This window comes from Thrips palmi, unplaced genomic scaffold (genome assembly GCF_012932325.1).
Source record: "Thrips palmi isolate BJ-2018 unplaced genomic scaffold, TpBJ-2018v1 HiC_scaffold_15, whole genome shotgun sequence".
NCBI lineage: Eukaryota > Metazoa > Arthropoda > Insecta > Thysanoptera > Thripidae > Thrips > Thrips palmi.
In genome coordinates, this window is record NW_023144624.1 from 13,912,503 (window position 1) to 13,982,874 (window position 70,372).

At 48.0% G+C, this 70,372-nt stretch overlaps 4 protein-coding genes and 1 pseudogene across 6 annotated transcripts; 4 read left to right on the forward strand and 1 right to left on the reverse strand.

Moving 5' to 3' along the window:
• Positions 1–12,996: 12,996 nt before the first annotated feature.
• LOC117641624 lies at positions 12,997–14,217 on the forward strand (annotated as a pseudogene).
• A 10,374-nt stretch (positions 14,218–24,591) lies between these two features.
• On the forward strand, positions 24,592–37,894 carry LOC117641637 (transmembrane protease serine 9-like). 2 transcript variants are annotated; one of them, XM_034379130.1, is made up of 12 exons: positions 24,592–24,917; positions 25,455–25,769; positions 26,138–26,256; positions 26,604–26,710; positions 27,610–27,890; positions 28,212–28,366; positions 33,835–34,057; positions 35,727–35,968; positions 36,069–36,172; positions 36,763–37,019; positions 37,097–37,233; positions 37,628–37,894. In XM_034379130.1, exons 1-12 carry the CDS (start codon positions 24,818–24,820, stop codon positions 37,814–37,816), a joined length of 2,229 nt encoding a protein of 742 aa, XP_034235021.1. In that variant the 5' UTR covers positions 24,592–24,817; the 3' UTR covers positions 37,817–37,894. The 2 variants fall into 2 exon arrangements, with proteins under 2 accessions (XP_034235021.1, XP_034235022.1); XM_034379131.1 differs by lacking the exon at positions 24,592–24,917 and having other exon boundaries at positions 25,684–25,769; positions 26,052–26,256.
• A 1,396-nt stretch (positions 37,895–39,290) lies between these two features.
• Positions 39,291–46,134, reverse strand: LOC117641128. 2 transcript variants are annotated; one of them, XM_034378243.1, is made up of 7 exons: positions 45,943–46,134; positions 44,543–44,683; positions 44,077–44,309; positions 43,106–43,323; positions 41,387–41,637; positions 39,834–39,957; positions 39,291–39,582 (listed from the first exon to the last, which is right to left on the reverse strand). In XM_034378243.1, the coding sequence occupies exons 1-7, from the start codon at positions 46,026–46,028 to the stop codon at positions 39,379–39,381; spliced, it is 1,257 nt and encodes a 418-aa protein (XP_034234134.1). In that variant the 5' UTR covers positions 46,029–46,134; the 3' UTR covers positions 39,291–39,378. The 2 variants fall into 2 exon arrangements, with proteins under 2 accessions (XP_034234134.1, XP_034234135.1); XM_034378244.1 differs by lacking the exon at positions 39,291–39,582 and having other exon boundaries at positions 39,680–39,957.
• An 11,721-nt stretch (positions 46,135–57,855) lies between these two features.
• Positions 57,856–60,658, forward strand: LOC117641108. The gene has a single exon (XM_034378221.1). It carries the CDS (start codon positions 58,423–58,425, stop codon positions 60,112–60,114), a length of 1,692 nt encoding a protein of 563 aa, XP_034234112.1. The 5' UTR covers positions 57,856–58,422; the 3' UTR covers positions 60,115–60,658.
• Positions 60,659–60,704: 46 nt separating this feature from the next.
• LOC117641625 lies at positions 60,705–67,975 on the forward strand (the record flags this gene model as incomplete). The annotated part of the gene is made up of 4 exons (XM_034379110.1): positions 60,705–63,690; positions 66,105–66,266; positions 66,375–66,511; positions 66,827–67,975. Coding segments are annotated over 4 exons (4,434 nt in total), but the record flags the coding sequence as incomplete, so codon positions are not given.
• Positions 67,976–70,372: the final 2,397 nt, after the last annotated feature.

A 70,372-nucleotide genomic window follows, 5' to 3' on the forward strand; every position in this document is an offset into this window, starting at 1 on the left:
CGCGTGCCGAAGTATTTTCCGTGGTGACCAAAGGCAAATTTTCTAAGGAAGTAAATGTGCTGCTTCTTTGAAAGGTCTATTTAACAGCTTTTGACCATATAATTAAGCTACTTTTACTGCCCAAATAGATAGCTTGTGTTGCATTGGCTACTGTGGCAGTCAATGGGTGCATACAAGGTCCGGAAAATATTGAAGACTGCTTTGACAAGGATAGAGGTGAATGGAAAAAACCGCAAGTCTCTACGACCACTCCTTAACCCCAAACATTTCTATGAGTGAGTCAGTGAGTGAGTCGCAGTCAGTCAGTCGGATTGGGGCTATATAGATTCTTGATGATGATGATTTACCCAAATGCCGGTGGCGGGGACCCGACTGCTGCAGTTTCGGAAATTCTCGACTAGACCTACCGATGGGGCGAATAAAAATTTTTAGTCATTCGGTCCCCTTTTTAGAAGATGAAGTAGGTTTGCTCGGAAACGGTGAGAAATTTTCAACTTTTGGGATTTTTCCCCTATTTTCCCATTAAATTTGGAATCGAATGGAAAAAGCCGCAAGTCTCTACGACTACTCCTTGACCCCAAACATTTCTATGAGTGAGTGAGTCAGTGGATGAGTCAGTGAGTCAGTCAGTTGGATTGGGGCTATATAGGTTCTTGATAAGTGAGGGAGTCAGTCAGTCGGATTTTGCGGCTATGTATGAGTGGATTTTGTTGAATTTAGGCCTATTTAATCGTTTTTGAAGATGTTGCCGGTGACGGGGACCCGATTGCGGCACAGTTTCTGAAATGTCTCGACCAGACCTACCGATGGGGCGAATAAAAATTTTTAGTCGGTTGGTCCCCTTTTTTGAAGATTGAGTGGATTTTGTTGAATTTAGGCCTATTTAATCGTTTTTGAGGATGTTGCCGGTGACGGGGACCCGATTGCGGCACAGTTTCGGAAATGTCTCGACCAGACCTACCGATGGGGCGAATAAAAATTTTTAGTCGGTCGGTCCCCTTTTTTGAAGATTGAGTGGATTTTGTTGAATTTAGGCCTATTTAATCGTTTTTTTTTTTTAGGATGTTGCCGGTGACGGAGGCCCGATTGCGGCACAGTTTTGGAAATGTCTCGACCAGACCTACCGATAGGGCGAATAAAAATTTTTAGTCGGTCGGTCCCCTTTTTTGAAGATTGAGTAGGTTTGCTCGGAAACGGTGAGAAATTTGTTCCCCTTTTTTGTAGATAAAGTAGGTTTTCTCGGAAACGGTGAGGAATTTTCAACTTTTGGGATTTTTCCCAATTTTCCCATAAAATTTGGAATTGAATGGAAAAAACCGCAAGTCGCTACGACCACTCCTTCACCCCAAACATTTCTATGAGTGAGTCAGTGAGTCAGTCGGATTGGGGCTTTATAGGTTCTTGACGCCTTGACGCAATGGAAAAGGGCAGCTTGTATTGCATTAGTACTCCCACTGCTGTTGTGGTGGGTACAGGCCAAGCAAAGGTGTCCTGTAACTCAACGCCTTAGGCGTTGAGTAACTAAACGCCTTAGGCGTTGAGTAACTAAACGCCTTAGGCGTTGAGTAACTAAGCGCATCAAGGCGTCTAGGTTTTTGAGGCAAACGCCTTAAGGCGCTTAGTTATTGAACACCCAGGAATAACAGTGTAGGGTGTGCTGAGTAGGTGGTATGCAAATATTACGTCCTCACTTTAGGAAGACGGGTGCCCCTGAAGACGATCCTTTCTTAAGTACATGGGCAAGGCGGGGCTAAGCCCGACTGATGATGGACCGGGGGGAGGAGCCTAAAGTAGGTGACGTGATGTTTGCACGGCGCCAAAGGAAACTTCAAAGGATGGAGAGAGTGTTTGACGGACTCCGCCTCACTGCAGGGACTCCTACTACGCGCGGCTGGGCGACGCGCTGGAGGCGGCGGAGGCGCGCGGCTCGACGGGCCTCACGTCGTCCGAGTAGGTCTCCGCGTCCGAGGACGGCTCGTCGTCGGCGACCTCGGCCAGCAGCTCGGCCAGCAGCTCGGCCAGCAGGGAGTCGAGGACGTTCCAGCGCATCGCGGACTTCGAGGACCCCGACCTGATGAAGGTGCCGCTGGCGCTGCGGCCGCGGCATGCCCGCATCCCGGAGGCGGCCCGGCTGCGCTTCGACCGGCCCTTCCTGTTCTTCGTGAGGCACAACCCCACCGGGGTGCTGCTGCACATGGGCAGGTTCAACCCCCGGCTGCTGCCGTAACGAACCTCGCTCCCCGAGAGGGGGTGAGGTGGGCAGCAGCAGCGGCTGTGCATTCCTCGGCGTCACCCTGGGACTTCCTTGCGGTCTCGCCTGAGCGCCATGCGTCGAGCAGAGATCTGAAAAGTTGTAGAGGCGGTTCGCACGGCAGGCACCTAAGTCTCAAGAAACGTGCTTGTCCTTTTTCTTTTAGCAGATGATTCCTTCACACATGAAACATACTTAAAACTACTATACACAAACGAAGGTGTCAGCGTGCTTTCACTCTCGAGTCCAGAAACCAAGCGCGTATCCTAACAATATAATAGGGGCTGGCGGCCGGGGCGGGCTGGTGCGTTTGGCTGGCTGGCTGGCTGGCAATGGGGCGCAGCCTGCGCGGAATTCGACAATCCCTCCACGGTACAGCGCCAGCGGCACCGGGCGTAAACAATGGCACCCTCACCTCGCATTGACAATCCCTCCCCGCCTGCCACGGCGCGGAGTATAGCGCAACAATGCCTCCCGATTAGGCCCGGCCTGGGGCGCTCGCTCGGGCTCGGCGGCGGGCGGTGCAGGCCACAGCTCGGCACGGCTAGTACCAACACCGGCCAGCTCGCTCGGGTCTGTGTATTTTGTTTCATACACAATTTTAAATACTATCTTTGGAATGATCCCGCATACTACCCCGTATAAGAAAACAAAGAAAACCAAACGAGTATCATCTGCTTTCATTAACGTTCGTTGAATGAGACTTTTTAGGGGTTCCGACGAAGGAGGACCCCTATTGCCCGGGGCTCAGAATTCTTCTTCTACGGACCCCCCACGATGGACATTTCGCTCCCGCCATATTGATCCTTTTCATAATACAATAAAAAGTCCAGAAAATCTAAAAAATTTATCGTGGAAATTTTCCGTAAACGACTAAAACATAAATTTGCAACAATCAAGCACCCTTATCCGTTCACATTTTCCAGAAACGTTTCGAAGAAAAAATGTGCCACTCCTCAAAACTAAACCTCCTGCCTCATCAAAGTGACAAAAACTAATCACTGTTCTAAGAAAATGATAAAAACATGAAGAAAAATTCTCGATGAAAACGTCCCACTGCCATTATACCAACTGTCAAAATTTAAAGTCCATGATAAAAAGAAATTAAAACGCCGTAAAATTCACAAATGCCAATGTTCACTCATTGTAAACTAATAAAGCATTTACACATAATTCAAATCTGTCATTAGTAAAAACTTCGCAGCTAAAAAGACAGAATAAATAGATTTTCCGCAGTTGGCAACAATTTTCCCAGCGTCTGCGCCCTTTCGAAAATCGCGAGGCTGAAAAAAACAAGTAGTCGCACATTGAAACTGCCTCTCCATTGTTGCTGAGGTTGGGTTGTTTGGCTTGCTTTTAAAGGCTGCGGTTCTCTCTCAGCCCCAAAATATAAAATTTACTCCCTTCTTCGTATTTCTAACTTCAAATCTTCTTTCATTAACTTACATTATTTCCACAACCGGAACACCGTGCAATGCGTAAGCATTGGAATTTTTTATTTTCTGTTTTGTTTTATGTCATATCTTGTCCCGCGCCAACTTGACTAGTTCGACAAAGGGACCTCTTTGTCTTGATGATTTTCATGCTGCCGAGCATTTTTCCGCATGAGACTGTCGCGAATAAAGCTCCTTTTTTTAGTTGTTTTTTTTTACGCAGACGTAGCCAGTTTTGCGCTATGCATACGTTTGAACTGTGATTACCCACGTCCTCGTCGCTTGAGGCTACGTCTTTTGTCTCGGTGCTTGCGTGTACCGGTTCCTATGTACAAAAAAAAATTAAGATAAATCTTGAATGAGAGCGGATGATACAAAATGTCGAAGGTTCTCTTGGAGTAAGGCCAAAAAGCCTCATGTTGTCCATGAAGCAGTATTATTCAAGGACCCTAGTATTATCTAGCCAAGCCAATCCCTTGGCCAGCGAGCACAGTTTCTTATCAGCTTCCGCCGAGCACGGCCTGCGCGGAAACGGGCACAGTGATATAAGGGCTCGCAGCGAATGATTCGCCCGCACTGTGAAAAGTAAATTGAGAATCAGAAAGATTCTGTGTGAACTTGCGAAGAATCTGTGAATTTACGAGGAGTCTTTGTAAATTTACGAGGAATCTTTGTGAATTTCCGATGAATGTTCGTTCGTGGATCTACAGAGAATCTTCGATAATTAACCAGAATCTTCGTGAATTTGCAAAAGTAACTTCGATAACCTTTGTAAATTCCACAGATTATTGGCTGAGCGATAGCGAAGCCCGTTACTCCAGTGGGGTTAAAAAACTTTTTCTGTCTGTGTGTGTGTGTGTGCGCACTACTCCACTGAAAACATATTGGTCGGACACAGGGCCAAATTATGGCGTGACAAAAAGTCACGCCAAAAATTGGCATGACACGCAATTCCTGCCGAAAAACGGCGTGACATGTGAGTCACGCCCTCATTTGGCGTGAATGACAACGCGTTTTATAAGAAAAGTCATGCCAAAGCGGCATGACATGAAATTCACACCAAAAATTGGCGTGAATTTTTGAGTCACGCCGATTTTCGGCGTGACTTTTCTGTCATGCCGTTTATTGGCGTGAGACTTTATTCACGCCCCTGCAGCGGCACGAAGTCACGCCGATAGATTTTCAGTGTCCTCCTGAACAGCTCGGCCGATCTGGCTGAGATTTTGCAGGCTCATTAGGTATGTTCTTGGCTCGGCATACGCGAAACTGGTTCAATTTTTATGGCTGAAAAACACCTAAAAACGGCGAAAAATTGAGTTTTCTGAGTTTTCAGATCTCTCCCGTCTTGATGAAAGGGGGGTCTGGGGCTAAAAAGTTACAAGGGTCAGGATCGTGTTATCTGTAGATGAAGCAACTCTATCTAGAATGAAGGGGGATCTGGGGGGCGGAGCCCCCCAGTATGCAACAAGTAAGAAGTAACAGACGATGGATAAGCCAATGCCTGTCGAAGGCAGGCTAGCGCCGCAGGCCAAGGTAGGTAGGTACGCCAGGCGCGGATTGGAGGAACAGGCCCCGAGACATCACGAAGCCTGTTACGACAAGACGCGGTCTGGCGTAAACCTACCTTGTTCTAAGGCGGCGTTCAAATATTACGTCACCTGTTTTAGGCCACTTTTTGACCCCCTCCCCCCTCCCCATCATCATCACTCAGCGTCATCCCTGACGCAACCCCCTCCCCTCCCCCTATGATGACGTATACGTATACTTCATCGCATCACCGTATACGCGGGTAGACCCGGGTACCCGGGTATGCGGGTAAACCCGTGGACCCGGGTCCCGGGTCTGCGGGTTTACCCGGAGCCTTGGATCCACCGCCCTGGCAGTAGGCAACACGCAGTGCGCTCCAGTGGAACCGCAGGGGACCAGTCCCGGGACCCGGGTCCACGGGTTTACCCGCATACCCGGGTCTATGCGCGGACCCGGTCCAACCCGGGCGGGCGGGTAACCGGGTAACCCGGGTACCCGGGCAAAAGTCAGAGCCCTAGTTTTCTGCATAACCAGGTTGCAAGACAAAATGCACTGCAGTCGAGTACAGTAAAATCATTTTTGTTTTATTGTTGAAATGTGATATAAGTGTCCACAGATGATAATAAATATGCTGCAATAGAATCAAATACATGTTTGCAAATCTTCAGCTGCATAATTCCCGACGGGCATGGTTTCATGAAGTTACGTTGCTACAACGTGCTTTTCGTTGCCGGCAACTTAAAGCACGTTGTAGCAACGTAACTTCATGAAACCATGCCCGTCGGGTTTAAAAACATGATGAGTTTCATATGAATGTAGCACATTTCCATACCTCTGTAATGAAAACATAAAACCGCAGTGTAGAAGTAGTAGTAGTAGTAGTAGTAGTAGTAGTAGTAGTAGTAGTTGCTACTATGTGAATCTAATATCCATGTTGACTCTCAGCTCAGCCCGAACTTTGGTGTGATAGCTCAGAATTGGCCTCTCAATATTGGCAGAGTCATCAGCAAAGGCTGCTGACATTCGGTTTAAAATTTAGAAAGTAGTTTTTCGAGAATTAAAAATATCGAACAGAAACCTTTTATTTTTCTTCAGCAGGATCATGCATGGATCAATAGGGATCACGTACATCTGTGCGTCTAGAGATGGCAGCTGGGGCATTCCATGCCAGTCCGACCACTTTCGTAGGTCACTATCTCGGAATTCGATGCAACTTTTTTTCCAAGTAGTACTTCATGAGAAAACATGCTGTGCAAAATTTCAGGCCGATCGGACCAGTAGTTCCTGAGATATGGGCTTTTCAATTTTTGCCTAAACTGTTGTTTGAGTGGTTTGGGTGAAATTGCAAGTTTCCACATTTTCCGTCCGTGCTATGTTGCTAATGGAGCTATGGCGTTTCTGAAGATGTTTTCTTGAAGGGAAAACTATAAGGATTCAGAATCTGTAATCGAATTTGAGATCCGAGTCCCGCAAAGGGGCTAAAAATGGCAAAAATCACAAAATTTTCGGTTTTTTTTACACATTTTTCAAACTTATAATTTCCCTATGTCCATATCGTGAAAACCAAAATCTAGTAGCGCAAAATGTAGATCAAGACGTGCCCTATCGAGCTGCGAGACGAAAAAAGGTGGGTATGGGTCTAACTTCGGAGCTACAGCCTCTCAAAAATTGTGTTTTAGACCTAAAATTGCAATTTTGCTAAACGTGCTCTGCAGTTAGTTTCCTTCCGCCCCATCCTAGACCATGGGTTTCTTCATGCAGAAATGGTCCGTCTCTTCCGAATGGTGAACCAGAGCCTAGTTATGACTATCGTATCGTAGAGCCCGAGGACTGGCCTAGCCCCTGCAGGTTGGGCAACCCACCCGGCGCAAGTGCGTCGAAACAAGTGTTGCCTACATTCCAGGCGCTTGGCTTCGCAAACCTCTGCCTTGCGATGAACGAGGGTGCCCCCTTCCCCCAGCCCATACACACCCCAACACAGACATTCACCACCACTACTACGGGGTGTGCAACGATACCGAACAGTGAACGGTGCTACACTGTCCTGCGAAGTGTGGTACAGACTACAGATTATGTGTGGTGGGTACAAAACTGTGGTTACCCAAATTTACCACACGTGATGATGCCGTCAAAACCCCTTAAAATCAGTGGTCAGCAAAGTACCACATAAAATTCATTCATTCACAGCACATATGTGGTCAGTCCTCCATACCTCATGAAAGGGTGGTCTTGACCACGCAATACACGAGGTAACGGCTAAATTAAAGGCTTGTACACCATTTTTTCGAGGGGGTGTAATTCTTACTACATTTGTACGTGTGGCAGAATGAGATAACCACATTTGAGGTCTCAGCACAGCCTTATGTGGTAAATTCACCACACTTTCGATCTCAGTGTAGTGCTAGCTCTCTCTCCCTCTCTCTCTCTCTCTCTCTCTCTCTCTCTCTCTCTCTCTCTCTCTCTCGCGCTTATGGGCCGCTCCACTGGGCAGGGAAGGAACGTTTGTCCCAGGTGCCTTGAACTTGAATTAGAGGGGCTTGACCACCTATGTTGACCTGGGATACGGAGGTGGGGAGACAAAATAAGTTAAAGGAAATAATTTTGTTTTCACATTTCTTTTAATCCTTTAAGTGGTTTTTGATTTTTATAATTAACCTTAAGAATGAAAAAAAGCAAAATCATTCATGGAGTAAGAACTACACCCCCTCAAAAAATGGTGTACAGCCTTTGATTTAGCCGTTACCTCATGTATTGCGTGGTCAAGACCACCCTTTTATGAGGTATGGAGGACTGACCACACTGCCAATCCAAGTGTGAGACAGTCTCACACTATTGCGTGCGAACCACGATGTCTCACGCTTACAAGCGTGAGCCATGCGTGTGCCACACTTACAAGTGTGAGACACGGCATGTCTCACACTTACAAGTGTGAGACACGGCATGTCTCACACTTACAAGCGTGAGACACGTCTCATACTTACGAGCGTGGGTCCTGTGGCATTTAACCACAGGGAACCATAGGCAGTAAGTGTGGGACAAACCGTGTCTCACACTTGTAAGTGTGAGACAAATGATGTCTCACGCTTGCAAGCGTGGGACAAACGTGGCTCACACTTGTAAGCGTGAGACATCGTGGTTCGCACTAAATAGTGTGAGACTGTCTCACACTTGGATTGGCAGTGCACATATGTGCTGTGAATGAATGAATTTTATGTGGTACTTTGCTGACCACTGATTTTAAGGGGTTTTGACGGCATCATCACGTGTGGTAAATTTGGGTAACCACAGTTTTGCACCCACCACACTCGTAAAACTAAAGCGTTTTCGCGGGGATCGATGTGTAGTTACTAGTCTGACCGACTCAATGTATGCCAAATTCGGGGTAACTAGCTCAAACCGTTTGGCGGCTGGACGAAGTTCAGACTTTGCGTAACCTAACCTTCGCCGCAATGGCACCAGCCACACTCCAAATCCAGTGGCAAGTTTCCTCGCCACTGGAGTGGCGTCTTTTCCAAAGCGCCAAGATTTGGCGTTCTCATCCCTGGTTTCCGGATTCCATGCCAAATTTTGGCGTTACACAGAGAGCGCCAAAATTTGGCGTTCCATTCCCCAGAGCACCACAGACCAGAACGCCAAAATTTGGCGCTGCAAAAGAAATGGAATGATTTGGCTTGGAAAGCAATACCCGTTCACAGAAAAATAAATGTGCATACAATAGTTTTCAGTGCTTAGGATCCCTAGTTCAAATCACAGCAATTATACTATGAAAAGTAGAACTGGACCAGTAAAATACAAGGGCTGCATCTGTATTTTCAGGTTACGTGTCAATGCCGCTGACCAACTATTGAATCACTTTGGTTTGGCCAGCGATTCCTGAGACACTGGGAAAATGGTACTCACATCAACACAAAACGCTGGATATCACTGAGTCACTCTCTCTTGATAAGGGGTTGACACAGCAAGGAGTCTCAGTCCATTCACAAACCAGGAAGACTTGAGCTAGCCTCAGAGCCCTAGCCTGGCCCTGCCGCATCACGCCGCTCCCTCTTCAAAATCTTCCACAGAACAACACTTGAATAGTTTTGAAATGGCCCGAGAGCACTCAGGCCTTTTGAAAGTACTGCGACACGATAAAACATGACAGACATAGACTATCGTTGACCGTTGCGAACGAAATGCACACAAAAGTAACAATACGAATGTTTCGTTTGTCTAAGAGGAGTAGCCATGTTTACTGTTTTTATTGTTCAGCTTTTGTTGATTGCTTATGCGCACCAACCTGTTGAGTGCGAATAACATTGGAGTGCAAATAACATTTTGAGTGCGAATAACATGTTATTCGCACTGTCGAGTGCAAATAACATATCGAGTGTGAATAACATGTTATTGGCACTCAACAGGTTGGTGCGCATAAGCAATCAACAAAAGCTAAACAATAAAAACAGTAAACATGGCTACTCCTCTTAGACAAACGAAACATTCAAATTGTTACTTTTGTGTGCATTTCGTTCGCCACGGTCAACGATAGTCTATGTCTGTCACGTTTTATCGTGTCGCAGTACTTTCAAAAGGCCTGAGTGCTCTCGGGCCATTTCAAAACTATTCAAGTGTTGTTCTGTGGAAGATTTTGAAGAGGGAGCGGCGTGATGCGGCAGGGCCAGGCTAGGGCTCTGAGGCTAGCTCAAGTCTTCCTGGTTTGTGAATGGACTGAGACTCCTTGCTGTGTCAACCCCTTATCAAGAGAGAGTGACTCAGTGATATCCAGCGTTTTGTGTTGATGTGAGTACCATTTTCCCAGTGTCTCAGGAATCGCTGGCCAAACCAAAGTGATTCAATAGTTGGTCAGCGGCATTGACACGTAACCTGAAAATACAGATGCAGGTCTTGTATTTTACTGGTCCAGTTCTACTTTTCATAGTATAATTGCTGTGATTTGAACTAGGGATCCTAAGCACTGAAAACTATTGTATGCACATTTATTTTTCTGTGAACGGGTATTGCTTTCCAAGCCAAATTATTCCATTTCTTTTGCAGCGCCAAATTTTGGCGTTCTGGTCTGTGATGCTCTGGGGAATGGAACGCCAAATTTTGGCGCTCTCTGTGGAACGCCAAAATTTGGCGTGGAATCCGGAAACCAGGGATGGGAACGCCAAATCTTGGCGCTTTGGAAAAGACGCCACTCCAGTGGCGAGGAAACTTGCCACTGGATTTGGAGTGCAGTCCAAAATGTTAACAGGCACCTACTATGGACCCTTGTGAACAACGCTGAGAAGGTCTGGTGTGAATCCATTGCACCGGCTCTGCACGGGGCCTGCCTTTGTCCGGTGGCGCGCGCGTTTTTTGAGGTGGCTGAAAAATCTTTATGTTCGATGCGCGGTCACTTAGCGTTGTCCGATTCCGCTCATCGAGGGCTCAAAATTCAAGTTACGTTATGGCCTTTCAGAAAAACATGCCGTGGGTATCAAATACGACCGAGTGAAACACCCTAGTGTAGGTGTATGGGCTGGGGGAAGGGGGCACCCTCGTTCATCGCAAGGCAGAGGTTTGCGAAGCCAAGCGCCTGGAATGTAGGCAACACTTGTTTCGACGCACTTGCGCCGGGTGGGTTGCCCAACCTGCAGGGGCTAGGCCAGTCCTCGGGCTCTACGATACGATAGTCATAACTAGGCTCTGGTTCACCATTCGGAAGAGACGGACCATTTCTGCACGAAGAAACCCATGGCCTAGGATGGGGCGGAAGGAAACTAACTGCAGAGCACGTTTAGCAAAATTGCAATTTTAGGTCTAAAACACAATTTTTGAGAGGCTGTAGCTCCGAAGTTAGACCCATACCCACCTTTTTTCGTCTCGCAGCTCGATAGGGCACGTCTTGATCTACATTTTGCGCTACTAGATTTTGGTTTTCACGATATGGACATAGGGAAATTATAAGTTTGAAAAATGTGTAAAAAAAACCGAAAATTTTGTGATTTTTGCCATTTTTAGCCCCTTTGCAGGACTCGGATCTTAAATTCGATTACAGATTCTGAATCCTTATAGTTTTCCCTTCAAGAAAACATCTTCAGAAACGCCATAGCTCCATTAGCAACATAGCACGGACGGAAAATGTGGAAACTTGCAATTTCACCCAAACCACTCAAACAACAGTTTAGGCAAAAATTGAAAAGCCCATATCTCAGGAACTACTGGTCCGATCGGCCTGAAATTTTGCACAGCATGTTTTCTCATGAAGTACTACTTGGAAAAAAAAGTTGCATCGAATTCCGAGATAGTGACCTACGAAAGTGGTCGGACTGGCATGGAATGCCCCATTAGAAAATTTCCCTTTGGTCACCACGGACTTACTAAAAATACTTCGGTATACGCGCCCCACACATGCGGGGGTCTGGGGGCGGAGCCCCCAGCGAGCAGCGCGAGTATGGTAATATACAGGGAATATACGGGTAATATAGCCACCGCGTATATGAGTTGCCGACCCCTCGCTGGCAATCTAGGGCTCTGAGCGTGGCATCGTCACAGGGGCAAGGTAGGCCACCGTCTCTACAGCGGTGTGTTGCGGAGCGGACTGGTGGCCTAGCACGCGGATAGGGCTAAGAACCCTTACCCAAGGGGGTAATGTAGAGCTGCTCTAGCAGGGCTCTAGTAAGGTAAAAAATCAATTATGGGTCACTTTTTTGGCGAGCGATAGCGAGCCCTTGCCGTGTTTGGGCGCTCCAAAAAGTGACTGGTCGTGAGTCTGTCTGTCCGTCTGTCCCTCTGTTCGTACACGCTCACGTTTCTCAGCGACTACAACAGGTATAGTTTCCTTACTTTGCATTTAGCGTCGTCTTACTTCCGCCCAACACGAGTTTGTTTCAAATCGTTGTTTAGTATCGTTTGAAATATTCAAAACATCTTTTTGAATCAGTTTATTAGCATGGTTAGGTTGGCAGCAGTTAGTTACCAATTTCTCATACCTGCGGCCGCGGCTCTCAAATACGGGACACAAGCAAATCAACAAATAAAACAAAATAAATAGCAGAACGGTTTGGAAATGAGATCGACCTTAGTTTTTCAACATTCTAGAATGATTGAAACCCCTCCGGAGTGTCAACGCAGTGAAATACGGAAAATGAAAGTGACAAATTATTACGCGTTTCGTCTGTCCGCCCCCTCCCCTCCCCTGCTACAGGGGAAATGTTTTAGTCAGTGGAGTGTGTGTAGCTATATTCAGTTAGTCTCCGCAGCATGGGAGTGGCGACACCGGAGTGGTAGCGAGAGTGAGAGTCACTCCGGAGGAAGCGAAGTGGGGGGGTTCGGGACTACTCGGGGGCCAATCGGGACGGCTCGGCTCGGCTCTCGGTGCTCGGCGAATAGCAATGTGAACCGTAATAAAGTGTATCGCAATATGCTCGCCGCTCGATTCGCTTCCGCTTCAGTTTCCGCTTTCTGGGCGTACTGTCCGCAGTCCGCCTGTGCTGTGTCTAGTTAAAATTGTAAAAAAAGTAAAATATGGATGAGGTGGAGGCTATTGCCCTTGCGGCTGCCCTTATTGAAGAGGAAGAAGATGATTTTTACCGGCTTATGATGGCAGCAGCTGACATAGCAGCTAATGAATGGATGGAAATGGACGAAGGCCTGGGAATAGGTAGGATAGGGTGACATCAGTTTTGTGGGTGTAACAACGGTGTTGTTTCTTGCTTCTCTGTAATTGTTTTTCATGTTGCAGATGACTTAGCATCATGGCAAAATATTACTGTGAATAGAGAAGAATTTCATGAGATGAATGACAGATGCTTTAGGCTCCATTTTAGGATGTCAAAGGCTTGTTTCGAGGTAAGCAAATGATTGTTGGTGGGCTAAAATGTCGAAGTAACTGCCAGAAAGTGATCATTATTTTTAATTTCCACAGGCTCTAGTTCAAACCATTCATACCCATTTGACTGAAACTGGGAGACTCCGAAGAGTTCGAACTCCCCTAAGAGACATTGTAATGATGGTACTTTGGCTATTAGCCACACCTAACACTTTCCGGACTGTCGCAGAGTCAGCCCTGGCACCTTGTATTATCATTACGAATACATTATCGAAGCTCTTAGAGAAATGGCTGGGCGGTACATTTCATGGCCTGACGAAGAAGAACGCCAGCACATTCAGAATAACTTCCAAAGAGCCACAGGGTTTCCTGGAGTTTCTGGCTGTATAGATAGCACACATGTTTACGTAACTGCCCCTGTTGCAAACCCTGCAGCTTACAGGAACAGGCATCACACTTACAGTATTCTTGTTCAAGCTGTGGTTGACCACACACTCCTAGTGAGAGACCTTTATGTTGGAGAGCCAGGGAGTCTTCACGATGCTAGAGTTTTTCGCCGAAGTCCTCTATGCAGGGATATTTTACAGGGAGGACGCCTTGGGGAGGAAGACCACTTACTTGGGGATGGTGGCTACGTTTTAACAGACTTTGTAAGAATGTCATTGCCCAATTTGTGTCTTGTTCTGTTTTGTATGTGCTTACTTCTGACTTAATCTTTGTTCCAGATGATGATACCTTTTGCCGACAATGGCCACCTGACTGCGGAGCAGTTACATTTCAACAGAACTCTATCACAAGGTCGTGTTAGAGTTGAGCATGCATTTGGTCGGGCCAAGGGAAAATGGAGAAGAATGAAGTCCATGCACGTGAAAAACCAACAAATAGCAGTTGACCACATTACTGCATCTTTTGTTCTCCATAACTTTATGATATTACAAGGAGAGCCACTGGTTGATGTGAGTATAACTTTATATCCCTTTTCTGTTACTGCTGATGCATTCAAATGTTGTACTAATTGTTTCTTTATATTTTTATGGCAGGAAGATGAACTGAGAAGGCCTATCAGAGATGATCAAATTTTGGGCGATGAAGAGTTTGTGGATGGAAATCTTCAAGATGAAGAGGATGCTAACCTTGTCCAACTCATGGAGGGAGCCCAGGAGCGGGGCCAAGAGAAGCAGTTGCACCTCATGGAGTTCCTTGCTCAATGAAATGTTGTTTCTGTGGATCTCCTCTGCATGTAAAATTATCTTAATTATGTTATACGGTGTCTATATTCTTGCGTGTTTTATAATTTAGTCTCGCAACTTTAACTTCTGTACCTGCTTGATTGAGATCATCTTAATTTTTTTAAATGCTTGTATTCCTTTTAAACCTGCTCATCATTTTAATCCAAAATTCAAACTCCTCAATGAAAGTAGTTCGTTTTGTGTAAAAGTTGCATTAAATAGGTATTAATTTCAGTTGTAAGCACAAAAATTTGTACCTGAGTGAATAAAAATTCAATTATACATGTCCATGTCACAGTATTTATTAACAAATAAAACTCTCATTCATAAACTTAAATGGACTCATTACAAATAGACCTATTTATTTAAGGATATAAATCACAATATTGACCAGACACATACAGTACAGCCCACAAAAGATGTTTTGATTACAAATATTTCAACCAACATAATACTGATACCAACCCAAATTCACCAGGAAGTCTAAAATAAAAAAGGACAGTAAGGACATTGAAACAACTTATCATTTAAACAAGGAACCACAAAATCTCAGTTCACAAAAGTAGTTAAAATGGAATGAAAAGGTTCAAGATAGAGAACATCCAGAAAACCACAGTAATCAGCCTTGTAAGTAAAAACACAAAAGGAAAAAATAAAATTAGTGAATAAGTTATTTATTAACTAATGAAATTCTTATTCATAAAGTTACAATTGTCTCATTACAATTGGACCTTAAGGCTATAAATCACAAGATTGACCAGACACAGTATAGCTTACAGGTTTGGGCAACTAATATAAGAACAATTTAAGTCAAAAATTAAGAGATGTTTTGATTGCAAGTAATTCAACCAACATAATACTTATACTAACACAAACTCACTGGGAAGTCTTAAAAAAATAAAATGTAGTATGGACATTTCAACACCAAACCACTTAAACAAGAGGAACCACATAAACTCACTTAACAAAGCAAGGAGTATTTGTTAGACCGGAATGAAAAGGTTTTGGAAGATAGAGAACTTTCAGAAAACCACAGAAATCGGTCTTGTAAGAAAAAGTATGAAAGGAAAACTAAAATTAGTGGAAAATACTCATTCATAAAATTAAATTGGTCTCATATTACAATTGGACCTTTTAAGGCTATAAATCACAAGATTGACCATACACAGTATGGCTTACAGGTTTGGGCTACTAATCTAAGTACAATTTAAGTCAAAACTTAAAAGATGTTTTGATTGCAAGTAATTCAACCAACATAATACTGACACCATCCCGAGTATCACTGGAATAGAATGTAAAAGTCTAAAAACAAAAGACAGTGGGGATACGACACCAAACCCTTCAAACAATAGGAACCATAAAAAATCAGTTAACAAAGCAAGGAGTATTTGTTAGAACAGAATGAAAAGGTTTTGAAAGATAGAGAACTTCCAGAAAACCATACACTGTTAAAAAAAATATGAAAATTCAGACTGATTTCGTCTTACATGGTGGTCTGAATCGTAAATTCATAAAATGGTACGAATATTAAGAACAACTGTCTGAAAAGTTTGACCTGTTGTCTGAAATTTGAATTTAGACTAGCAAGTCTGAATATTTAGAGCGATGGCTATCAAGTTTTGTACATTGTCGTCCGAAAACTAAATTCATACTTGTGAAATCGGAAAACGAGTGAAAAAAACCCCGTCCCCTTTGTACATTTTTCGATTTTCTCAGAACTTTTATCAACACTACTATTGTATTTCAAATAATATTTACGTTTAGTGTCGTAAAAGCATAGAGAATGTTTCAGAGCTCCGAAATGGACACTTGTTGCTCTATCCGCTAGGTGGCGCTAGTGTCGCATGGATGATCTTTTGGAGCTAAAATTGCCACTTGAAGGCGAAATTGCGAATATTTTGTTACAAACTTATTCCAAGTGATTGTCTGAAAGGGCATGAGTGCACCAAAGCAAGATTCAGGTTAATAAGTGCAGTATAAGCTTAATAACAAAGAATACAATTTCACTCTCGCGCATGGCCACGGGTCGGCGCGTGGTTGGGCTAAGGCCGCTCTCCCTCGCAATTCAGCAGTCACCTCTAGCCTCTTCATTACCTTTGCAAGTTGGTGTCTACTGCCGTGTACCTAATTTTTGAGCCGAGACGATCCGCTGAGCGTCTACGATAAACCGATGGCAAAAGTTCGCCGATATGTGTTCTACTCTACAGAGTGGCATTTTTGGGTGCGACTGTTCAATGTCTTCGTACAACTTAGTCTGATAAAATAGACCGACTGGTATCATTTTTCATACAACATGTTGATTTGAAAATTCAGACTAACGTCGTCTGAAACTTTCAGACCGCGAAGTATGAAAGTTTTGGTATGAAAATTCAGACTGAATGTAAGTAAATCGACTTCTTACAAAAAATTATGAATTTTCAGTAATTTTTTTTAACAGTGTAGCAATAAGCCTTGCAAGAAGAAGTATGAAAGGAAAAATAAAATTAGTGGATCACTTATTGTTTCTCTTTTCCTTGACAATCTCAACAAGTTCCCTCAACGTGGCTGATCGTTCATCAGATCTCTTCTCAAACCCTTCCCGCATCAATCTGAATTCTTCATTCTGCTTTTCTTTTAACTCCAACTGCCTCTCCTGGATTTCTTGTGCCCATGACTTGAAAAGAGTTTTCTTTGATACTCTCTTAGGTTTATCTTCATTATCTGATGTAGTTTTAGGGCGTGACCGGGATCCACGTTTGGAGTCATCTTCAATGACACCAGCCACAGTGTATGCGAGTCCTTGCCCGACAGAGACAGCCACTGGCGTAACCAAAGTTGCACTTCTCTCAAAAATTTTCAGGAATCTGTCATAATGTAGAAAAGTGGGTGCACCTGCACCACTCTGTCCTGATTCGTCGTAAGCCTTCCTGAATTCACTAATGAGGGAGTTCATGTGTGACTTGCATTGTTTCCCTGACACCTTAACAACGAAACTTCGCATTGTGCCACCAATTTGATTGTATAAGGTGTTGTGACGAGTGGAGGAACGTGTACCATCAAACTTGGGTTTCATGCCTGAATACAAGGTGATAAGCAAAAGCTCAGCATCTGGAACCCAAATTTGTCCTGGAAGAGAAAGGAAATACAATATTAAAAACTGAGAAAATTATGAAGGTGCTCCAACTACACAGTATTTGTTTATTACCTTTCTTGGACGGAGTGAGAACAATATCATGAGCAGCATCATCTGAAGGTACAAAGTCGATTGGTATATCATGGATTTCACAGAATCGTTCATAATGAGGCCACTTGATACCTCCCAATGAACCGCCAACACCAATCATCTTATTAGCAAAGTAGTTGTTCATCTGATGATACTTTGCCCTGCACATTTCCCAGGAGTACGTTTCTCCTTTTTCTTTCATTGCACCACTTATCTCTTTCCACACCCTGATTGGGATGTCATCCTTCTGAACATCCCCTTTCCGTGCCACACATTCCTCAACAAAAATGTTAGTTGTTGCTGGATCCCAGACAAGACTGGCAGCGGCCACCTTCCTCTTGGGAGTTCTATTCGTTGGACCTGCAAGGCAATAGTTCCATTAAATTATTATTAATTATGAAGAAAATGAGAAAAGTTGTAAAGGAAAATGAACTTACTTCTAAATTTAAATCCAGCAGATGTCCTCTTTTTGGCTGGTGAAGAAAGATGAAAGGTGGAACCTGCATGGCCCCCACTAGGTGTTGAAGACATTGGGATTTGCGCATTGAAGGTTGTTTGCCCCAGCAAAGTAGTGTTTTCTGAAAAGACAGTGATAGTGGTAAAGAAACCAATAATGAAGAAAGTAATGAATGTCTCTATAGAAATATATGTTATTCATACCTGAAGAAACACCACCTGCCTCAGTATGAAGTGCATCTGCACAGGGGTTTTCAGGAGGAGGAGAAGGCAGCCTTCTAGAAAAGCCAAGATGGAAAGAGGTGGATTCATCTGACTGCCTTTGGGTGGTGGTGTCTAGAGTGGCACTGGCACTGGCATCTGAATCCACTTCTGCATCCACTTCTGTGCTGTATGCAGTCACACCTTCAAGGATAAAATAATATAAATAAGATATAATACATACTACAAAAACCTCACTGATTATTCAAGACAAGCAAGAAGTATTATTTAAACGCTGTAAAATCTGCACACCTAGAGGTACTTCTGTACGTGGACCCCTCTTAAAATCTCGAACAAGATCCAGAGGCACCAATCGAGCTGCCTCGGTGTCTACTAATTCTGTACTTTGATTAAAACTGGTACCAAGTTCCAAAATTTCTATATCTGATTCTCCATCAGAATACTCAATAGGGCTTTTTGGCTCCAACTTAGTAACATTTCCGTTAATATCTGAAATAAAAACAGCAAGTTATATGATGCAATCTGAACGATTGCTTAGAATAAGAGTAAACAAAAAGAACTGAGATTACCTTTGAAGTTCAAATCACCTCTCTTCTCAAAGAAAAGAAAAGATGGATCAAAAGAAACAGTATCATTGTCCGTGTATTCAATATAATCCCCAGCTGCAGGAACTGAAACGTCAGAATCGAGATTACCAAGCCTTGGTGACACCGACTTTTCAGTATACACATCTAAAAATAGAACACAAAGTTATGATGGGAGCAGATTGATAATTGATCGTTTTGCAAACTTATTCATTCTTAGCAAAGGTTACCTTGTTCGGCTGAATCACCATTCTTCTGAGAGAGAAGAGAAGATGGATGTCCATCTGAGGAAACAGTGTAATTGTCTATGTATTCAATATCATCCTTAGCTGCTGGATCTGAACAAAGCCTTGGTGGCACCAACTTTATAGTATACACATCTAAAAATACAACACAAAGTTATGATGAGAGCAGATTGATAATTGCCAAGGATAAAATAAGTTGACAAAAAGATCAAATGTTTTGCAAACTTATTCATTCTTAGCAAAGGTTACCTTGTTCGGCTGAATCACCATTCTTCTGAGAGAGAAGAGAAGATGGATGTCCATCTGAGGAAACAGTGTAATTGTCTATGTATTCAATATCATCCTTAGCTGCTGGATCTGAACAAAGCCTTGGTGGCACCAACTTTATAGTATACACATCTAAAAATATAACACAAAGTTATGATGAGAGCAGATTGATAATTGCCAAGGATAAAATAAGTTGACAAAAAGATCAAATGTTACCTTTCAGGTTTGAAGCAGCACTCTGGAAAGACATATGTCCATCAAAGGACGCAGTGGGATTGCTTGTGGCACCAACATCACGTTGAGTGAGAGGTGCAACACCAAGGTCTGAAAAATGAATTTACATACAGTAATACAAAGAAAACATTGAAAGAATAATAATCAATAAACACAGGGGTACAGACCATCAAGGAACGTCACTTCCAAGCCTGATATACTGGGGATGCTATCCACTTGAACAGGAATGGAAACAGCAGAAGTAGCCAGTAGTTGGTGATGAGGTGTGTCCGCAACAGTAACAGGAGCTTTATCTAATGCATTAGCATTCTTCAAAGTACCACTTCGATATCCTGCAGCGTATACATCTGCCAGCCCGTGGGACATGCTCGGTTCACAAATACCTTGACAATGAGAAGAAAGTATTTAATATCCAATGGAAACTGTGACGTGAATGGAAGCATTACAACGACTTACTGGATTCCTCTCCCGTGTTACTTTCAAAGAGGAGATGCATCCTCCCTTCAAACTCCCATGTGCACTTGCCATGCTTCCCGGCTTTCTTTTTGGATCTATAATTTTTAAGTACCCTCATTTGTTCACGTAGCTGATCTGCACTAAAATTGAAATTGTAGGGGTCCTCAGCATACAAGACATCCGATATGTGCTGCCACACCTCTTGGGGCACTGCTCTGCAACGGAGGACTTCCGCATACGGCAGGCACACATCCAAGAATTTGTTGGTTTTTTCGGGCTTGTCTCGCCCCCAGTCGGCCCCTGTCTTACCTGCAGCTCGGGGGGGAAGACAACCTGAGACAGGTGCTGTCTGACTGCATCTCTCTTTGGCAGCAGCAGGTTGACCTAGGATGACAAGCGAGTTAACATCTCCAAAGATAAAGTGAAAGAAACAACAGTTTAAACATTCCTGACCTTTGACCTTAGTCGGCCTAGGCAGCCACTCGCTTGTGTCTACAGTTGAATCGGGAGACAGCGATGCGTCCCACTTCGAAACAGGCTTTTGGCCACTGGCTTTTAGCTTGTTCAATAATCTCAATGTATTAATAGCATCTGGGAGACAGACATGCTAGAAGTTAGACCTCGTGGCCGTGAAGCTGTACAGGTTATAACAACACTTTCAATTACGTCCATCAGTTTTCTGCAACACCTCCTTTGACAAGTACGTAACATATGTGTCTCCATTATTGTCGTGCACCTTAAATTCACATAAACCTTCGTGGACAGACATTTTGCTGATACATTTGGTTAACGGCGGACAACAAAAATTCAAAGACCCACGAACCACGAACCACGAACCACGAAACACCGCGAAACACCACGAAACACGACCGGAACCGGAACCTTATATTTAGTCCTAAACCCTTAGAAAGGCTTCTAGAAACTTGCGTATTGCGGTACACTTTATTACGGTTCACATTGCTATTCGCCGAGCACCGAGAGCCGAGCCGAGCCGCCCCGATTGGCCCCCGAGTAGTCCCAAACCCCCCCCCCCCCCCCACCTCGCTTCCTCCGGAGTGACTCTCACTCTCGCTATCACTCCGGTGTCGCCACTCCCATGCTGCGGAGACTAACTGAATATAGCTTGTGTTTTTGAAAATTGCAAGAATGTTTTGGTCTTTGTAAGCTTTGAGAGTGTATTTCCATTTTTTTTCTCAGACATTATTTTTTTTAGTTGTTTGCTTTGCTCAATAACATTAAAAAAAGATTGATACAATCCAAAAATACAAACCAGACACTAATCTTGCCAAAATAAAAAATCTTTGCTGACTCTTGGCACTGACTCTGGGGAAAAAGGGTTCATTGCAATGCTGTGAGTTTACCATAGTACTAAACCCTTAAAAATAACTATATGGTGAGTGAGTGAGTGTAGCGCATAAAAAGGGTTGACATTGACATCTGATTCAATGAGACGATTCAGTGACTTGGTCATATGATTTCATGAGACGATTCTTTTAACTTCATCATATATTGCCTGCGACAACTGGTAATTTGTGTCGGTCATGGTTTTTAGTTTTTAATTTTCTCAGAATGTTAGGTAAATACTTATGCTATACTGTTTCAAAAATTAAATATCACATCATGAATTATCATTATGAATAAGATTAACTTGCGTTTAGCAATAAGTGGGCTCGACATTGGATTCTATGAAACGATTCATTGGATCTAGCAGAAGGTCTTCTCCGTAAAATAGTTGCAATCAGCCTGCCTGTAAATGTTCTCATTTTAATTAATTGAGATAAATCTAGTTTCATCCACTAGTTTAAAAAAAAAGGTAGATAAAAGGCTTTATAGGTATTACAAAGAACATTGCGTATTCATAAGTTCAATAACAAGGAGATATCGAATGGTAATTGAAGCATTTGTGAATCGTACTAAGCAATTCAATGCTGACTGTTGAATGTTACTCGACTGAGTAACAGTGTCAGGGTTCATGTTACGACACCATGAACAGGAAACACACTTAGAAATTGCGTTCATGTTAACAACTGCAGGCCCATACTTTCAACTAGAATTACATGATTTTGGACCAGAATTTTCTCAGTGAGTCATTGTTTCCTGCAGTATTTGGTGTGCTGATCACAAAAATGACTTTTATTTTCACTCCAGACCTTTACTTTTCCCTAAACTTACCAATTTCGGTCCAAATTTTTTAAGTCGAGTTTTACATAGTTTCCTGCAGTTTTTGGTGCGCTGATCACGAAAATGACTTCCAATTTCATCCCAGACCTTTACTTTTCCCAAAATTTACCAATTTCGGACCAAAATTTTTAAGTCGAGTTATACATAGTTTCCTGCAGTTTTTGGTGCACCGATCACGAAAATGACTTCCAATTTCATCCCAGACCTTTACTTTTCCAAATATTTACCATTTTCGGACCAAAATTCTATAGTCGAGTTTTTCACAGTTTCCTGCAGTGTTTGGTGTGCTGATCACGAAAATGACTTCCAATTTCATCCCAGACCTTTACTTTTCCAAATATTTACCAATTTCGGACCAAAATTTTGAAGTTGAGTTTTACATAGTTTCCTGCAGTTTTCAGTAAGATAATCACGAAAATGACATTAATTCCGGCCCTTTCGTTACGGAAGACACTGTATTGGCCTTATTCTCCACTCTTTGCCATCTCCTATAAGAATGTGTTCAGACGCATCGCTCGCCTACTACGCGCCCAAACTAAACGGCGCGTACCCCTAGTTTAAAAATGCATATTTAAAATATAAATGTTGAACAAGTAGCCAAAGTAGCTTTGAGACGTTCAAATATGATCCCTTGACTACGTTTTGCAGCATAGAAGCCTCGTCTTTTGTCCTCGTTTACTGAGCTACAGCCGTTTTTAAAACTGTCTGTTTTGGCCCACAATTGATTTTTGGAACCAATTGTGGGTCAGCAATTTTTGAAGCTACTCGCGCGCCAAGCCTTGTACACCACTTACCAAACTAAGGTTGACTTTTAGTCCTTCACCTATTATATCCTTAAATCAGCAAGGGCGTCCCCCTCCGTTCCATAATTCGATTTTTTTTTAATGTTTGAAAAACATCCTTTTTTTTCGTTTTTCTTGGCCTTGGATAGGCCCAATTTTCCGTTGAAATTTTAAGGTCTCTCTTTGCTGCCCGATAGGTTTCGTTGTGGTCGATGCTCAGACATCCGCACCGTTTCAGCTGACAAAGGAAGGTTGAGGGAAGACCCATGCCGAATTTGAAGCCGGTTCGGTCATTCATGGATTTATAGCGGCCCGTCAAACAAAATGGCCCATAATTGATTCGTGACCCACAATTGAATTTTGCCCTTAACCACACGTTACCAGGGGGCTGGACGACACATGGCCGTGGCACTTCACCTCGGCGGAGCTCGCAGAACGACCAGCCCGTCAGGCTCGGCGCTGCACGAGGGGATCTGCTTTTGAATCCGCGCTTTGTCACAGTCACTAAGAGCGGCGGAGCGCCACACGGTTAGCGCGACTCCTTGAAAAACAAGGACGGTTTTTGGAAAACAAGGAAAGATGGAACACTTCAAGGAAGTTCCTTAAAAGTCTGCTCCCATTCCAAGGATGCTCCCTGGTTTTCCAAGGCGAGTCCCTTGTTTTCTTAGACTCCAGACAAAGTTCAAGGGCCCGCCTTGTTTTTGGGGCGCACTTCCAAGGGGACGCCTGGTTGGTCTTTGGCTCAAGGAGCCGCCTTGTTTGTCCGCAAAAGCTCGAGTTACGTCGTCGACAACGTTATGAGGTCCCCGATGACGTCCCGCTGGGGTTACCATGACGACCCCCATGTTTCACTGTGCCGTTGAGGCTGCCGGGTCTCACAGTGGCCAACGCCGAAGTCCGTTTTCTTCTACGTCCAGTACTTTCGGAGATACGAGGACGTACCACGAGGCCGCCGTCCAGGCGGAGGAGGAAGTGGTGATTTTTTCGAGGCCGAAGTAGCTCTGGCCACGAGCCTACTTGGTGTCCGGGACTTTTGACTTCGGAATCGGGTTAGAGGGGTGCCGGCCCACCTCGAAACCAAATTTGGTCAAGTTCCGGCCAGCCGTTTGTGCAGGATGGCGATAAACATCATCATCCAATCAGCAAAAGAAGTCTGCTAGCCGAGGGTCCAAAGCTCTTACGGACCCCCAAAGTAGGGAAGCACCTGTGAGGCGGCGCGATGAGACTGGGCTGCAGTGAACAGAAGGTATCCTCTCGCCTGTTTCAATGTTACCACAGTTCAAAATTTCTCTGCCAAGTTTTGATGGAGCAGCCGTAGATTTGCGGCATCGCAAGCGCTTCTGGAGCGCTTTGAAAACGTTGTCCTCAACCGCTTTTGTTTGAAGCGCCTCCTTCCCTCCGGCGGCTCGGTGCAGGAGCGAATGTCTCGGTGGCACGACCGGTAGGCTTGCCGGCTCCAGCAGCGCGCGCCGCACTGAGTGGCCGCTGGCCGCGGCGCGTCCTGTGCCGCGACCCGTCCTTGTGACGTCAAATGGTGCGATGGGAGGCAGGCTGGGCCAGGCGGCAGGCAGCGCCAGCAGCGCCAGCAGCGCCAGCAGCGCCAGCAGCGCCAAGCCGGTTTGCGACTGTTTGCCGCTCGTTGCGAATCACTGCCGGTGCGTTGCCGCCTTGCCGGCACAGCGTGAGACACGGCACACCGGAACGGCCGGAACGCAGGGGCGCTGCTCAGTGGGCTGCAGCACCGCGCGGCGACACGTCGAGTCGCACGACGAGTCGCAGAACACTCCAGCCAGACAGCGCCGCGCGCAGCACCGCGGAGACCTCCGCCAGGCCGTCTTTGTTGGCCGTCTCGCGCCAGGCGGCCAGGGCCATGACCGTGACCGCGCGCGGTCGCGCGAAGGCAGAGTCCTCCTAGGGCCGCCGCCTCAGCAGGAGTCTTGCAGTTCTTCGAAAATGCGGGCCACGGCGCTCGGCCAGGGCTTGCTCCAGCTGTCGCTGCTGCTGGCGGCTGCAGCTCAGGAGTTTGAGTTCCCGACCCATGCCGCCGGTTCAGGTAACGGCCGGATGCTCCCTCTGGAAGGTGCACTTGCCTTGGTGACGGCCGGATGCTCCCTCTGGAAGGTGCTCTTGCCTTGGTGACGGCCGGATGTAGTGTTCCTTATCGGACGGGTCGTACGGTTTTGCACCGCCCGACGGCGCGGACAGCCTTCGGCCCGATCCGGCCCGCCCGATGAGCAAGCGGCTCGGACGGCATCGGACGGCCGTCAACCCGATCGTCTTGGCTACGTTTGCCGACTAGAGGGCAGCACCTGTCGGGACGGTTTGTGTCACATGCAGGGTGAGGGGCGGGGAGGGGCTGCTTCCGAGCCAGCCGATGTCCAAGCCGTGTCTTCGGCGGCACTTCGGAGCCACTTCGGTTTTTGAGTTTCGATGACACGTCGCGGTGCAGCGCTGCGGTCGAATTTTCACAGAACCCAACCGACCCGCCCAATGCGGAACACTAGCCGGATGCTCCCTCTCTGGAAGTGCACTTGCCTTGGTGACTGCCATTTGCCTTTTGCAAGTTGGAGTGCATGCTGCTTGCCGCCAGGCGTCCGCGAGGCGTGCGTGCTGGGCGGCCTCGGCGTCCCCGGCGGCGCGGCCGAGTGCCGGCCGCTGTCGGAGTGCCCCAGCGCGGTGGAGGACCGCCGCCAGGGCGGCCACCCGCAGCTGTGCGGCTTCCCGTCCGGAGGCTCCAGCATGCCCGACGTCTGCTGTCCTCTGCAGTACGGCAGGACCATGCCGTCGACGCCGCCCCCGCGGCCCGGCCCGCCTGACGGCCCGCCTGGCCTGTCCTGCGGCGCCTTCAACCGCAGCGTCGCCCTCGAGGACGTCATCGGCGGTCCGGGCAGCGTGGCCAGAAAGAGTGAGTGAGAAAGAATGAAACGCACAGTGCGCCAGAAGACCGGTGGAGGCGGCCAAGACGGGAGACGCGTTTTGGGCTCCAGGGTCGCTAAACAGGACTCGAACCGAACGTGTGACCCCCACCAATGGATTCCTCGTTCGCGGAGAGCAATCCATGAGTGGGGTCATGCGATCGGTTCGAGTCCCATTCAGCGACTGGAGCTCAAAACGCGTCTAGAATTTTGGCCGCCTGCGCCGGTCTTCTGGCCCACTGTGAAACGTAACCCCTGAGTGCGCTGCGCAGTCATTGGTTTCCCGACCCCTCTTCCCTTTCTCTCGCCCCGTCTGGCCTCCTCCACCGTCTCTTCGCTCACTCCCTCGCCCTCGCAGAGTGCCTGCAGTACCAGCGGCAGATCTGCTCCGGCGAGGTGAGCAGAGAGGACAGGACCAAATACGTCGCTTTCGGCGCCTACTTCTCCCCCGCCGACTCGATGGAGTACCCCCACATGGTGAGTGCCGCGGCATGCCGGCCGAGAGCCCCATCACAAGCAGCTCCATTCCGCCATGAGTCCGCGCACAGTGGGCCAGAAACCGGTGGAGGCGGCCGAAATTCTATACGCGTTTTGACCTCCAGATTCGCTGAATGGGACTCGAACCGACCGTTTGACCCCATCAATGGATTGCTCTCCGGACGAGGAATCCATTGGTGGGGTCACACGTTCGGTTCGAGTCCTGTTTAGTGACTCGGGAGCTCAAAACGCGTCTAGAATTTTGGCCGCCTCCGCCGGTTTCTGATCCACTGTGCCTCGGCAGAGTGCTTTCATAATGGTGTCTCGTCCCGCCCTGGGTGGCCCAGGCTCTGCTCGGCTACGGCGAGAAGGACGCCGTCGAGTACAGCTGCGGCGGCTCCCTCATCTCCCCGGACTTCGTCCTCACGGCGGCGCACTGCGTCGCCCTCGGCGCGTGAGTCTCTGCAGGCCGATTCCGAGAGTCGTTTTCGTCGCTCTGTCTCTCTCGCACCCACTCGGGACGCCGCATGAGTCCGAGAGACGCAGAGCGACGAAAACGATTCTCGGAATCAGTCTGCTGTCTTTCTCGCTCAGAGATGGAATTGCTGCAAAGGAAAGGGCTGTCGCCTAGGTTCCGAATGACCGTTTCGTCGCGCTGCCTCTCTCGCACCAGTGCGGGATGGCCGAGGGGTGACCCACTGTAAGATTCTGTAGGGAAAGTGGGAATGTGTTGGAATGTCCAAGATTTCTGGTGTATTTGTCACCCATGCCTACTTACAGGCGTTTTCGCCATCTGACTGTGGAATGTGTTCAAATTTTGTACAATAAATGTGGGAACACTGAAAAACCAAACGTGGTCTAGACCGCACCAAGTGGTGCGGTCAAATGGGTGCCATTTTGACCGCATCAGTAGGAGCGGTCTAGACCACGTTTGGTGCGTTTCGAGGGGGAAATCACTCCTAAAACCTACGACCCGACTATTACGCCTATAACGCTCTATTACGCCTCAAAATATAGCGATTTAGCTGAAAACAGACCAAAAAAACCCTAAAATAGATCAAATTTTGAGAATTTCAGCTATTACGCTACTATTACGCACACTATTACGCGTGCTATTACGGACAGGGTGACCCGACTATTACGCGAGTGCTTTCCCCCTCGGTGCGTTTGGTGTGGTCTAGACCGAACCAAACGTGGCCAAACGTGGTCTATTTGACCACACCAGTGGTGCGGTCTAGACCACGTGTGGTTTTTCAGTGAAGTTGTTTCCCCCTCGGGGATGCCCCATGGCAGCGCTACGAAAGAATCATTGGGACTCAGGCGACCCTGATGTGACGCTGCTCCCTCCAACAGGTCCAGGGTGCGCTGGGTGCTGCTGGGCGCGCTGAACCGCACCGAGTCGCTGGCGGACAAGGGCACGCGGCAGCTGCTGGAGGTGGCCGAGGTGGTGGTGCACCCCGAGTACACGGTGCGGGCGCGCTACCACGACATCGCCCTGCTGCGCCTGGCCGGGAGCGCGCGCCTCGCGGAGGACGACGTGCGGCCGGCCTGCCTGCACACCGACCTGGACGGCGACACGGACACGCTGCGCGGCGAGCTGGCCGTCGTCACTGGCTGGGGCGCGGAGGCCTATGGTCGGTGGGGACGTCCAACGCACAGTGGGCCAGAAGACCGGCGGAGGCGGCCAAAACTCTAGGCGCGTTTTGAGCCCCAGAGTCGCTAAACAGGGCTCGAACCGAACGTGTGATCCCACCAATGCACTCCTCGTTCGGAGAGCAATCCATTGGTGGTGTCAGACGTTCGGTTCGAGTCCCATTTGGCGACTCTGGAGCTCAAAACGCGTCTAGAGTTTTGGCCGCCGGTGCCGGTCTTCTGGCCCAGCGTGCAGCGCGAAATACCTTCCTTTCGCTCGAGACCTATGTTTTGTTGGGCGTTTCACGGCGTTTCACTTCCAGGCGACGACGGCAGCGAGAGGCTGCTCAAAGGCAACGTGACGCTGCGCGGGCTGGCCGAGTGCAACACCCTGGACTCGCGGCTGGCGCGGGGGCTGGACCCGCGGACGCACCTCTGCGCCGGCGGGGACGGCGCCAACCCCACCGACGCCTGCAACGTGAGCGAACTGGACGAAGTCGGCCACTAGTCCACCAAGTGTGCATTGAGTGGTTGAACGGCAGGGAAAGTTTCCAAAGCCGGCCACCTTGTGGGTCAGAAGACCGGTGGAGGCGGCCGAAACTGTAGATGCGTTTTGAGCTCCAGCGTGAGGGGTGACCGGGGGTGACCCGCTGTAAAATTTTGTGTACAATAATTTGTGTGAATGTGCAAGAATGTGCAAGATTTCTGGCGTTTTTGCCACATATGTTTGCCTACTTACAGGCGTTTTTTCCACACATGTTGCCTTCTTATAGGCGTTTTTGCCACCTGAATGAGGAATGTGGTCTGGGAAGCTGTCCCCCACCCCCTCGCTCCAGAGTGGCTAAACGGGACGAACCGAACGTGTGGTCCGCCAAAGGATTGCTCTCCGAACGAGGAATCCATTGGTGGCGTTACACGTTCGGTTCCCGTCCCGTTTATCGACACTGGATACCTTGACACTGGAGCTCAAAACGCGTCAAGAATTTTTTCCGCCTCCACCGGTCTTGTCTTGTGGCGGCCCACCGTGGGCAGGCTGGGCCCAGGATCCCCTTCCCACGTCGACACCTGAACAGAAGACCCGGCTATGAGGCACTTTTTTTAAGAAGTCCGATCGAAAAACATGACCACCGCCGATTTCATCGCCATTTGGGTCGAAGGTACCCCTTATGGGTCTAAGAAAAGCCCTAAAATATTGGGGTCGAAAAACGCATGGTTTGGATGTTATTCACGATTTTCGTTTTCTCTGACACAATTTAGGTGAATTTGGTCAAAATGTAAAAATCGATATTGCTCGGTCCCTGTCGGCTCCAGCTGCCTAAAAATTTACTCTCTCATGTAAAATCGGCCGAGGAACAAGAATCCGGCGTCGGTTTTCCGATTGGACTGCCCAAATTTTGACCATGGCTGTTTTCCCATTTTTGCAGTCATTTCTTGTATCTCTGGGGTTTTGGTGATGGACATCGATTTTGACCGATCCCGGGGGTGGAATTTGAAGATAAAGGATCAAACTAAAATATTCCGTCATAAAAAATTTGTGTATAGGGCAGCCCTAGCAGCAGCTACAAAAACCGTGAAAATGCATGTTTTGAGCAGAAAACTGCCCCTCTTTGTTCTTTCCACAGGACTGCGGTGGAAAGGCAGCGTGCTCCAGTGTGAGGGAGGCCTTCTGAGGCGCTGGCACTCATGTGGAAGCAGCGCACCATAGCCCAGCGCCAACACACAGGCAGCGAAACACGGACCTGCCTACGTAACGCCTGCGAACTGGAAGGTAGGCACGCCCGCCAAACGCCGCTGCGTGGCTGGCTGCCTACCCGCCGTGCTCGCAGGCGCTTGCTCCATCTCGCCATGGTCTCCCCATTCAGTTCACACTTGTAACAATGTTGAGCCGTGGTGTCCTCGCAAAATCGTCGCGGTAACTCCTCTCGTGGAGAATTCGGAATTTGGAAACAAGGGACTAGCCTTGGAAAGCAAGGGAGCCTCTCTCTCCTTGAAATGGGAGCACACTTCCAAGGAACTTCCGTGAAGTGTTCCATCTTTCCTTGTTTTGAAAATAAAATGTCCTTGTCATTCAAGGAGTTGCACTAACTGTGCCCTAGGTCTCTAAGGAGTCAAAAGGAAACCCTACGCTGCAAATCCAAGGGGAGGACAGGTCGACGGGGGCTCATACATGTTAAAAGCACTTTTTTTAAAAAAAAAATTTGATGTAGACGGATTAAGATTTTACAATTTCTGTGTTAAAATCCTTTTAGATAATTGAGTAAGCTTCATTTTGGCTTAAGGGAAAGTGACTTTGGACATTTTTTGGAGATTTAGTCGAAACGTTTAAAATTTTGCTTCTCGTAAGATTTTGTTCGCCTACTTGCTCAGATCTGTGGGGAAAAAATCAGGGAGACTCATCCCCAGTAGTGTCATAGAATTGACTAGAATGGGCTTTATATCTGCAATAGTTTTCAAGAAAAAAAATAAAACCAATTTTTTTAACAATTTTTTAAACAAATTTTTCAACAAAAAATTGTTTTTATTTTTTTCTTGAAAACGATTGCAGATATAAAGCCCATTCTAGTCAATTCTATGACACTACTGGGGATGAGTCTCCCTGATTTTTTCCCCACAGATCTGAGCAAGTATGCGAACAAAATCTTACGAGAAGCAAAATTTTAAACCTTTCGACTACACTGATAGAAAAGATGCTGTTAATTAACAGCATATATCCTGTTAAGTTTTTTAGCAACACTTGTTGTAGAAGAACGGCATATTGTTGGACACTGAGTCGTCATCCAACAGCAGTGTTGTAAAAAGGGATGATGGCTCTCTGTATCTGATCTCTGACAATAAGTTGTTGTGTAACAGAATTACCATTTCCAAATGGCACCAACCTGTTCATAAACAACACTTTTTCTGTTTTCAAACAAAAGAAGTTGTTATACATTTACAAAAAAAATGTCGAGGGTCCTAATAGTCTTATCCAATACTAGCAGTCATTCAGAAACGCTCTTTTCTGTTTACAAACAGCACTGTTCTTCAACGCGGTCTCTCTGTTATTCACAAAAAGGAAATAGGAGTTTCCTGACGGCTCAAACAAGACATTTGTTTTGTAACAGTTCGTGCAGTTCTTGGACAGTTCACCGCTGTTTAAAAATTGGAAGTGTTGCTAAAAAACTTTACAACACAAATGCTGTTCAGAAACAACAGAATTAATTTTGACATAGTTGGAGTTTGATTTGAGCCGTGAGCTGCAAAATACTCCGTCAAATCTTCAATTGAATGGTGTTGTTTTTAAATGACAGGATACCGTTCCAAAACAGCATATATCATTAATTTTACAAACAAGATGTTCTGTTTTCCAGCATTGGAAATCGACTATATTTGTTGTTTTCTCCAATGATGAAACTTGCTGTTTCCTAACAGTATTTGTGCTGTTTTAAGTTCCGATGACACGTGCTGCTTAAAAGCAAATCACTCGTTGGTAAATGTGCTGTTTTCCTACAGTTTCTTTTAACAGTGTAAATCTCCAAAAAATGTCCAAAGTCACTTTTCCTTAAGCCAAAATGAAGCTTACTCAATTATCAAAAAGGATTTTAACACAGAAATTGTAAAATCTTAATCCGTCTACATCAAAAAATTTTTTTTTCAAAGTGCTTTTAACATGTATGAGCCCCCTTAAGGCGTAGACCATTTTGTCCTACGCTGGCAAGTGTCGACCAGCTGTATCCGACGCTCTGATGTGTCGACCACACTGTGTCCGACGCCTGCATGCGTAGGACACTGTTTGTCCTACGGCAAATTACACTCAGTTTCTTGTTGTGGCCCAACACTTCAGCCGTCGGACACTGTGTGCTCGACACTTGCAGGCGTCAGACACTGTGTGGTCGACACTTGCAGGCGTCGGACACTGTGTGGTCGAAACTTGCAGGCGTTGGACACTGTGTGGTCGACACTTCAAAGCGTCGGACACAACTGGTCGACACTTGCAAGCGTAGGACGAACTGGTCTACGCCTTAAAGTGTCGACTACACTTGGATTTGCAGTGTAGGAAGCTTGGACAGTAAAATGCCGTAAATACGCAGGAGAACCATGTTCTAGTATTGTCCGTGGAGACATGGCGTGCCCGCCGGACCGCAAACATGGTTCTCGTACTTTTTGTGGTGTCGCCTGAACAAGAAAATGATTTGTGTGAACCGAACTTTGAATTTCAAATCGATTTACATTGATTGAATTGTCAATATTTCGGCACAAATCACAAATTATATTTGAACACGCTACGAGAACAGGGTTCTCGTACGATGACGTCCCATAAGCCGATACGGCAAAGGCTCAGACGACGACACGAGAACATGGTTCTCGTATAGAAGATTTTTGGCGCATGGTGTTCGGGTGGTCATACCAAGTCCGTATCCATGTGCCATGTTTTGGCGACGTACGGTTCGGTATTTTGCACCTTAGGCCTCTAAGGCTTTGCCGCCAAAATTGGCCTTTGGCGCGAAGGTGTTAAAAAATATTAAAAGAAAGTAAGCAATGTACTGGCCTTGGGTTTGGTACTTCGGACGGAAGGCCCAGGACCGATGAAAACGATGCTTTTCATCGGTAGGATTTTAAAATTTTAACCAAATTCTCCACGAGAGGAGTTACGCGACGATTTGCGAGGACCCACGGCTCAACATTGTTACAAGTGTGAACTGAATGGGGAGACCATGGCGAGATGGAGCAAGCGCCTGCGAGCACGGCGGGTAGGCACCCAGCCACGCAGCGGCGTTTGGCGGGCGTGCCCCTTCCAGTTCGCAGGCGTTACGAGGCAGGTCCGTGTTTCGCTGCCTGTGTGTTGGCGCTGGGTATGGGGCGCTGCTTCCACATGAGTGCCAGGCCTCAGAAGGCCCCCCTCACACTGGAGCACGCTGCCTTTCCACCGCAGTCCTGTGGAAAGAACAAAGGGGCAGTTTCTGCTCAAAACATGCATTTTCAGGGTTTTTTGTAGCTGCTGCTAGGGCTGCCCTATACACAAATTTTTTATGAGGGAAATTTTTAGTTTGATCCTTTATCTTCAAATTCCCCCCCCGGGATCGGTCAAAATCGATGTCCATCCCCAAAAACCCCAGAGATACAAGAAATGACTGCAAAAATGGGAAAACAGCCATGGTCAAAATTTGGGCAGTCCAATCGGAAAACCGACGCCGGATTCTTGTTCCCCGGCCGATTTTTCATGAGAGAGTAAATTTTTAGGCAGCTGGAGCCGACAGGGACCGAGCAATATCGATTTTTTCATTTTGACCAAATTCACCAAATTGTGTCAGGAAAACGAAAAACGTGAATAACATCCAAACCTGCGTTTTTCGCCCCCCAAAATTTTAGGGCTTTTCTTAGACCCCTAAGGGGACCTTCGACCCCAAAAGGCGATGAAATCGGCGGGGTCATGTTTTTTGATCGGACTTCTTAAAAAAAAATGCCTCTATCTTTTTAGAGCGATTTGAGAACCGGCTACCTTTTCAGAGCGATCCGAGAATCGGCTATCTTTTCAAAGCGACCCGAGAACCGGCTATCTTTTACGAGCGATCCGAGAACCGGCTATCTTTTCAGAGCGGTCCGAGAACCCGGGTAACTGACTTTTTTAAGAAATTGAGTTTTTACATTAATCGATAGAACAGGTGATGCGGATTATTTTAATGTAAGAAACTCAATTTCTTAAAAAAAGTCAGTTAGCCGGTTCTCGGACCGCTCTGAAAAGATAGCCGGTTCTCGGATCGCTCGTAAAAGATAGCCGGTTCTCAGGTCGCTTTGAAAAGATAGCCGATTCTCGGATCGCTCTGAAAAGGTAGCCGGTTCTCAAATCGCTCTGAAAAGATAGCCGGGTCTTCTGTTCAGGTGTCGACGTTGCCGCGCGCTGCTCAACCTTGAGAGGAGGACGCCCTCCTCTCAAGGCTCAACCAACTCCTCCTCGGTCTCGGTCCGCAGGGCGACTCCGGCGGCCCGCTGCAGTTCCCCGCCCTGCAGGGCGACCCCGCCTGCATGTTCAGGGTGGCCGGCGTGGTGTCCTTCGGGCCGCCGTGCGGCATCGGGCTGCCCGGCGTGTACACCAAGGTGGCGCCCTACGTGCCCTGGATCGAGAAGATCGTCTGGCCGGAGGCGCGGGCCGAGTGCTTCCCGGACACGGGGCCCGGCACGGTGGCGCGGCGCGGTGAGTCTCTCAGCCTGCGGGGTAGGCCGTCCCGTCACACAGCGCGATGCGGCGACGGCCTACCCTCCGGGTGCTCCATTACCATTGCCATTACGGGCCAGAGCACAAACGATCGTATGCCGTTTCGGGCCCAACACATGCCATGCCCGCTTGTTCTGCAAAACGCGACATGGCCGTCCTTACTAGGATGACACTTCATCCCGGCGAGAAGAGCCTCAAGCGACTACAAGCCCCCGCTCGCAGTATGACCAGTCAGGGAGGAGAGGAGGTGTACATCCCCTCCGAGGGGGGGACTAGACACCCAATCGCCGTGCTGCGCATGTTGGCCACAGTGGGCCAGAGGACCGGCGCCGCACCGGTCTCTTGACGCTTTTTAAGCGGTCTTGCTACCGCTTCTATCTCTACATCCGACCCATCCGTTCCATTCATCCGTCCGTCCGTCCGTCCAATCCGTCCAATCCATCCATCCATCCATCCATCCATCCATCCATTCACTGCGCTCGGCCGGCCGCGCTCGGAGGGGACTGCATGGTCGTGTTGGTCGTCGTCGTCTGTCGTCGTCCCGCCGCGCCGCGCCTCCCTTCCTTCCCCCTCAGGCGCCCCGGCCTGCCAAGCGGCCTGCCTGGCTGCCTGCCTGCCCGGCGCCCCGAGGCGGCCTGCCTGCCCGGCGGCCTGCCTGCCTGCCCGCAATAACAATAACGATTCTGTGATTGATATGGTATTCTCAGATGCAAAGAATGTTCACGTCGAGAGATACCAGTCTTATTTTTCAGACCATGTGCCATTAATAGCTCTTATACCAAGAGAGGATTTGTAATCACTAATAATGAATATATTTTGAATTCTAATGGAATGTATCTTCATACAAACCCTACCTATCACCAGCATACTATGAATGCGCCTGGAGCGCGCAGCGCACTTCAGGCCGCTTGGCTAAGCTTGCCTTGGCTGAACTTTTTTTTAGCTCCAGAGTCGCTAAATGGGACCCTACCAATGAACCCCTCGTTCGGAGAGCAAGACATTGGTGGGGTCACTTGTTCGGTTCTAGTCCCATTTGGCGACTTTGGAGCTCAAAACGCGTCTGGGAATTTCGACAGCGGCCTTCTGGCCCACTGCGCGCTGGGGCTGTGCGACGACGACGCTTGGCGAGCGCCAGCATCATGCTCTGCCTCCTCTTTGGCACTGAGGCACTGTCGCACGAGGGGTCAACCCCTCTGGTAATCGTGTGTACTCTTCGTCCAGTAATCATTGGTAATCACACGCCAAAACTGGCTATTGTCGCCGTTTTTATCGGATTTCGGGGGTTTTTCTCATGAAAAGAGGCCAAAATGCTCTAAGCTGGCCAAAATTATAGTTTTTTTTGAGTATTTTTGTAGGTAATCCGAGGGGGTATGCGCTCTCTGAACCTGTGTACCGACTATTACGCTATTACGCTCTATTACGCCACAAATTAATCGGAATTTAGCTAAAAACGGCCTAAAACACACCAAAATTGATAAAATTTTGACAATTTCGACTATTACGCGACTATTACGCGTATTATTACGCAAGCTATTACAGATAGAGTGAACCGACTATTACGCGAGTGCATACCCCCTCGAGGTAATCACTGGTAATCTGTAATCTTGTGTACACTCCTGAGCTGAGTGGTTGACCCCTCCTGTCGCAGCGTGCGAGCGGTACCTCCGGAGCTTCTGCGGCCGCAGCCTCCCCTTCCGCACGGCCGTGCCGGGCAGTCGCGAGGCCGAGCAGTGCCACTTCCAGGAGACGGTGCCTCCGGTCGGAGCCCCGCGGCCGGAAGAGGACGGCGGCGCCGCGCTCCCCGCCGCAACGCTGCCCTCGGGGCTGCCCGCCGGCCCTGGAGCCGGCCGCGGCTTCGAGTTCGCCGGCGTCACCGAGTTCCCCCACCAGGTACGCGGCGTTGGCGGCGACGTGACGTTCGCGGCGGCCGGCGCACTCACCGCGCCCACGCATGGGACTGTGCCGAAGGTGACTCGCTCTGGTGCTGCAGGTGCTGCTGTCGTACGACCGCGAGGCCAGGGAAGTGGCCTGCGCGGGCGCGCTGGTCGCCCCCAACTACGTCCTCACGGCGGCCCACTGCGCCACGCTCGCTTGGTAGGTAAAGGTTAGATCGCCCCGCCGCGCCAACCACACTGGCAGAACTAAAGCGTACTTCTACGCCTTTCTCCAAGCGTAGTAGAACTACGCTCGGCTTCAAGTGTAGAGAAGAAATTCTCCCATGCATTTAGATAGCCGTGAGAGAGGCGAAAATGAGAACTATAGTTCTCCATTTCGCCTCTCTCTCGGCTATCTAAATGCATGGGAGAATTTCTTCTCTACGCTTGACTTGAGCGTAAAGTCTTCAAGCGCAGTTGTATGCTTGAATGAAGCATACAACTACGCTCCAGTTTTACCAGTGCATCCTGTCCTAGCCGAACGTCGTGACGCTGCACAGTGGGTCAGAAGACCGGTGGAGGCGGCCAAAACCCTAGACGCGTTTTGAGCTCAAGAGTAGCTAAACAGGACTCGAGCCGAACGTGTGACCCCACCATTGATCTCCAAACGAGGAATCCATTGGTGGGGACACACGCTCGGTTCGAGTCCCATTTAGCGACTCTGGAGCTCAAAACGCGTCTTGAGTTTTGGCCGCCTCCACCGGTCTCCTGGCGCACTGTACGCTGGACGGCGCCCGTTCCGTGTTCCAGTGGCAGACAGGTGCAGCAGGTGCTGGTGGGCAAGAGGGCTCGCACTTCGATCCCCATCGACGTGCTGGACGTGGAGGCCGTGGTGGTGCACCCGCAGTTCGACCGCGACACGCGTCGCTACGACGTGGCCCTGCTGCGCCTGGCCCAGCCCGTCTCCCTCGGCATCCAGGCCCGGCCGGCCTGCCTCCAGACGGACGGCGACGACGACGTGATGGACAGCCTCCTCACGGCCTCCGGCATGACGGCGACGGGCAGATGTGAGTTTGGATCTTGGCGGCAGACTGCCTCCTGAATTTTTTTTTATTTTTGACTTCGCGTTTCTTGGCCTTGCCAGGGGAGGACGTCGAGGGGGAGATGCGCAAGGCGACCGTCGGCGTGGAGGCCGCCGCTGCCTGCAGGGCGCGCCAGCCCCGCGTCGCCGACGTCGCCGACCACCAGCTGTGCACGAAGCCCGGCGGACCGCCAGTGCCCGTGAGTATCACTGCCTCAACCGGCAGCACGGGGTGCGGAAGGTGCGGGCGGGATGTTGAAGGGGGTGATGTCGTGGTGGAAGCCGCCAGGGCACAGTGGGCCAGAAGACCGCTGCAGGTGGACAAAATTCTCTAGACGCATGTTGAGCTCCAGAGTCGCGAAACAGGACTCGAACCGAACGTGTGACCCCACCAATGGAGTGGGATTCCTCGTCCGGAGAGCAATCCATTCGTTGGGTCACACGTTCGGTTCGAGTCCTATTCCTCCGGGGCTCAAAACACGTCGAGAATTTTGACCACCTCTGGTCTTCCGGCCCACTGTGCAGGGCTGTCCAACGCCCGCCCTGTCTAGCAACTTTAGATTTCAGTTCTGATTTCTGTGCGTTCTTTTGAAGGGGGAGACGGGCGGGCCGATCCAGGTCGTGCACCGCGTGCTGGACGGACTCAGCGTCCACCGAGTGGTGGGCATCCTGTCCAGGCTGTCCCCGTGTGGCTCCGGACGCGACTCCGGACGCCCCGACGTCTACACCAAGGTGGCCGACGTCGTGCCCTGGATCGAGAGCGTGGTCTGGCCAGCGGGCTGAGTGGAGCCGAAGGGGAGCCCAGACTCCGTGAAGGATCTTCAACTTTGAGTCAGAATAAAAGACGGCATTCTCTTTGGACCTTGTCTTTTATTTAACCAATAATATTTCGACACCTGGCGAATATTCTTCTACATCATAAAGCGTGAGGAGGAAAATGACCAGACTGGTTTCAAACAAGCTTGGAATGCATATAGTAAACATGTGAACACATACAAAAAAGTGCTTAAGTGAGTCTTTCTTTCAAGACCATGGATGAATTAAAATCCGGCGAGATCCAGTTCATGGTGGAGCGTCGAGCAGACACTGCAAAAGAAATGTCATGTCAATGCCGTTAATTTTTTACCAGTTTTCACTGTAGGTCAATTCACAGCGTTTACTGGGATCTGCTCACGCGATTCACTGTGCGGTGTTCACTGTGATCTGGTCCACAGTAAACACTGTTAGTTTGACGCCGCTGAGCACTGCAAATCAGGCTCCAATCCACGGCGTTTACTGTGGCCAGATCACAGTGAACACTGTGACCGAGATCACAGTGAACGCCGTGAACTAGTTCACAGCAAACGCCGTGAATTGCTTAACAGCGAACATTGGTAATAAATTAACGGCATTGACAGGACATTTTTTGTACAGTGGAGGCGCTGGCCGTTTGGCTCCAGGGCGAGCCTGGCCACGCCGCCACGGTGCCCTTCACCGCCAGCAGCAGCAGACTGCAGCTCCGCCCTGGGACTTGGATCTCCGACCTGCGAGTTAAGTTTGTCAAGTTGGCGCTCTGATCTGAATCAGGTATGAAAATTGCGACCTGATCGTCTCAGAACCTGAATTCAGACCAGTGCAGTCTGAAAATTTAGATGGTTAAGTCTGAAAATTCAGACCAACCCAAGATTTCGTTTGTCCGCTAGATGGCGCGCATGTTGTGGAACATACCTACTTCTGTATAAAAGGCTTCTAATGTGAAAATATATTAGTCGAAAAGTTCCAAATTGATAGAACTTAATCGGCCATATGAGAACCATTCTCTGCTGCAAGATTTATCTCCCTAATATGGGTGGAAGTTGAACAATCCACATTCTAATTTACCTCTCGCGGGTGGCTCCGTGTCGCCAGTTCCTTGGGTGGCCACAGGCCGGCCTCTCAAGAGTCAAGGAAAAGAACAGAGGACCTTCTCCCTCCTCACAATTTTTACCCAGTGTTGTCCTCTCTGGAGGTTCACAAACACCTGAGATTCTTTCTACGTCTTATTGACAATGGCACGAACCTTAAAGTTCACAATCTTCGTACAGGACTGAATTTTCAGACCACCAAAATCTTGAATGTAAGACTCTCGAGTTCTGAATTTTCAGACCATCTAAATGGTCTGAATTTTCAGACCTCAAGTCTGTTAATAACTTCTTACCAATTTGGTCTGAATTTTCAGACTTTTTTTTTAACAGTGTTGGGATAGCGTCTATGGACCCCGACCAGTAAGGATGGTCACCTAGCGCCCTGGCGAGTCAGGAGGAGGCGATTTATTGTGCAGACATTTATCGAGTGTAGTTGACGTGCGGCAAAATGTGGGAGTCTCGTCAGTCGTGGTACCACCTCGCCGCCACCCTCCCGGCGGCCACAGCCTTGGCGGCGACTGCTGCGCGACGCCGCCCCCTCCTCGCGCGCGCCGCCCTGGCCCTGGCCCTCCAGTGCACCACGCACTCGGCCGCCAGCAGCAGCAGCGGCACGCACAGGAAGCACGCGTACGTGGCCAGCACCCAGCGCACGTGCTCCAGCGAGACCTGCAAGGGGAAATAACTTCCAATTTCAGTGTACACATTTTGGAATTCCATACGTGAATTTTAGATGAATTTCAATGGATTGAAGCCAAATTTCCATGGATTTTGATTCTAAAAAACCTCATTGTTGTAGGAAGAATTTCTCTAAATTTCTGCTCAATTTCATGAACTTTGAAGAAGTTGGGCTGCATTTCAAGATTGTCCTTGACTTTTTAATGTTCAAATTCTTTGGAGCTTATTCCCATTTTGGAGACCTGTACGATGGCCGTCACTGAGGTGTCGTCGAAGTCCTGGCCCGAGCTGCTCCGGATTGTGAGCCCGTCCAGGTACGTCTTCTCCAGCCTGTCCAACACACCGGTAGCGCGGCAGCGGGTGATCCTGCGCAATATGCAAAGAACGTTTTATAACAACAAAACAATGACCAATCATACCGAACTGGTAGTCATGAACAAGCTTTCTTGTTTAGTTAAAACAACCAATGTTTTTCGCTCAATTTTTCTTTTTTGACTTGTGAAGTGAGTGAAGAAGAATGGCAAAAACAGGAATCAGTCCCTAAAAGTCGATGATTCGTGAATACTAATTGTTCATTCAGGGTCTGAAAATAACTCAAAGGTTCGTAACTAAAGCGTCTACGTACACGGTAAAAACGGTTCCTGGTTTTCCCAGGAGCTCCCTGGAAATCGCCTGTGTTCACCACAGCTTCCTGAAAAAACCAGGAACCGTTTCACCGATTAGCACCAGAAATATTGAATCAGCGCACCCAAAATAAGGTACCAACTTCTGGATTTTTGTTGTTGAAATTGTTGAAAGCCCTAGGCACACTGTGAAATCCAATCTCCGGAATTCACGATGAAAAAATGGACCTGGGAATATTCAGACGATTCCCGCCCGGAAATTGATGAATTCGTTAATTTCCGGGAATCTTAAGATTCTTCGTACATCTACAAAGATTCTTCGTTTTACGAAGGTTTTTCGTAAATTCATTCACGAAAATTCTAGGTCTGTTCTTCGATCTTTTCAGAGGAGGTTTGTACCGTCATTAATTCTCAACAGGGTACTTCAGAGCTGGAGCGGAAATGGAGAAGAAATCAACAAGAACAAAGGCCGGACTTGTATGAGAATATACTCTGCCGAAGCGGCAGAACGGCGACGTAGACGCTCATCTCCGAGTTCATCTCACAAATTTGACAAACTTTGTTCTTTTCTTCTCACCTTTCCGTTCCTGCTCTTCTCCGAAGTACCATTCTTTTCCTGTAGTGCGGAGGGTGGGGAGGGTGGCCCACCTTTTTTAAAAGTTTCAAAAATTGAGGAGCGCCGTCCAGATTCTGAAAAAAGGTGTAAAATCATGAATTTTAATTCAAATATGTTTAGATTTGGACCATTCTTAGGAGTCCATCAACGCGCCTGATCAAAACCTTTCGAAAACGTCTCACACGTCAAAATCGGTTGGGTTGCCTACATGTTAGTTAGGGGTTAACGGGATTATACGCCCCTGGCAAATAGGCCATGCGTCGGATCGTCATGTGAAGTACATCATCGAGTTGAACACACTTTTTCCGAAAAGATCGCCATTTTGCAATCGGAAATCAGACAAAGACTCTCGAAACAGCATCGATTTTAGTAAACCAGTCCATTTTCAATTTTTCTTTAAAGTTCAGGCGCGTTGATGAACCCCTAAATGGTCCAATTCTAATCATATTTGTATCAAAATTCATGATTTTAAACCTACCTTCAGAATATGGACGGCGCTCCTCAATTTTTGAAACTTTTAAAAAAGGTGGGCCACCCTAGCAGAGGGCGTACGCACATGTAGTCGAGGGCGCGCGTGTAGGGGAAGCCTGGCCTCAGCAGGACGGAGGCGGTGCCGCGCTGCATGCGCTCGCGCACCCGCTGCACCCTGCCGCGGCAGTCCGGCCTCGCCTCCAGCGACGCCGCCATCACGCTGGGGATCTCCAGCGCCACCGCCGGCGTGTCGCACAGCGCGTCGGCCACCCGCTCCGACTGCGACGCGTCGCGGCACACGCCCTTGTTGAGCACGGACGCCCACTTGCCGCTGCGCTGCGGACACCGTCGTGCCGAAAGCATGAGCAAAGGGCGTATGCCCAGGGGAGATGACTCCAGCCAAATTTGTACACCGAAATTTCTTAAACATGTAGAATTCACTAAAATTCGTTTAAATTTATCGAAATCCGACTTAAATTCATCAAAATTCGACTAGAATTTATCGAAATTTGACGAATTTATCGAAATTCGATTGAAATTCATTGGATGTGTACACCGAAATTTACAGTGTTTTCCTTGCGTATTGCCTGGCAAATTTTTAGTTAGTCCTCCCAGAAAAGAAATCCTGAAGCCTGCAACGCTCAATTTTAAACTTCAGAAAAATTAACTTTCAGTAAAATATGGGGTGTTTAGTTCTTCCCCTGTGCAGTTTTGCCCCGCACTGACCCAAATGTGCCGAGAGTGTGCATATGGTCAAAGTACTTCGAAGGGTTTTAAGCGTGCCGTTCTTGAAAAGAACCACTCCCTCATTCATCGGAGGAATGGAGCGCAAGAGCCCTTGTACGCTTCAAGGGCGTACTCTACAAACTCAAGTGTGCAGATAGCGTACTTCAGGCTGAAGCCTGCCAGCACATTTCACCTGGAACCAACCTGGCATGTATACTCCACGTTCGGGCATGCTTGCCACCAGGTGGCGCAACCTGCGAGTAGGATACACTGTTGCTGAAGTCCCCTACCTTTTGCATATAAAGCACAGCAACATGGCAAGCATGCTCTAGGGTAGAGTGTACGTGCCAGGTTGGCTCCAGGTGGAGTGTACATGCAGGCTTGCTTCAGCCTGAAGCATGCAATATACACACTTGAGTTTGTAGAGTACGGACTGTGCGCTTTCCACGAGAGGCGTTAGGTTACGCATTGCTTTGCATGAGCGCTGCTGATGAAACACTCTAAGGAATCAGTCTTCTGAGTTTTGGGCCTTGAAACGCACAGGGTCAGCGCCTGCGAACTGTGGGTAGGCAAGCCCGCCACACGCCCGAGCTCAACGGGCACTCAGCGCCTGCGAACTGTGGGTAGGCAAGCCTGTAACACAGCCGAGCTCAATGGGTAGCCTATCCTGAGTTCGCAGGCGCTTGCACACAGAGTGGCATGGAGTCACTGTGTAAATAAATCTTCAATGGTGCACCGAGACTCAGAGTCGAGGGGGCGAAAACTCGGGATTTTCGTGTACACATGATTCGGAAAACGCAATGATTTCATGGCTGATTAGCCTTATTTCGCGACGCACCAGGGTGATGTTGAGCGTGATAGTGTGTGATTGTGTTCGGGAAGAAATGATTTCGGACTGATTTTGCCTGGTTTCGTGTGATTCTGCCTGATTTCGGTCGAATTTAATGATTTTGGTTGATTTCGGATTGCTTGATTGCGCGTGATTCTCAATGGTTCGGATGTGATTTCGGGGGCCGTGTACACATGATTGCGCGAGTTTTTGCCCCCTCGCTCAGAGTTTGTCCCGTTGCGGGTGCACCTTGAGCGTGAGGTAGGCGTAGCTCTCGTTGCGCACGCAGAGCACGTGGGTGCCCTTCTTGGCCACGTCGTCCAGCCCGCTGAAGGGCGCCGTGGAGTGGCCCGAGGCCAGGTAGCTGATGAGCACGGCGGAGTACGAGTTGCACAGCAGGTAGCCGAAGAGCAGCGTGGTGACCACGATCAGCCGGATGGACAGGCAGCTCGGGCTCTCCTGCCAACCTGGACGCGGCACGCGGCGCGGAGTCTGAGAGCAACTCGCAACTCAAAGCGGGTGGAAAGTTAATGTGGATGTCAATGTGAATTTGAATGTGAATTTGCATGTCACTCCTCTGCAGACCGCAACTCTGAGAATGGAAAAGTCAAAGTCATAACCAGGATTGAGACTTGGGGTGTTTTTTAAACCAAAAATGAGGAAACCACCCAAATCTGGGTAGGTTTCCTTACCAAAACTTGGGCAACGATGCTCGTACAGGTAGCAGATACACCCTGCAAAGCCCAAATTTGGCGAAGAAAACCGTTTTCAAACAAATTTGGCTAGAATTGTAATCCTCACCCAAGTTTGGGTCATAAATTATACCTCACCCATGGTTTTGATCCAAACTCTTCCCTTCTCAGGGAACCAGCTCGAACTCCATATTTGTTTTACAAATTAAGTACGAGACGTTACAGTGTTTTGTGTAGATGAACTTATTGTTTAAATTTGTAAGCAGTTTTGTTCAAAAATTGAGAAAAAAATATTTGGAGATTCTTGCACAAAGGCGTACAAAAAGATCATCTGTACAAAAACAGCTGTGACGACTGGAACAAAATAGTACATAGCGTCCAATAACCAGAGATGAGACGCTGACGTCACGAAAACATTGCCATGCGTCTACGGGGTACGAATGTTTGCCGCACAGCAGGATTTTTCGTGACAAAACAAGCGTCTCACGTAATTTGTGGACGCTCCCTTCACGTTAATATTGTGCTAACCCTGGGTGCAGATGCAGCCCAGCACGGCCAGGAAGCAGTGGCCCAGCGAGGTGTTGGCCGGCTCCATGCCGGACCCCATGCCCACGGCCGTCCTGAGCCACACCATGGCCCTGAGCACCACGCACAGCAGCAGCACCGCGGCCAGCGTCATGGCCCACATGGAGGGGCTCAGGGCGCGGATGTACGAGTCGGCCGACACCTGGGGCGCGCCCTTGCGCACGAACAGGTGGTACCTGCGAGAGAGAGGGCCGGGTGCACTGGAAGAATGTCACATTAAGTCAAAATAGAGCATGATATAGACAGACGTATCAGGGCACGTGGGAGCAAGCGAGAGGTTTGTGCGTCCGGCACGCACATCGTCTCCAGTGTAAGGCCCCTGTCCTAATAAACGTCCTCCGGATGAAATGGTGAAATTTTGCACAATATAACTAAGACAAAAGTTTATTTCTTCTGTGACGCAGGTTACCAATGGGTGACGACGGGCTGGGTGTGGTAGAACTGGTCGTCCTCCTCCGTGGTGACCACGGTCGCGGACAGGTACACGTCGGCCACCTCGGAGTGCAGCATGAAGCGCGCCGTGTTGCCGCTGGCCCGCATGTACACGCTCCTGAACGATGGCGGAAAAGCGCACTCTCAAAGCCTTGCCTAAGCGAAGATTCCACAAAAAATGGTGAAAGTTCTCTTTAGAAGGGGGTGCACTGGTAAAACTAAAGCGTAGTATTACCCTCTGATTTCAAGCATAATCAATCAGATTACGCTTGAAATCAAGCGTAACAGGCTCATCCGTCAAGATTCCTCCTATCTAAATGCATGGGGAAATTTCCAGAGTGTGCTTCATTTCAAGCGGAACGTCTTCAAGCGTAACTTTATGCTTGACTCAAGCATAGAGATACGCTTTGGTTTTACCAGTGTGCTCTTGACGTTGTCACTTACTTCTCTGAAAATTAATTGTACATTATCTCATACACAGTAAATTGAAATGGCAGAATCCGTAACGGTTCGGCACAGAAACCGCCAGTAAATGATTCTGAATTTGGTAGTCACAGAAACTGGCATGGGCTAACAGAAACTGACAAAGGCTCCACAGAAACTGGGATGGGCTCATAGAAACTGCTAAGGGGTTGCGGTCTCGCTGGCCAACCTAACCTCACTGTGTCTCTGGATGCTTTTGTTGTTTTGGACATTATTTACATATTTTGATGAGTGTGCATACTTTTTCTTGCTTTGACAAGTCTACCAATTAATATTTTCCTTACGCGGTACATCTACACTCTTTATTTCCAATAATATAACATCTCAAAGTCGCGAGGTGGAGGGAATCGCAATTGACGATTACGGTGCAGCGTTTTCCGGATTCCGTGGCGAGTGCACGGATTCCGTCGCCTGTGTGCAGAATGGGTTTGCCGTTGGCGGTTTTGGTGCAAAACCGCCCCGGATCTATTTACCTGTCGGTTTCTGCGATTTGGGGCTCTCAGACCACTACAGATTCTGCCATTTCAATTTACTGTGTATTTTGTCGGTTTGCTCTCGTATACTGGAGAAAATCTCCACCATAATGGCTATTGGTGGAGCCTGTCTCCTCCAGAATTTAAGAGTGCGTCCCTCAGTTTGAGCAAGGGTGCATTACAGTATTGCAGCGCTCGGCGGTGCATTCCTCACTGATAGAAAAACAAACTACAGAAAAGGCACGGAACATGTCTGGTCCGTTCCTTGCCAATCACGGAAGTTCCGTACATGTTTTCTGTACCGGTTTACTTGAGATCCTTATGGGAACCACAGAGAAACAGTACGGAAGGTGCGTACCTATGCCGTACCCCATTTGGCGTGCATTTTCCGTAACAAACCACGGAAGTTTTGGCAGTGTACCTGAAGTTGAGCGTCTTCTCGAAGATGGACCACAGGTCACCGAGGTAGCCGGTCAGGTTTACCGCTGTTCCCCGGCCGTGACTCATGACATACGGCTTCAGCTGCAACAGTCCACATTCTATGATACAGTTCAAATTCACTAACCTAACTGCCTACTAAATACACGCTTACAACTGCATATAGGACATTGAACACTTGGAAGCATACTTGGCAATCAAGAACCTATAAAGCCCCAATCCGACTGACTCACTGACTCACTGACTCACTCACTCACTCATAGAAATGTTTGGGGTGAAGGAGTGGTCGTAGAGACTTGCGGTTTTTTCCATTCGATTCCAAATTTTATGGGAAAATTGGGAAAAATCCCGAAAGTTGAAAATTCCTCACCGTTTCCGAGAAAACCTACTTTATCTACAAAAAAGGGGAACAAATTTCTCACCGTTTCCGAGCAAACATACTCAATCTTCAAAAAAGGGGACCGACCGACTAAAAATTTTTATTCGCCCCATCGGTAGGTCTGGTCGAAAAATTTCCGGATCTGTGCCGCAATCCGGTCTCCGTCACTGGCAACATCCTCAAAAAACGATTAAATAGGCCTAAATTCAACAAAATCCACTCAATCTTCAAAAAAGGGGACCGACCGACTAAAAATTTTTATTCGCCCCATCGGTAGGTCTGGTCGAGACATTTCCGAAACTGTGCCGCAATCGGGTCCTCGTCACCGGCAACATCCTCAAAAACGATAAAATAGGCCTTAACAAAATCCACTCTATCTTCAAAAAAGGGGACCGACCGACTAAAAATTTTTATTCGCCCCATCGGTAGGTCTGGTCGAGACATTTCCGAAACTGTGCCGCAATCGGGTCCCCGTCACCGGCAACATCCTCAAAAACGATAAAATAGGCCTAAATTTACCTCTGTGAAGGTGGCCTGACCCATCAATCCCGCCCAAGTCCGACCGTATGTTTTTGATTGTTTTTCGTTTGTTTAGGTTTGTTTAGCGTTTGTTTTGCTTCTGAATTGTATCCCGACCCGGATTTCAAGGACCCCTAAATCGCCGAAGAAGTTGGCCCGACCCACTTTAACCGTGAGTCCCTACTTAACGCTGGTTTGTTATTTCGACTCGAAATCGTTAGTTGACGTTTGTTTTGCCAAAAGTTAGGCTCTCGGACGAACCATTTTGGCCAAAGATGCGCGGGTCCTATTAGTAAAAATAGTGGGTCGGGCCAGATACCCAACGTGTGGTTATAATGAAATGCGAAGTACCAAACCTTGAATTCAGGTTAAGAGCGATCTGTTTCGTTTACTTTTGCCCTAAGGTGTACAACTTTTTCGTTGTAAGAGCATTTCTCCTAAAATTCGTGCACTGTTATTCAAATTGCGATAACCACCGTATAAATTTTGCAATAAAAACTTATCACATTTTTTTTTGCTATAATGACAACTAAATATCTGCAATAAAAAATTTATAGCTAAATTTTGCAATAAAGTATCACATTTTTGCGCTAATGACTACAAAGAAAATGCAATAAAAGGTTATCGCAGAAAAAAAATGTGATAAAAGTTACTACAAAACGCTCTTTTATCGCAAAAATTATGGGGTGGTTATTGCAAAAAAAGTGCAATAACAAAATTATCGCACTCCAGGATGCCTGGGGTAATTCCGGACACGTGCACAGTGGTTTAAAATCCTCTTTTAGGGGGAATAAATCGATTTTTCAAAAGTGTCGCAGGGGGCATTCTGGGGGGGTGGAAACGAACTATAATACTCCAATACAATATAAAATGACGTTTACAGATTTTTATATGACGCTGGAAGCCACTGGGAAGGGTTTGATTTTAGTCTTTTGTATTTTGATCAAATTCGCCTAATTTTCTTAGATGTGTCCTACCCTTATTTTTCCAATGAGGGCGATGGTACTGGTATGTTGGCGTGTTTTTCTTTTCGTTTCATCATTAATCAAAGGAAAGCAGCACACAGCGCAACATTTCGTTCGCGGTTTGGCTCACGGTGGCGGGTTTTTGCTACAAATGCGTTCAACACATTAGAAAACACACTTTTGGAGTTTCGGACATCGATGGGGCCCGATGGAGCGGAGTTATTGGTGCGAGGCGCTTCCCTTACATGTATATTAAGATGCCCCGATGATAACTTTTCCGCACTCGTCCGCAACACGAAACGCAAGGGGACCAACACCACAAAAACGTGCCAAATTGATTAGTTTTGGGGATAATCGCTTCTGGTGTGCACCATTCAAAATGAAGAAAACATCAGTGCAATTGTTTTTCTGTTCAAATATTTGGTTTTTCTTAGTAACAAAATAGTTTAATGCGGCTTAGAAGTTAAAACTAAGTATTTTGAGCATTTTTTAGTTTTGCACTTTTTGTCAATTCTGTCATTTTTCTTCTAATTTTGCTATTTTTCTCATTTTTTTAGCATTATACATCCAATTTTTATCGGACCACTTTTTCCTTTGAACTGGTCTTTGCCTATTGCCTACAGATGATTCAGTTCAATTCTGGTAGCATTTGGTCGCACGGGACGCTTGCTAGGACTTATTCCCCCGAAAATCGCATTTTAAACCACTGTGACGTGCAGGGCTTTTGTTGGGCGCCTATATCTCCCTTACCGTTGCCGAGATTTGGCTTTCATGTATATCATTTTGAAGGTAAAGGTCCGTACTTTACTCTCCTGTGATAACATTTGACCCAAGAAGCATATTCAAGCTCAAAGACCAAAAAGAAAAAGCGTCCGGAATTACCCCACTCTCCCTTAACAATCAAGCGCGGAGTGCCAAACCTTAATTTTAGGTTAAGGACGGTGAGTTTCGAAAAGTTTTGCCCTTAAATGAACAACTTTTACGTCCACAGTAATTTCTTTATCAATTTCAAAATCGTGGGTTGGGCCAGGTTTCAAACTTGTAGTTTTTATCAAACGCGAAGTACCAAACCTTACATGAAGGCTAAGAACGATAAGTTTCGATAAGTTTTGCCCTAAGATGCAAAACTTTTACGTCTACGGTGATATTTTTTCAATTTCAAGGTCGTGGGTTGGGTAGGGTGGCCCAAAAAAATGGGAAGGTTTTCCGATTGTCCAATTCCGCTCAAAAATCGATTCTAGATCGAAAAAAAATAACCCCTATTTTTTGCGTTTTGCCCTGAGACGATTTTGAATACCGGCTCAATAGCGAAAATGGTTTTTAACCCGTTTTAAGCACCAAAATTGTCATAACAATTACAGTTTTTATCGGATTTTCAAAAACGATACGGCAAAATGTTCGGTTTTAGACGGCGAACAAATTACACTTTCACCAATTTTTTGTCAGACTCGTCTTCAGTATTCTGCTTGCGATTTTCGCTCAAAAAAACACATATTGTTTACTATTTGGAGATAATTTTCTTGTTTCGGACGGCCGAGTTGCGTCCCTATCCACTTTTTTATCTTACCATATCCCAAAACAAACCGACCACGTGAAATAAAGCCGTGCAAATCAATTTGCATGCCATCTAGGGGCAAGCATTTCGTTGTTTTTAGTATAAAGAAAAGTCTGTTGAGCTCTGAGGCCGCAATTTTCCTTCGATCCTCAAAATCGAGATGTCGTTTTGTTTAGTTTTTAAAGACGAACAAAAAGATTCTGGTCATTTTTTTGTCAGACAGTGTTTTAAGATCCGTTTCTGCTTGAAACGTGCAAAAATCGCCCAAATTCGAATTTTTTGCCCACTTTTGGACCGTTTTTCGGCATACGGGACATGAGCCCCGTCCCGTTAGAGCCCCGATGGTCTGAGCCCCGACCTGCACTGTAAAAAAAATTTATAGTCAAATTCCTATACATGTATATGAAGCTATTTACATATACACGTATAGTAATTTTACCATGCACTAGTATGGTAATTTTCCTATACATCAGTACGGGATTATGACTATTACGTGTATTGGCGTTCTCCTATCCGTTGTATAGGAATTTTTCTATACATCGGAATGGCGTAACTGCAATGCATGTATAGGATTTCCACCGCAATTTCTAAATTAGGCAGGCTGCACCGGCTGAACTGTCAGATATTTAATACAACGGCCGAACTTTCCGCCGTAATTGACCATCGAGTGTGGATCATTACTGATCCTCCATCACGGTCTTCCAAATTGGCAAAGTTCGACTTTACCTAAAGGACACCCAAGGTGAAAGTATTATCACCTCTGTTAAAATGATGTAAGAGTTGAAAGGTTCTCAACTTTCCTACAAAGTGATGGGTCGCGAGCCCCCTGACCCAACCAAATTCCTAGCCGCAGCGTACACCGAGAAGTAAGTCCGTCGAAACGACACTAGCGCCATCTAGCGGATAATCCGGACAGTAGGCAAACAAGCAGCTTTTGGGAATTGTGTACGTTGTTAACAAATAATCGCATTGATTACCAGTGTTAAGACAAAATACAATAATATGTATCGATGTTCATGGGGTTGATGGCAAATTCCTTTTTTTCAGTTGGCCGTATTCCTATACAGGGCTGCAAAATTCCTATACATGTATGGGAAATTACTCAAATTCCGATAATGTACAGGAATATTCCTATACATTTTCAGCCCGTAAAGCAAAAAACCTATACAAATCGGAATATTCCTATATATGTATCGGAATTTGAGAAATTTCCCTATACATGTATAGGAATTTCGTAGACCACTGTATGGAAAAATTCCGAACATTTTTTACAGTGTGAGTCCCAACCTGACCCGGGGTTGAGCCCCGACTTGACCCCCTTTTTGAGCCCCATTTGACCCCCGCGACATGATTTATTGCCAGGGGGCTCAAGTGGGGCTCAAATGGGGCTCAAATGGGGCTCAAACGGGGCTCAGGTCGGGGCTCAATCCGGGCTCTGGAAATTGGGGCTTGGGTCGGGGCTCAAGTCGGGGCTCAACCCGGGCTCGGGTTGGGGCTCAGTGGGGGCTCAGACCATCGGGGCTCAAACGGGACGGGGTCATGTCCTGTATGCCCTTTTTTCTCGTCAGCGATCCACGTGACCAGCCGATGATTACTCTTTCACCTTCCCTAGCCTTTCTGGAATGGCTGGAATTAAGAAGAGTCAGGTCCTAGACACGAACTAACAGGTCCAGGCATGATTTGGCGCGTCGTTTAGAATTTTTCTTTTTGAAAAAAGGATAAACAAGGCCAGCACGGACGGTTTTGGGCCCGTGTGAATAGTTCAGCATAAGTAGGAGTGTTGCAACCGATTTTGTCTAGTACTGACCGGTATGGATAAGTTGTGACAGGTTCGGGCAAAAGAAAACGGTCCAAAAGTGGGCAAAAAATTCGAATTTGGGCGATTTTTGCACGTAACAAGCAAAAAAAACCCCCCAAATCATGCCTGGACCTGTTAGTTCGTGTCTAGGACCTGACTCTTCTTAATTCCAGCCATACCAGAAAGGCTAGGGAAGGTAAAAGAGTGATCATTGGCTGGTCACGTGGATCGCTGACGAGAAAAACGGTCCAAAAGTGGGCAAAAAATTCGAATTTGGGCGATTTTTGCACGTTTGAAGCAGAAACGGATCTTAAAACACTGTCTGACAAAAAATGACCAGAATCTTTTTTGTTCGTCCTAACAAACTAAACAAAATGACATCTCGGGTTTGAGAATCGGAGAAAAATTGCGGCCTCAGAGCTCTACAGACTTTTCTTTATACTGGAATCAACGAAATGCTTGCCCCTAGATGGTAGGCAAATTGATTTGCACGGCTCTAATTCACGTGGTCGGTTTGTTTTGGGATAGGGTAAGATAAGAAAGTGGATAGGGACGCAACTCGGCCGTCCGAAACAAGAAAATTATCTCCAAATAGTAAACAATATGTGTTTTTATGAGCGAAAATCGCAAGCAGAATACTGAAGACGAAGTCTGACAAAAAATTGGTGAAAATGTAATTTGTTCGCCGTCTAAAACCGAACATTTTGCCGTATCGTTTTTGAAAATCCGATAAAAACTGTAATTGTTATGACAATTTTGGTGCTTAAAACGGTTTAAAAACCATTTCCACTATTGAGCCGGTATTCAAAATCGTCTCAGGGCAAAACGCAAAAAATAGGGGTTATTTTTTTTCGATCTAGAATCGATTTTTGAGCGGAATTGGACAATCGAAAAACCTTCGATTTTTTTTGGGCCACCCTAGGGTTGGGCCAGGTTACCAACTTGTTGTTTTAAACAAACGCGAAGTACCAAACCTTACATTAAGGCTAAGAACGATAAGTTTCGATAAGTTTTGCCCTAAGATGCAAAACTTTTACGTCTACGGTGATATTTTTTCAATTTCAAGGTCGTGGGTTGGGCCAGGTTACCAACTTGTAGTTTCAATCAAACGCGAAGTACCAAAACTTTAATTAAGGTTAAGAACGATGAGTTTCGATAAGTTTTGCCCTAAAATGAACATTTTTTACGTCCACAGTGATTTTTTTTTTCTTTTTCAAAATCGTAGGTTTGGCCAGGTTACCAATTTGTTTTTTTAAACAAACGCGAAGTACCAAAATTTTAATTCAGGTTAAGAACGATGAGTTTTGCTAAGTTTTGCCCTAAAATGAACAACTTTTAGGTCCACAGTGATTTCTTTTCCTATTTCAAAATCGTGCGTTAGGCCAGGTTACCAACTTATAATATTGTTCAAACGCGAAGTACCAAACCTTACATTAAGGCTAAGAACGATAAGTTTTGATAAGTTTTGCCCTAAGATGCAAAACTTTTACGTCTACGGTGATTTTTTTTCAATTTCAAGGTCGTGGGTTGGGCCGGGTTTACCAACTTGTAGTTTCAATCAAACGCGAAGTACCAAAACTTTAATAAGGTAAAGAACAATGAGTTTCGATAAGTTTTGCCCTAAAATGAACATTTTTTACGTCCACAGTGATTTTTTTTTTCTTTTTCAAAATCGTAGGTTTGGCCAGGTTACCAATTTGTTGTTTTAAACAAACGCGAAGTACCAAAATTTTAATTCAGGTTAAGAACGATGAGTTTTGCTAAGTTTTGCCCTAAAATGAACAACTTTTAGGTCCACAGTGATTTCTTTTCCTATTTCAAAATCGTGCGTTAGGCCAGGTTACCAACTTTATATGTTCAAACGCGAAGTACCAAACCTTACATTAAGGCTAAGAACGAAAGTTTTGATAAGTTTTGCCCTAAGATGCAAAACTTTTACGTCTACGGTGATTTTTTTTTCAATTTCAAGGTCGTGGGTTGGGCCAGGTTACCAACTTGAAGTTCCAATCAAACGCGAAGTACGAAACCTTACATTAAGGCTAAGAACGATAAGTTTCGATAAGTTTTGCCCTAAGATGCAAAACTTTTACGTCTACGGTGATATTTTTTTCAATTTCAAGGTCGTGGGTTGGGCCAGGTTACCAACTTGTAGTTCCAATCAAACGCGAAGTACCAAAACTTTAATTCAGGTTTGGAACGATGAGTTTCGCTAAGTTTTGCCCTAAAATGATCAACTTTTACGTCCACAATGATTTCTTTTTCACTTTTAAAATCGTGGGTTGGGCCAGGTTACCGACTTGTAGTTTTAATCAAACGCGAAGTACCAAAACATTAATTTAGGTTAAGAACGATGAGTTTCGATAAGTTTTGCCCTAAAATGAACATTTTTTACGTCCACAGTGATTTTTTTTTCTTTTTCAAAATCGTAGGTTTGGCCAGGTTACCAATTTGTTGTTTTAAACAAACGCGAAGTACCAAAATTTTAATTCAGGTTAAGAACGATGAGTTTTGCTAAGTTTTGCCCTAAAATGAACAACTTTTAGGTCCACAAAGATTTCTTTTCCTATTTCAAAATCGTGCGTTAGGCCAGGTTACCAACTTCTAATATTGTTCAAACGCGAAGTACCAAACCTTACATTAAGGCTAAGAACGATAAGTTTCGATAAGTTTTGCCCTAAGATGCAAAAATTCTACGTCTACGGTGATATTTTTTCAATTTCAAGGTCGTGGGTTGGGCCAGGTTACCAACTTGTTGTTTTAATCAAATGCGAAGTACGAAACCTTACATTAGGGCTAAGAACGATAAGTTTCGATAAGTTTTGCCCTAAGATGCAAAACTTTTACGTCTACGGTGATATTTTTTCAATTTCAAGGTCGTGAGTTGGGCCAGGTTACCAACTTGTAGTTCCAATCAAACGCGAAGTACCAAAACTTTAATTCAGGGTTAGAACGATGAGTTTCCCTAAGTTTTGCCCTAAAATGATCAACTTTTACGTGCACAGTGATTTCTTTTTCCCTTTTAAAATCGTGGGATGGGCCAGGTTACTAACTTGTAGTTTTAATCAAACGCGAAGTACCAAACCTTACATTGAGGCTAAGAACGATAAGTTTCGATAAGTTTTGCCCTAAGATGCACAACTTTTACGTCTACGGTGATTTTTTGTTCAATTTCAAGGTCGTGGGTTGAGCTAGGTTACTAACTTGTAGTTTCAATCAAACGCGAAGTACCAAAACTTTAATTTAGGTTAAGAACGATGAGTTTCGATAAGTTTTGCCCTAAGATGCACAACTTTTATGTCTACGGTTATTTTTTTTTTTGGCTGAGCGATAGCGAAGCCTGTTACTCCATTGGGGTTGAAAAGTTTTTCCTGTCTGTCTGTCTCTCTGTCCGTCTGTCTGTCTGTCTGTCCGTCTGTCTGTGTGTGTGTCCGCACTACTCCTCCTGAACGGCTCGGCCGATCTCGGTGAGATTTTGCACACTTCTTGGGTATGTCCTTGGCTCGGCACACGCGAAATTTCACCATCCTAGCTCAACTGGTTCAGTTTTTATAGCCGAAAAACACCTAAAAATCGGCGAAAAATCGAGTTTTTTGCAGGCAGATCACTTCTATCTTGAAGAAGGGGGGTCTAGGGGGCGGAGCCCCCCAGCTCCGACAAGTTAAAAAGTTACAAGGGATCTTGAATGAAGAGGGGTCTGGGGGCGGAGCCCCCCAGCATGCATCAAGTAAGAAGTAACCGACGATGGACCTTTGTAATTATACGTCTGGAATTTCCGACGGATCCTTCGGCAAAAAATTGCCAACAGTTCCTTCGTTTATTTACGAAGGTTTGCCGTAGGCCATTGCCTGCCGAAGGCAGGCTAGCGCCGCAGGCCAAGGTAGGTACGCCAGGCGTGGATTGGAGGAGCAGGCAGCGAGACATCGCGAAGCCTGTTACGACAAGACGCGGTCTGGCGTAAACCTACCTTGTAATGTTAAAGTCGTGGGTTGGGCCAGATTACTAACTTGTAGTTTTAATCAAAGGCGAAGTACCAAACTTACATGAAGGCTAAGAACGATAAGTTTCGATAAGTTTTGCCCTAAGATGCACAACTTTTACGTCTACGGTGATTTTTTTTTCAAGCTCAAGGTCGTGGGTGGGGCCAGGTTACTAACTTGTATTTTTAATCAAACGCGAAGTACCAAATCTTACATTAAGGCTGTGAACGATAAGGTTTGATAAGCTTTGCGCTAAGATGCACAACTTTAACGTCTACGGTGATTTTGTTTTTCAATTTCAAGGTCGCGGTTTGGGCTAGGTTACCAAGTTGTAGTTTAAATCAAACGCGAAGTACCAAACCTTCGGCAAGAAAATTGCCAACGGTTCCTTCGTTAATTTACGAATCTCTTTGTATATTTTCAAAAATCTTTGTTAATTTTTTGAACGATCTGTGTTGATTTTACAATCACAATGGAAATTTACGAAGCACCTTCGTATATATACAAAGATCCTTCGTAAATTTACACGGAACCTTCGGTAGTAAACAAAGAACCTTCGTTAACATACAGAGAACCTTTGTAATTATACGTCTGGAATTTCCGACGGATCCTTCGGCAAAAAATTGCCAACAGTTCCTTCGTTTATTTACGAAGGTTTGCCGTAGATTTATGAAGACCCGTCGTAGATTAACAAAGCCCGTCGTAAATTTACGAAGCCCTTCCTAAATTTTCAACAGATTCTGTACATTTAGGATTTTGTTCGTAAATTTACTGAGAACCTTCGTAAATTAACGACGAACTTCCGTTGATATACAAAAGTTCCTATAGGAAAGAAACATTCACAGTGCACTTTTGGACATTCCCAAAAACCTTCGTAAAATATTCCGTTGTAAATTCACAACATATTTTTTACAGTGCACTTGGGTTAGTTCCTTTGCAATAAGCCTAAAAAGAAATTAGAAAGCGACCTGAATTCACTTATAGAAAGTTTTGTTGCTCCCAAATCCAATCCAACAGTTGCTTAGCAAAAATTTCCATTTACAGTTCATGTTTGTGTATTTTCTTTGCCTGGTTCGTGTTTGATGTTTATTCACTCACAAACCAGTTTAGTCAATTGAATTGGTTGGAAGTGTTTCCTCTATGGTATCTCAGGGTTAAATTTTTTGATTTTATGGGTATTTTTTTAATGAATATTCAAAACATGATTTTTTATTGTGATTTAAACTTTCTTATTTCTTTAAGAGAGCTTTTATATTTCAAATCGCCTAATCCATTAGCTTCTGAAATAGATTGTCACTAATTAAGACAAGTTTTCGAGTCTGTGATTGACCTAAAATAGCACGATTAGTAGGGTGGGTCGAAAATCCCAGAATTAAACGGCGTATGGTTTTCTTTGCAATTGACCATATTAGAAAAGAGATCCCACAATGCTGGGGTCTGGTGACGTCACCTTCCATCTCTTTGGAGGCTCCAAACTTAGGTCTAATAGTGAAAAATGGCACTTTTGGCCCTACAGGGACGAAACCATGGATCACCCAGGATGCGGCTCTCGCGATGGGTGCGGAATATGTTCCTTTATATCCCTGCAAAGTCTGGGTGATGTGGCTCGACATCTCGGTTAAGCCCGGGCACTTGTTTTAACGCTAAAACAAAGTTGCAAAACACTTAAATTTGGATTTAAGGGTCTATTGTTTGCTCAAAGGTCCCATATACGTATATGAATGGAAAGAGCTCAAAAAATGCAAATTTTTGGTATATATAACTTTGTGATCGGACGAAAATTGTTGCCAGGGCGAAACTTTACACATTTCAGCAAAAGCTCAAAAACACTAAAAAGTTATCTTTACGAGAATATGTATTGCCTGTGGATCCAATATGATCATACTGTTTGAAAGATCTAAAAAAAATGCAAAATTTTGGTATATAAAGTTTAGTGATTGGACAAAAACTTGAATTGTTGCAAAATAAGTTACCAGCAAAGTAAAGCAAAGCCCTTGTTCGGCAGGAGATGGCTCGACGAACGCTTACACTTTCTTCTATAATTAACAACAAATCGAGTTTTTGTCCAATCACAAAACTTTATATACCAAAATTTTGCATTTTTTTAGATCTTTCGAACAGTATGATCATATTGGATCCACAGGCAATACATATTCCCGTAAAGATCACTTTTTAGTGTTTTTGAGCTTTCGCTGAGATGGGTAAAGTTTCGCCCTGGCAACAATTTTCGTCCGATCACAAAGTTTTATATACCAAAAATTTGCATTTTTTGAGCTCTTTCCATTCCTATAGAAATTTGGGACCTTTGAGCAAACAACAGACCCTTAAATCCAATTTTTAGTGTTTTGAAACTTTGTTTTAGCGTTAAAACAAGTGCCCGGGCTTAACTAAGATGTCGAGCCACATCGCCCAGACTTTGCAGGGATATAAAGGAACATATTCCGCACCCATCGCGAGATAGCCGCATCCTGGGCGATCCATGGTTTCATCCCTGTAGGGCCGAAAGTGCCATTTTTCACTATTGGACTGTTGCGCCACTCCACGCAGGTTCAAACACTTAACGGGCCGCGGCCGCTGCATCCGCCACCGCCGCGGCCCATACCCCTTGTGTCAGCAAAAATCGCCGCCGGGCGCGTCGCGAAGGGCCGAGGCCCGGAGCGACGCGGCCGCGGACGGGGAGTCGCAGCCCAGCAGGGACACGGACAAGGTGAGCCAAGCTCTAGTGGGGAGTGACCGGGGCTCGAGCGCAAGTTAGGCCATTGTAATAGTGCGTCAATAAACCATGGTCATGGTGATCAGTCTCATTATCTGAAGATCCGTGAGTTCACTAACAAAACATCTGGCGCATCGGCCGGGCTTGCCCTAGCCCACCACGTGGCGCGATGGAAGGCATTCCTCGTTTTTAACCTTTCCATAAAAGGGAGATCTTCTCCCTTTCTTTAAAATTCAACCTTTTTCTTTCCGAGTAAATTCAGTGTAGATTTAGTGCAAAAGTGTTAAGGTGGTGTTTGTGTTGATTGCTGTGTTTGTGCTCTGCTGTGCAACTGTTTCCTCTACTGTGCCTGTGTCTGTGCTATCTTCCTTTACGTGTTGTGCGACGCTGTGACGGGCCACGCCGGAAAGTGAGTACAGTGATGCGGTCTGTGTTCTGTGTCTGTGTGGGGAAACGCGGCGCGCGCGGGGCGAGGGTACCACGGCGCGCGGAGCGACAGCTCGGGGAACGTTTCGAGGAGTGCGTAGAATGAATCACATGTCGCGTAAAGTTTGGCAATGGGTGAAAGACCAACTGTAGCCCAAAATATAGTCAGCACTTGTCAAATCGAAGACGGATGCCGCCAACCGGTTGCGTATATCGCGAACCCAGAAGTGTTAGACGCGCGCGCGGCTAAAGAAATCGCAGCAAAATTTTTCGGGGAAATTGAGAATTTACCACTAGCACTAATTCCGCCAGTTACTCCAGGACAAGTGCGCGTCGCGGCGTTTTGCGAGTTCTTCACCGGGGACAACGGTATCAGCAACGTTTCGCCTGGGCTTAGAATCGTCGCGCGCGAGACCGACTTCGACAACCTGCGAACACCGAGCGTAAAACTTGCAGTTCCAAAATTAATACAAGCGCTCAAAGGTCACTTGGGCCTCTGGACCCTCTCTCAAATCCAAGCTCTCCTCGCGGAAATTCTAATTTTGATTGCTGGCATCGATATCGCGGAGAAAGAGGCGGCTCGGCAAAGAAGGATAGAGGAAGAACGTAGGCACAGGGAAAACAGAGACCGTAACAACATGCCGCCCAAGCCAGCACTGCCGGCTTCGTTGCAGCCCGTGCTGCGTAAATTCGATGAAGCGGACGTTCAAGGGTGGTTCGATCAAGCCCGAACCGTCTATAGCCGGTTTGAAATTGACGAGGCTCACATCCAGATGTACGTGGCCCCGCACCTGCCAGCGTGGGCCGAAGCAGCGCACGAGGTACACCAAAATAAGAACTGGGATGAGTACGTGCGAGAAATGGTCACCGCCTTGCAGGGCGATAGGACCCCGTCTGCAGTGAGGCAGCGCCTGCTCCAAATGAAGCAGGGCAGCAACGAGACAATCCGGGCATTCGTTCAAAGGGTTGCCGGGGCGGCTAGGAAGGCGGACCCGCCGCTGGCAGAGATAGAGGTGTGCAGGACGCTCCTGCAACTGCTTCCGGCGGACCAAAGCCGGCTGATGGTGGGTGCAGGCTGCACCACCGTCAGCGATTTTCTAACGCGGCTAGAAAATGCCCTTGTTGAGAGCAAAATCGTACAGAAGGACGACGGGGAGGAAAGGATGGCCCGGCTGGAAAAGCTGATTCAGCAGAAGCTGGACTCCAGAGCCGAGAGCAAAATCCTAGCATTGCTGGAAACAGCGCCGGACCCGCCGTCCTCTGTCGAGGACTTGCTCCTTGGGAAGCTGGAGCAGCTTGGCGTCGGAAAGGCGGCTGCCGCGGCCGGGGCAGCATCCGAGCCATCGCAGGCCGAGAAGGTGGACCAAATTTGGGCCATGTTCGTGGGCCGCGGTGGCCGCGGAGGCCGCGGGGGTGGCAGTGGCCGCGGGGGTGGCTCTGCGGGGCGCGGGCAGCGGGGCGGCTGGGCACAGCAGCAGCTGCAGAGCTACGGCGGCTTTGGCGGCTTCAATGGCTATGCTGACAGGCTCTCAAACATGCCGCAGAGCTACGGCGTGGCAGTGCCAATGCCACAGTTCGCCCCGCTCGTACCGCCGCAGTACGCCCAGCCGTACGCGTCCCCGGTGCAGTACGCACCGCCCCAGGGGCACGCGGTATTCAACCAGCAGCCTGCCGGCATGCAGGGCATGCCGCAACAGCGCTGCTATTTTTGCCACTACCCAGGGCACATAGCCCGGGACTGCCGCAAAAAGGCGGCTTTTTTAGCCGGGCAGGGCCTTGGTCCAGAGCAGCAGCAGGGGCCGGGCCCGAACGCGGGTATGTAAATTCGTTGGCAGGAGGAGGGCCGAAGGGCGCACCGCAGGGCGCTGTGAGCGCACCTGACGACACGACAGGCTGGATTAAAATCCAGATTCCGGAGGACGGAAATTGCCTGTACGGGTCGCTTAGCTTTGCGCTCTTTCGGTCGCTCAACGCGACGCACGCGCTACGTGCACTAATTTCTAAGTTCATTTTCAATAATTGGGGTAATTTTAGTGACTTTGTTGTAGGGGAATCTAGGCTAGAATATTTTCGTCGGCACGCTGGCAATGGCGTATTGGCAACGGAAGTGCAGCTCAAGGCAGCCGCGGAGGCTCTCCATCTTCACTTGGAGGTCCGCCTGCCGGACAGGAAGCTGACTTTTCACGGAGCGTGCAAGGGTGAGACACCCCTCAAAGTGTACCTGCTCTTCCGTCCGCCATACCATTGCGGCCACTTTGATTGCTTGTTACCGCCGGGCTGGCAAAAGCCCCGGTGGCACTTAGATTTTAAGAGTGTAGGGCACACGGGCAGCCCGGCCGCCGGCCGGGGTGTCAAGTCGCGCGGCGCGGCCAGGCCCCCGGTGGCGGCGGCGAGCCCGGCCGGCGCGGCGGCGAAACCCGAGTGGACCCAAGTGCGGTACAGTCACAGGGGCAACGCGGCGGCGAGGCGCGTGCCGAGCCCCGCGCCAAGCCCCGTGCCGCCTGAGAACTCAGGGGACGCACTGTGCTCCTGTAATGTTGACCCGGAGGTGCTTAAACGGGTAGCGCGCCTGCCACCAGAAGAGGTCGTGCAGCTTGCCGACCCGGAGTGGTACAACCAGCGAGTGCGTGTACTTGTCAACGGAGTGGAAGCACTCGCGGCCCTAGAGCCAAGCGCGCGCTGCTCCCTCTTGCACCCCCGCCTTGTAAATAGTGCTTTGGTTAGTGCAGATAGGGTTAAACACGTGGTTTTCGGGGACTCGTACGCGAGTCCCGTCCTGGGTTTTTCCTTCGGGCTTCTTCAGCTCGAAGACGGTGTAAAATTGGGTTTAAGGTTTAGAGTGAGTGAAATACCAGTAGACTTAGTGCTAGGTAGTGATTTCTTGTCTCGAGTGAACGACACTTGGCGGTGCACAGAGGACGGCCGTCTCGAGCCGGTGGCTGTGTGTGAAATCGGGGCGAACACCGAGGAACTGTTCACGGTGCGTCTGCGCGTCGACGGGCTGCAATTACGAGCCGCCATCGACACCGGAGCGACACGGACAGTACTCCACTCTCGCTTCCTCACAGACAGCAAGGCCCTCAAGGCGGCCAACGTGTCACTGCGCATCGCCAACAGCGCTAGGCTTAAAGTGCACGGGCAGTACTCGCCCCTGTTTGAGTTTGACGGTGGACCGGCCCTCGAGCATCCTACAATTGTCGCCGACATGCTTCCAGTCGACATTTTGCTGGGTAATGACCTCTTGCGACGCCTCAAAGGCGCGGTCGACTGGAAGACGGAGACGGCGCGTCTCGAATGGGCTGGGGTCGAATATCTCCTTCCGCGTTGGGCAGACGGCGGCGGCGCATCCGCCGAGCCGCGGGCAACAACGGCTTCAAATATCCTGGTCGCGGAAAGCCGCAGACTGGGCGACATCGACGTTTCCGCGGCTCACGATTCTCCAATTTCACTGCTCACGTGCAACGAAATGCTCCTGGAGCCACGACAGCTCACGGCGGTGCAGGTGCACGCCGGGCACGTGGTGCCAGAGCTGCCGGCTGTCTGCACGCCCAAGCGCTTGCTGGGCTCGGACAGTATCTTTTCCCTTGAATCCGTTGTCACTTCCGCAATGGAAGTCTACATTCTCAACGACTCTGACGAGCAAGTCACATTACCCGCGGGTACGCGCGTCGCGACCATCGACTTCGAGGACCGGGGTTTGGACCCCGCCACGGTGGTGCCAGGCAGTCTGGGCGAAGTCTGCTGCGCCGTAGCCGGCGGCAGGCTCGAGCTGGAGTCGTGTGACGATCAGCTGAGCGGCACACTGTGCAGCGTGGCCGAGGGCGCTGGGGTCGCCGACCGGCCGCCGCTCCCCTCCCTCGAAGAAGCGGACATCTCGCCCGCGCAGCGCGACAAAGTGCGCCACTTGCTTCACAATTACCGACATGTCTTTGCTTATGAACTAAAGCCAGGAGCATTCATTCCCAATGCGTGGGCGCATCTCGAGCGCAAGGTCAATTCCACCATCTTTAAAAAGAATTGGCCTTGGTCCGAAATGCAACGCCGCCTCGCCGAGCAGGAAGTTGCTAAACTCCTTAAGGCGGGAGTCATCGAGGAAGGCTTCGCTAAGTTCTGCACCCTCCCTGTGTTTGTCATCGCGAAGCGCGGTTCCACTCTAGAGGCCCCCGTGGGCCGCGTCTTGCTGGACGCGCGTGCTCTCAATAACACGCTGGCCGAGTACAAGTACAAGGCCACCACGATCAGCGACGCGCTTCGCTATTGCTCTGATAAAAACCTTCTCTGTGTAGGTGACATTGTGTCCTACTTTTTCACTATACGCGTAACTGACGAATCTAAGGAGTACCTTGGATTTCAAGTGGGGGAAAAGCGCTACCGCTTTACCCGACTCGCTCAGGGCCTGAAAACGGCCCCCCAGATTGCGCAGTCCATGATGGGCTACGTCCTAGCCGGCCTGCCAGTGTGTAGCTACCTCGACGATTTAATCGTCGGGGGCACCGACTTCGATTCCCTGTTTAGCGTTTTCGAGCAAACGCTCCACCGCCTCTCCGCTAACAATCTCTGCCTCCGCCCCGACAAAACGATTCTTTTCCGCAAAACTGTCCCAATGCTCGGCGTCATTGTCGAGGCGGGGCGCAAAGTCAGGCCGGACAAGAGTCGTTTCCGACCCCTTTTGGCTCTAAAATATCCCAAGAACGCGAGGGCGCTCAAGTCCTGCATCTGTTTTCTTTCGTATTATCGCCGGTACATTCCAAAATTCGCTATCAGAACCTCCCACTACAACGAAATGGCCAATGAAAAGTGCCCTTTCGTGTGGACGGAGGAGAACGCGGCGGACATCGAATCGATGTACACCCACCTGTTAAATAATGCCACTTTGTCCCTTTTCGATGAGAAACGCCCGACCAAGCTGCACGTCGACGCGTCCCAGCTTATCGGTGTCGGGGCTTTCCTTGCTCAAAAGGAAGGCAACTACTACCTTCCGGTGGGGTACTTCTCGGCGAACCTCAACAAGACCCAAAAAGCGTGGTCCTCCTTTCACCTCGAGTGCCTTGCGCTTTTCTCTGCAGTCCGCTGCTTCGAGAGCGAGCTGCTCTCGGTAGAGAAGTTCACAGTCGTTACCGACTGCTCCTCGCTGCGCTACCTGCTCTCAATGCAAGCACCGAAAGCGCCTCTTGACCGATTCATCGCGTACCTCTCTACGTTTACTTTTGACTTCGAAGTGGTCGGTACGCGTGATAACAAAATCCCCGATAGTCTTTCCCGCCTCCACACCGTGGACGGCGACATTCCCCTCCCCGCGTGCCTGGACACGGAGTTCAACGCCGAGGCCCCGCAAGAAGGCCACGGCGCCGTGCTCCAGGTCATCACGCGGGCCGCGCGGCGCAGGGCCGCCGAGGAGGGCGAGGGGACAGCGGGGGAAGGAGCGGGCGGCGCCCCCCTCCCCGCCGCTGGACCCGAGCAATTAGTGCGGCAGGCGGCCGCGGACGGCGACACCTCCCGGGGCGCCCCGCGGGACGATGACGTAGCGCGCGCATCTGCAGCGCTGCCTCACGCCGCGGGCCCAGCCGCGCCGAAGGAAGGAATGCCACCCGACAGTGACGTCAAGGCCGGCTGTCACGGCCCGGCGGCGCCGCCGCCTTTAGCCGCTATCAAGCGCTTGCAGAGACTGGACCCCCAGCTCGCCCCAATTTTTGAGGCCTTAGCTGGAAGCCAGCCTGCAAAGCAGCACCCTGCGTTGTACGTGCGGGGCAAACGGGCTTACACGCTGCGCGACGGGTTACTGGTTACCAACACAGCCCCCGCCGCGACGGTCATTCCAGCTGCCCTTGTCCCTCAGGTCCTTAACTTGTACCACGACCTGTGCTTGCACGCAGGGGAACGGGTCATGCTTTTGGCCCTCTGTAAATATTATTTCTGGCCGTCAATGGGGCGTGACGTAAAGGACTACGTCCGTTCGTGCACACAGTGCGGGGAATTCAAGCCCTGCACAGTTAAGTACGGCAAACTCGGAACGCCTCCACTGCCGGACCTCTTCGAGAGTATTGCTGTAGATTTTACTCATATTCTTACCGTTAAGTCTGGGTTTACTCACTGCCTCGTTGTCTGCGACATGTTCAGCAACTATTGCCACTTGTCGCCAGCAAAAGCCACAACTGCAGCTGAGGTAATTAGGGGTCTAGAAAACTTCTTCAAACTGCACGGGATATGCCGCACGCTGCACATGGATGCAGCCGGCTTTGCCCGCAGTGAAGAAATTATTAATTTCGTAAGTAAGTTAGGAATTAAACTAGTAGTCAGTGCTTCGCATGCGCACTTTAGCTCGGGTCGTGTAGAAGCTTCAGTTAAAAGAGTAGTCTCTGGGATTAGATTTTTAATTAATAATCGTAGGAATAGGAAAAAGCAATGGCACACTCTATTACCGTTTATACAGTTCCATATGAACGCCCAGCCGCAAGTCTCCTCTGGACTTTCGGCGTATGAAATAGTTTATGGCAAACAACCTCTGACTCCTTTCTCCCTCAAAACTGTGCTGCCTGGCACAGTGTGTATAAATAAGCGACTGAAACTACTCGAAGAAATTAGGCAGTCTGTTATCTCAGCAAGGCAAAAGGCGCAAGCCATCTACAAGTCTAAGTACGACTCCAATCGTAAGAACATTTCTTATAAAGTTGGTTCTCCTGTTTTCGTGTGGTTCGAGCGCAAAGCATCGCTCACTAACCCTAAAAAGCTTCAAAAACTTTACCGCATTGGCACGGTTTCTAGGAAAGTCTCAAGCCTTCTCTATATCATTAAGTTGCGCACCAAAACAGGCCGTGTTTGGAAGCGCCTTACTCACGTTACGCACCTGAAGCCCAGTCACGCGCGGCCGACACGGCTGTCACTTAGAAATGACGTTTTTGCAAGTTGATTGCGCCGCAACAAATGCGGCTCACTTGTTGTGATTCGTAGGTAGGATTTTCTTTGATTTTCGTTGGGCGTGTACCGCCGAAGGCTCTCTCTCTCTCTCTCTCTCTCTCTCTCTCTCTCTCTCTCTCTCTCTCTCTCTCTGTCTGTCTGTCTCTCTCTCTCTAAGTTTTCCCCTATTTTCTGCACAACCAACAGACCAACCAGCGCAACCAACGTACACCGTCGTCTATTAAAACAACCTTTTGCACTGTTTGTTTGACAGGCTCTTAAATCAACGCAGCTGAAATGCAACTGATCCACTTAAAAGGGGACGCCTTGGCCTCGCCGGAGGACATGCCGATCGTTCACTGCGTAAGCCGCAATGGCGCGGTATCCGCAGGCTTCGCGCTGCAGGTGGAGCGGCGGTATGGCATCCGGCGGGAGCTGCAGGCTACCCGCAGCACGTGCCCTGGCCTCGTAGTGCTTCGCCGAGGCCAGAGGCTTATTTTCAATCTTATAACTAAATTTCACCACACCGACCTTCCTACCATGGAAGACTTTGGCATATCTCTTCAAATTCTAAAGCACTTTTTGATCAGTAACAATATCCATTGCTTCGCCACGGTTGAGCTGGGCTCCGGACTCGACCGGCTAAATTACAATGATGTTTTGAGAACCCTGTGTGAGGTGTTTTATGACACGAAAATCATCATTTATATGCACCATTTGTGATTATTTTCGTTCTCCCCCCGGTCGCTCTCGTACCTTGGCTTCCTTTTCTGTGTACTTTATGTCATGAACTAACATTATGTTTTTTTTTACGCTTTTCATTAATTTACCCCTGGCTGGTGCTGACGGCGTTTCTGGTATGTAGTCTTAAGTATGAGCGTAACTGCAATGTTTTTGCTTATGCTCTTGCCCCTTGTAGTGGGCGGCCCCACAGGACAATGGAAATCTGTTGCCAATACGGGCGGCCTAAACTTGCTTGTACACCCTGAAGCCAGAGTGGCAACGGGTTCCCTAGAAGTATCGATCCAAACAAACTTGCCAAAGCTCGACCTTCAAATCTCCAAACCTGAAATTAAAAACTGTACGTTTTCGGTACCGGCTCTGAACCAGATGTGCGCGGCGCTGAACGCGGTCGACGTGAGCAGCTTTCAAATACTACTTGAGCTAAAATCTGTTTTCTTTAAATCAGACGACCTGTTGCCCATCCGCGCTAAGCGCGAAGCGTGGTTCCCAAGTTGGGGTAGATTCAACAAGAGGTTGACCGGCACGGCAACAGAAGCAGATCTTGACATTGTAATTGACCGGGTCAACAACATTAGCCATGCAGTAACCGAAATTTCAGGCCGCCAGACAGAATTTGAAAATATCACTACAACTAATTTCGTACAACTTCATTCACTTGCGGGAAAAATTGACAGAAATCTTGTTGACCTGGCTGCTCACGTGAACAAATTCGGCGCGGCACTTGCAGGGCACATCAATGAGGGCGAGGTGGTTGCAAATAGGTTGGTAATGCAAGCCGCGCTCTCCACTAAAATAAATTTGTTACTCACTCATCTGGCAACGCTACGCTCTCTGCATTCGGCTTGCCATGACAGGAAATTATCCCATATTGCTATCTCTGTCGATCAATTACGACAGGTCATCAAAACAGAGAGTGAAGCTTTGGCACGCCGCGGAGCAAGGTTTGTCTTCGATGTTAGTGAAATAGAATATATTTATAGTTTTCCCTCTACCTCCTGCTCTGTTTCTAAAGACTTCTCCACTATGACTCTTGTCGTCCTCCTACCTGTTGCTCCCATTGCCTCCTCGTGGCGTGTCGTTGAGTTCGAGCCGCTTGACTTCCTGCACCAAGGACTCACGTGCCGAGTCCTGGAGGACTCTGTGCGTCTGGCCATCAGCGCGGACGGGACGCCGCTGCCCCTACACGACGACCCGGAGGGCACCGTGCCGGTCTACTACCTGCGCCGGCACGCCAGCCCCGAACACCTGTCACCGTGCTTGCGCGCCCTTGCCAAGGACGACACCATGGAGGCGCTGACGGAGGCATGCGTGCTTCACTGCGAGGATAGGCGAACGACGACGACTCAGCACATCCGCGGCAACACCTACGCGATCCTGAACCCCACGGTCGAGGTGCAGCTGATTTGCAACAACAAAGTACACCAACGCCTGCACCAGCTTCAGGACGGGCGCCACCAGGTCGACATGCCGTGCAACTGCTTGGCGCAGACGTCATCGACACCGCCGGAGACTATCATCGAGTTGGGCACCATCTGCACCTCGACGGCGGCGGTGCGGGTGTCCAGGATCTGGGCCGAGTCGAACTTCACTGCCCAGGCGGCAATCGGGGGAGGCATCTCGTACACCAACTACTCGACGGAGCACCTCCCACCCGTACATGTTATCACACCGCGGCCGCCAGTGACAGGGCACTTCTGGGCGGACCTGCCCCTATCAGGCATGTCCCACGCCGAGTTCGGGCTCTGGTCCGCCCTTTCGCTGATCATCGCCGGCCTCGGCGTCTTCGCCGCTGTCGCAGCGTGCTGCCCTACAACCACCATGACATCCGGGCTCGGCATCGTATCCACTCTGCTCGCGTCGTGCTGCCGCAATCCGGCAACTCCAAGACGGCTAGCCAAGCCTGCTGCCGCGCCCCAGCCCTCAAACGACGCGGACCAGCAGGGGGACACCGAGACCCGCCAGCAGGACGACGACGGCGGCGACGCAACGCTCGCTGTCACGCTCAGCAGGGACATGGGTGTACATGTCCATACCACCTTCCAGTGAGAGCGCGGGGTCGCGCTTCATCGGACGCCGGTAGGGGTGCCAACCACACTACCAAGACCGATGGGTTGCCTACCCTGCCGGCGGACCACCGGCGAAGGCGGGAGTAGCAGGGCAAAGTCTCTCTCCCTCCCTTTCTCTCTCTAATACCTTCTCATCCCTTCACGGTTAGCGCGACTCCTTGAAAAACAAGGACGGTTTTTAAAAAACAAGGAAAGATGGAACACTTCAAGGAAGTTCCTTGGAAGTGTGCTCCCATTCCAAGGAGGCTCCCCTGTTTTCCAAGGCCAGTCCCTTGTTTTCTTGGACTCCAGACAAATTCCAAGGGCCCGCCTTGTTTTTGGGGTGCACTTCCAAGGGGACGCCTTGGTTGGTCTCTGCCGATTCAAGGAACCGCCTTGTTTGTCCGCAAAAGCTCGAGTTACGTCGTCGACCACGTCATGAGGTCCCCGATGACGTCCCCCTGGGGTTCACCATGACGACCCCCATGTTTCTCCGTGCCGTTGAGTCTGCCGGGTCTCACAGTGGCCAACGCCGAAAACCGTTTTCTTCTACGTCCAGTACTTTCGGAGATACGAGGACGTACCACGAGGCCGCCGTCCACGCGGAGGAGGAAGTGGTGATTTTTTCGAGGCCAAAGTAGCTCTGGCCACGAGCCTACTTGGTGTCCGGGACTTTTGACTTCGGAATCGGGTTAGGGGGGTGCCGGCCCACCTCGAAACCAAATTTGGTCAAGTTCCGGCCAGCCGTTTGTCCAGGATGGCGACAAACATCATCCAATCAGCAAAATAGGTCCAAAAATCCAGCTGTTTGACGCCATCCTGGACAAACGGCTGGCCGGAACTTGACCAAATTTGGTTTCGAGGTGGGCCGGCACCCCCCTAACCCGATTCCGAAGTCAAAAGTCCCGGACACCAAGTAGGCTCGTGGCCAGAGCTACTTTGGCCTCGAAAAAATCACCACTTCCTCCTCCGCCTGGACGGCGGCCTCGTGGTACGTCCTCGTATCTCCGAAAGTACTGGACGTAGAAGAAAACGGTTTTCGGCGTTGGCCACTGTGAGACCCGGCAGCCTCAACGGCACGGAGAAACATGGGGGTCGTCATGGTGAACCCCAGGGGGACGTCATCGGGGACCTCATGACGTGGTCGACGACGTAACTCGAGCTTTTGCGGACAAACAAGGCGGTTCCTTGAATCGGCAGAGACCAACCAAGGCGTCCCCTTGGAAGTGCACCCCAAAAACAAGGCGGGCCCTTGGAATTTGTCTGGAGTCCAAGAAAACAAGGGACTGGCCTTGGAAAACAAGGGAGCCTCCTTGGAATGGGAGCACACTTCCAAGGAACTTCCTTGAAGTGTTCCATCTTTCCTTGTTTTTCAAAAACCGTCCTTGTTTTTCAAGGAGTCGCGCTAACCGTGTTCCTTTTCTACTCTATATACCTTTGTGCCTTTAAACCTTGCTATTCAAACTTTAAACTCTTGAATTTTCCCTAACCCTTATTGTGCCATTTGTCAGTAGGTTAGGTTAGTATAGGGCGCTGGTGGGGTGCATCGCCTGACGCCTTACTCCTGCACATGGCTCCACCGTCCCAGTTCCTGAGACGAGCTACGAGATTTTCCACCGTTTTCTCACGCACCTAGGGGTGTCAAGTCATGTAATGAGGAGACACTGCTGCTGACCTTCGGTCACAGTTGCCCCAGAAGAGGGACGGGAGGGTAGTTTACTACTCTCCCCAGCCGGGGACCCTAGGACCGCGTTATTGGCATTGGTAGAAGAACATAAAACCATTGCCCAGCGAGTCGCAGTTCCATTCTGAGATGCCCTCAACCAACAATGAGCCTATGTGCGGGAGCCAGCGTTAAGGCACACCCCGTCAGCAAGAAGATTTAGAGTAGGGGCTTAATTAGGTTAGTTAGGTTTTAAGGTTTATAGCGTGTTTCCAGACTGGATTGACAAAGGACTCAATACATCCACGTCTGCTTACAGTGAAATAATGCGTAATTTTCGTATTAATTATTTTTTTTTCATTCGTAGGCTTTGATAGCATTTTATTACGGGTCATGAAAATGTGCCAACATATATAATCAGTTCTCAGTTGTGCACTTGGGTTATCTAGATTTAGTAACAATTGTAGTCAGTTGAGCAACGACTTCTCAACAAACCTTGTGTTGTATGATTATGCCGCACTGACTGTTCTACAATATCCTTTGTACATGTGTTATGAAAAATGACAATCTGTTGCCAATAGACAAAAGACTCATCCCTTTACATTTAAGCATCGCTTTTCAAAAAAAAATGTTTAGACACCAGTCTCAATCCGGCAGGGTAAAGGTGGCGCGGCCGGAGCGCGGTGAGACAAACTGTATTGTTTCTGGTATTGTTCTCCTTGTTTTGTATTTATT

What these genes read in the sequence shown, in the direction of transcription:
- LOC117641637 (XM_034379130.1), top strand. Translation starts at nt 24,818, where the DNA reads ATGCGGGCCACGGCGCTCGGCCAGGGCTTGCTCCAGCTGTCGCTGCTG. An exon ending in GGGCAGCGTGGCCAGAAAGA is followed by an intron (nt 25,770 to 26,137) that starts GTGAGTGAGAAA and finishes TCGCCCTCGCAG; the next exon opens with AGTGCCTGCAGTACCAGCGG. An exon ending in CACTGCGTCGCCCTCGGCGC is followed by an intron (nt 26,711 to 27,609) that starts GTGAGTCTCTGC and finishes TCCCTCCAACAG; the next exon opens with GTCCAGGGTGCGCTGGGTGC.
- LOC117641128 (XM_034378243.1), bottom strand. Translation starts at nt 46,028, where the DNA reads ATGAGTCACGGCCGGGGAACAGCGGTAAACCTGACCGGCTACCTCGGT. An exon ending in ACGCCTACCTCACGCTCAAG is followed by an intron (nt 41,638 to 43,105) that starts GTGCACCCGCAA and finishes CGGTGTCCGCAG; the next exon opens with CGCAGCGGCAAGTGGGCGTC. An exon ending in CAGTGACGGCCATCGTACAG is followed by an intron (nt 39,583 to 39,833) that starts GTCTCCAAAATG and finishes TTCCCCTTGCAG; the next exon opens with GTCTCGCTGGAGCACGTGCG.
- LOC117641108 (XM_034378221.1), top strand. Translation starts at nt 58,423, where the DNA reads ATGGGTGAAAGACCAACTGTAGCCCAAAATATAGTCAGCACTTGTCAA.